A 60948-nucleotide genomic window follows, 5' to 3' on the forward strand; every position below is an offset into this window, starting at 1 on the left:
CGGCTGGTCACGTGGTGTTAATCGCCTCTCGTAACCCCCTGTACACTACACGACCGCTCGGCGCAAAACTCGCCCCGATGTCGTGGCTTCTCGCACGACTGGAAAATCGGCTCAAAAAAGTGAAAAAGTCGCACAGTGTACGCCCGGCTTTAGCTCACCTATATTTGAATCTTAAGCCCTAATTAAGCCCTGATTAAAACATTAGGATTAGTGTTTAGGTAGGGTGAACATTAGGATTCCTAATGTTTTAATTCACGCATTACCAACTAACAGGAAAGAGGACATGTGAGTGAGTCACCACGGTAGAAAGACCAGCTTGCTGTGAGCGAGCGATCTGTGGCTGATGAGTGAAAACAAAAGAAAAACATTCGGGACTGAAGCTCCGCCAACACCGGCTGGTGACGCGACTGCATTTCTAAATAAAGCATGTCATTTTGGCGGCAAGCGCAGCTCACGGTTCTGGGAGAAAGAACCGGGTACGCCCGTCCCATCAACAGCAGGTGGAGCTCATCGCTCCGCTCATCTCACAACCATAGTGGGAAAAAGCACATTGGCTTGGATTATACAGATGGGATTCTGTGTGTGAAATAACGCCAGTTAAATTATTACTTAAGTGCTGTTTGTGTGCATGTTGTTCAGTAGCTAATGCTATAATAAATATAATCTTTTTTTTTTTTTCATAAACCCTACACACTGTGTGTGATGCGCATTTTGGGAGTGCAGGCGCTGGTTTAGCGTGAGACATTGGAAGTGTGGCGTGAGAGCGCGTGAAGAGGGTCAAATGTGTGTGTCTCACGCTCAGTGCATGAGAGTTGGCAGCCCTGCAATATTGAGTCTACTTTTTACGAGCTACGCTTCCAAAATACGCCAAACTCTGCAGTTTACATCGGGCCAGACAGGAAGTCAATCACGAAAGCAGTGGAAAACATCCAGAAATGTTCCAACTAAAAGTCTTAGATAAACTTACGTTATTTCCTGTGAAACCACCATGGTCGAAACAAAACAGAAAATATACCACAGACCATCTGGGATACATGCAGCTGCCTTTCTCCTTTCTTGTTAATGTGTGGACTTCTGAAATCACATGTGGTGTTGCAATTCTACCATGGTTGTGTCTTTGTGGGACCAGCAGTGTGGAACGATTTCACTCCCATTTTGCGTCTGAAACACTGCTGGTTGGAAAGGAGCTGGTGGGTAAAACGCCACTATTACCTTAATACCACTTTCACATCCGGTGGAATGGAGGCTTAAGTGATTCTACAGTTATTTACTACAATAAATAGATCAAAATAAGCTTCTTACCAGTAGTTTCCCCACTCAATCATTGTTCCTGGCTGAAATTAAGATATAAAGATAGCAGAGAAGTGATTCAAAATGTAAAACTAGTGTTTAGGTAGGGTGAAACATGAGGATGATTTCCAAAGCACCCTGAGCTGGTAGGACCGAAGTTCGTAGATGTTGGGTCCTGATCGCGGGACAGGTTCATTCCAGAAGCTGAATTCCAGGAGCAGCTGGTTCCTACGAGACAACAGCATCTTCCCCCTCTCTGTTCGGTAATCCATGAACTCCTACAGCAGAAACAAAAATGCATCACAGAGTAAATCTGGATTCTCATTAGCTCAAATCATAAATCTGATCAGTGGGATTAAAACAGCAATAAATAACATATATTATTTTCCTACAGTTCAGGGTAAATTAAAATGTCTAACGCCATTTAAAAAAATTGTTCTAACAGAACAGACTGAGTACCTGTACATGAGAAAGCTGTGCTGGAACACTGGCAACCAGTTGTAAAAAACAAATATTCCCCTTGGATTATGTGATGTGTGAAAGTAGGAAAGGTGAGGACTTATTTTACATATATATTTTCATCTAAACTTTTAGTAATAAGTCAAACATTTGTTGTTTTTAAAGTTAAAAACAAAACATAAAAAAATGTTTTGCACATACCTCCTATTTTTACCATTTGTGATTAGGGGTGGGACTCGATTAAAATAAATATTATCTAATTAATCTGAGGCTTTGTAATAATTAATCTTGATTAATCACATTTTAATCGTTTAAGACAATTTGCCCAGAAGCAATTTTGCCTTTATTAAAAATAATTGGCACGTGTAAAATTAACATGTGTTACTGATGAAATGTAAATGGACATGGAACATTGTAAATGTTGTGCACTGAACTGAACACTAGGTGGCAGCAGAGCTCTGCCAACATATTTACTGTAGAGGTGTAGTGTAGAGTTCAGGGGAAGTTCTGCTGATGGTTACAACACAAATACTGTGTGTGTGTGTGTGTGTGTGTGTGCGCTTGTCCCTCCTGCTGTAATACAGTTATATGGATAAAGTTACTGCCTGCCTGCTTTCTACAAACTAAAAAAAAAAAAACCCAACTGTAAATTTTTTTTCTTCTGTTCTTCATTAAGTGCATTTTGTCATGATTTATTGAGTTGTGGGTTTAGTTGCGTTTGAAGCATGTAAAAAAGATTTATATGACCTTGTAGACTGAGCTCTGTAGTGTTTTTAGAGGTGCGGCTTGATGATATTAATTATTGGGGATTTATTTTGATACCAAACTTTTTCAGCCCCCAATTGGGGAAGCTTTGGCTCAAGGAGTAATTTTTCAAGTTGTGAATGCATTTAATTCCCACCCCTATTTATAATTCAACAAAACTATTCCTACTACTATACTTACCAAAGCCACAGGATACAACTACAATTCTGTAAAAAGGTTTTAAAAATGACGGCACATTACAGAGAAAAGTCACACCAGACAGCAGGAAAACCACAGATAAAAACAGAAATCCCAAAACTGGTCTGTGGGTCTAATTAAAGGGCTGCACTTCTAGAAACGCTGGCCTAAAGGTCAGCAGCCGCCGGAGAGCTGAACTAATCCGAGCCCCTGTTACCTTATTCTGCCTGAGTTTGTTCATGACTTCGGTGAGAGCCGGGTATCCTCCCCGATATCTCCATAGGTGAACTAGAATAGAAGGAGCAGAAGAGCCAGAAATAATGCAGCTCTTGAATAGAACTTGCTTTCCTTTGGGCCAGGTATTCCTTCACAACAAAATCTGGTTTTAATTCTCTAGACATCTAAAAATATTCATTTAGAAAATAGGAAAGTCACCCAGGGCTTTTTGCACTTTTAGTGAAAGGAGCATCTAAATTGTTCCGTCATGCAGAAGAGCCTTTGTTAGGGTTCATGTGAAGCCATCAGAGTGTACAGAAAGAAAACTAATGTGCCAGACATAAAACAGTTCACCTTTAAGAATACAGCCTGAAAACAAAGAACCTGTACAGAAAAATAAAAGTCAAAAGTACAGTCTGCCTTAAAAGTTGTGGTTTTCCCATTTCAACCAGAAGTCTTTGAAATATTAAACATTTCATTAAAAAGAACTCTCATTTTCATACATGTCTAATGTATAAATCATTTAAAATAAAGTAAAAATGATGCAAAGTACAATACATTTTCATTTGCTCGTTTTTGAGTAGTTTATTCGTGCTTAATATAAATTGGAGAATGATAACTAGTCCAGCAATTTTGATTTAACAAATTATTATTAGGGGTTCCTTTTGATTTTAACATCTGTCAATAAAACCTTAAAAAATTCCATCACTCATATTTTTAATACATTTGCAGTGGTCTCTCGTAGGAAGGAATGCCTTGTAAGTCATACCCGGGGAAAAAGCTCTGGTGTGTCGGTTTCAGCACAGAGAATTCAGTTGGAGGAGAAAGTAGCTTCAGACTGCGGAGTTTGGAGTCTTATTTCCTGGTATTTGGACATCTAATCCTGGATTGGATAACAGCAACGAGACTCTACATCTGACTTGTTTTGCAACATTAATGTTTTATCTCCACAAATAACTCAAGCCTGAGGGAGTTCTGCTGTGTGGTGGAGTTGCTAATTCTAACAGTTAGCTTCTGCTAATTGAGACGTAGCGAGCCTATATGAGTGAGTGAAAGCAACAGCTTGATGCAGAGTGGACAGGCTTTTCAAATCCTAGAGTTTCACCATCTATTTCTATCAGAGGCTAATGCAGGAACTAGTGCAGGGCACATTTTTCCTGTTCAGCCTGCATGTTAAACTCAGAGTGACCGATCATTTTCAAAAATGAGTAAAAAATGGTTTCTCAGTGAAGGATCTCTTTAAACAATTTATAGTAAAAAAAATACTGAATTCCATTGCTGCTAATTAAGTTGAAAACCTTTTTAAACATTAATTTCCTCTTTCTTACAAGACTGAACTTCTTACCTGCCTGGTCCTGCTCTCCATACCAGGTGTTCCAGGTGCCCACGAGCTCACAGGGATAGTCAGGATTGGTATGAATGGAGGGCAACACCGATTCACTGGGGACAAACAAAAACAAATGTGTAACAAAAATGCTAATTATCTGCACTGCAGTAAACCTTGTCAATGCATCTGAGCAATATTTTGTTTCTCACCAAAGTTGGTTGTAAGCATCAAGGCACTCTGGTTTAACATTATGAACTGTGAAAAAAAATAAAAATAAAACATTTAAAAGCTTTTATAGAATTACTGACGAAAGGTTGGATTTTCTTCTGAACTGCAGCAACTCAAACATTACATACACTGTATTTTGTACAGATTGTTGTCCTCTTTCTTGGCGAGCAGATGAGAGTGAGCGTCTTTTCTCGGATCAACTTTTCTAACAAAAAGTGATTTGAGCCCCGAGAGACTCCTGTGGAGAAATGTTAAAAAAGAAGTTGGAAAAAAACTGAATTTCTTCTTCTACACAGTGCTGCAATGATTTAAAAGTCCTTTTTAAAGTAGTGAACGGCCTTAGAACCATAATAGTGCTACATTACTTCACTTTCATGCAATTCATTTTTATTTTATGCCCTCCAGTCTGGATGTGTTATTATCTGTTATTAGTCTGAAAACTATTAAGTTACACAAAGTAAGGTAGCATTTACAGTCCTTTTCAAAAGGTCACAGACAATTTTGACATTTAAAAATTGTAATTTAATGAACAATGTATCATAGTTAGTGTATGAATTTACTTTTGATCAATTTTAGGATTTCACAAAGTAACATGGTGCTAGGATATAAGCATCTTCACTGATAACTGCAATCCTAAAAAATGTGTTTTGATCTGTTCAACACTGAATTTATCCTTATCCTGTCTTTAAAATGCACATAAATACATTTTCTGGTAAATTAAACCATGTATAATATGAAAAAAAATTACTTTAAGAGTAATGTTACTCTTTAATAAAGCTATGAAGTCGCGTCTCTTCTTTGTGAATTCAAACTTCTTAAATATTTTTTTCTGAACTGTTAAACAAACACCTTTGCTTTTAAGAGTAACCATTTCACTAATCAAAACAACTTCTGATGTGCAGCAGCAACTGTTATGACCTTGAAGATTAATCAGTTTGAGACAAACGGTGCCCTAATTTAATTTTGAGTCAACCAAAATTGTCTATATAAAAATCGCGATGTAAGCTAATCAGATATAACAGCTAAGCTATGTAGTTTTTCCAACTTTATTTCGTTTAGCTTAAAGTTAGCAGGTGATGAGCTATTAGGGTAATGCTTAATAGTTGGTCACAACGTGCCGACGTCAACACGTTAGCCAGAACGCTTAGCCAAATAGCATCACAAAGTTTGTCATTACAACAAAACTCTTAGCACTTTAGGCTCCTTTTGCCCTCCAGTGGGGACTGATATTAATTGTTAAAACTCTAACCTGACAGTAACAGTGGCCGGTCGGCTCGCGTGGAGTCCGGTTTTCGTCCTGTGAAGGCCTCTCGCCACTGTTTGAAGGACTCGGCTCGCCATGTTTTTCCCTTGAAAGCAGCGAAGGGTTGGTGCTTGGCAGGTCACAGAGCAGCTGACACGAAAACACCGGTGAATTTAATGACGTTGGGGCTGACCACAGAGCAGCTTGTGCAATAACGATGGTAGTTCATCTCATACGGTGTCACGTGGTTAGTATTTACGGTATTTAGCTCTCAGTTGTGGTTCAGTGGGTCTCTGCCTTGTTGTTTTTTAAATTCTTGAGGGTATTTATGTTTTAAACCACGTTATCTCCTTTTTTAAAATTTTTATTGACATTAGAAACATTGACTCAGATGTCACCCTAAATTATCTCTTCAAACGAAAATAAAACGAATTCCTAATTGTTTAAAAAAAGTGACTGCAAAATGCATCTTTAATCAGCCATCCCAAGTCTTTTTGAATCTGCAAAACTTTACAGCTGACTTTGTATTATCTTTATTTTTTTAGTCAATAAACAATGCATTGTATGTTTTGTGAATGGCAATTTTCAACAAAGATTTATTACTGCAAATTACTTAGAATTGTCTCAAAAATCAAATTACCAAAATAGGTTGCATATATATTACATTTTAACTCAACCTCCCATACACATACAGGCTTAATACAATTATATATTTATTTTTTTATTAATATTTTTATGAAACAAAAGCATTACACTTATGACAAATGTGTGTGCATATATATATATATATATATATATATATATATATATATATATATATATATATATATAATTAAGTTGGAGTTTGTGCCAACGATGATTCCCCTTCACTGGTGACAGCTGAGATGTTCAGCTCCTGCAGTTTTTCTGACAGTGTGGTTCCCTCTTCAAGCAGATGATCAGACAAAGGCTCCAGAAACTCAGTCCCTGCAACCTTCTTTCCTGTCAGTGGATCCACCACCCGACCCACCTTATACACTATCTCAGACAGTTCATGCTTGACGTGTTTGGATCTGGGCTCAGGCAGAGCTTTGAGGAGGACAATATCTCCCACAGTGCATTGTTGCAAAGCATCATGGGCAAAGTAGGTCTTTCTTTTGTTGTAGTACTACAGAGAGAACAAAATAAATATGTTGATAAATTAGATATGTATTATAATGCAACATACCATAGCATTTTATTTATATACTGCATTTTTAAACACAGCATGCAAGCTGACCAAACACTGCACAAAGAACAATCATAAAATAATTTAAATCAGTTAAAAACAGTCAATACAGATAAAAACAACCTAAAAGCAATATAAAAGGGAAAAGACAAACATAAAAAAGTCATTGTCCAAAAGCCAAAGCAGTGAAGCAGGTCTTCAATCGTGACTTGAAGACAGCCATAAGATGATGACTGTTGAATTGCAATGGGTAGTGCATTCCAGAGAACGGCAGCATACACAAAAGCCTGCTCCCCCTTGCTTTATAGTTCAATGCTGGAGTGCAGAGTGGCAAGCAGTCTGCTGATCTCAGTGAGAGCACCATCAAATAGGGCGTGAGCAAGTCAGACAGATAGGATGGTGCAAGACTGTTCAATGTTTTAAAAACAAAGAGCAAAATCTGAAATCACACTCTGAGAAGAAGAAAAAAAAGGGATGATATGTATTTTTTCTGTTTGTGTGTGTGGTTTTTTTTTATTATGTATGTTTTCTTTGTTTGAAATAAACTAAACAAAGTCATAGGCAACCATTAGAGATGTGCCAGAACAGGGGTGATATGGCTACATCTATTTGTGCTTGTTAAAAACCTTGCAGCAGCATTTTGCAGCAACTCCAGCCTGTTCAGGGCAGTAACAGGGGTGCCAATGAGGAAGGAGTTCCCGTAGTCTAGTCCAAGTGGGAGGTGATAAACGCGTGAATAACAGATTCCAAATGGGACCGTTTCAATACAGCCAAACAAGTAGCTATGTTGAGATATAGTTTTAAATTGGGGGGTGGGGGGACCATTAGCTATTTGTGAAGCTGCAAATGTGTTACTTTTATTTCTTCAAGAAAAACATTAGATTCTGAAAACTACAGGATAAGACATAATAGGAATGTGTCAGCTGGTAGTTGAAAGATCCAGCAGCTCCAGGTGTTTTCCTACTGGCAAAATATTTATATTATTTAAGACTATAAACGTTTCTGGCAGAACAAGGCTATTTGTTTCTATTTCCACGCCACTTGTTTGTTTATAACACAAATAAAATCTGCAGACGAATGATTTACCTTGAGCAAGTAAGGGTCCAGCACTAGTCTGGTAACTCTCACTTTAGCGGTTTTGAGCATTTTGGTTCCGATGACTCTACCGAGGACCCATTTAGCATGGACTGATGCACCTTTGACTGACATTCTGCAGCTTTGGTGAACGCTAGAGGAGAAGAAAAGTATCTCTGAGCAGATTTAACATATAAAAATAGGAACGAGCACTTTGACACTTTCAATTAGTAATATATAACCAAACATAAATCTGTTTAAACACCTTAAACAATTTTTTTTAAAACAACATTAGTTCTGGATAACGAGAACAACACTTGAGCTATCGGTTATCAAATAGCAGCTGTGGCGGCTAACATTCGCTGTAACGTAGCAATAACAAAATAGCTGATCAAACAAGCTCTGATATTGATCAAAGTTATCTAAAATGTAGAAAGCTTGACTAAATTTACCTGAAATAAATTTAAAGTATGAAATTTGGAAGGTCAGTAGCAAGAGCGAGCGTCCATGCTTCTCAGTTCTTCTTCGTTTATTATAAACCAACGTTTTGATGCAACACCGCCACCTAGTGGACAAATCTTTGTTGGCTTCACGGGAGCGTTTTCATGCATTACCGCCACCTGCTGGAAGGATTTGTAGCTCTGCCAAAGAAACAAAATAAAATGTATTTTATTTATTTCCTTGTTAAACGATCACTTGAAGAAAATGTATTTATTTTGTATAATTGATCTTTCAGAACCATGGTCTCTACACTTGTTCAAGCTGGTTTTTGGTGTGACCTTCATCATTCTGTTATTTGTTTTAAAGGTCATAAACAATTCAATTATTTTATGTATTAAAATAATTTAACATGTGACACCTTTTCCTAATCATTAGAGAATTAATTTCCATATTTTTTAGCAAATAGCTGTATGTTGTTTTCTGTATCCCTCTTAAACAATTTGTAATGCAGTCATAAAGGGTGTTTTAATCTTACAAATGTAAAACTAAAATCTATTAAATGATTAATCACAAAATAAATAATCTCTTCAAGCTATTTTAATGAAAAATCAATAAATGTACTAGCATTTTTCTAGAAAGCCATCTATTAGTTCTGCATCACATGTTTACGACAAAAATGTATTTTTTCTTCTTCAAATAAAGCAAAAAACTAAATGAGAAGCATCAACTGTTGAGTATGGCCCCTGCTGATACTGAAACTCAACCTACTTCCATTATTTCCCACCTCTCAAGATTAAAACTTTTTTCCCCTGCAAATTAAAGCTGTCCTGCCAGATTACTTTTCAATTCCATCAGCATGTTTTATTGTTTTCAGCTTTTTTCTGAAGAGACAGGAGATACATGAAATTTGTGCACCTTGGTTTGCTAACTTCCCAGATGAACACCTGTCATTTATCTTGCTAAATTCAAATTATAATCATTTTATTCTAAGTACAAATTACAGTTTAAACTACTGCTCACTAAAGAGGATGAAGATGCATTAAAGCACAGAGCTAAAAGCTTCTAATGTGCTGATGATTTAGGATGCACTGAGCTCACTAAGGTTTGCAATTAAAGAGGTGCACACTAACCTTAGCAACTAAACACAAGAGGATTTGCGTTTTCTAGGTCATTTGGATAAAAAGATAACCAAGTACAGAGGAAACTGGAAATTCGACCTAATAATGGAGGTAAGTTAGGATTTTTCAACATTATGTTAAAAGCCAAAAGGTCTGTGCAAAGCTGTAGATGGATTTAGGTTTGAACATTTGTGATGCTGAATCAGATTTGCATTACTGTAACAAAAATGACACGATAACCAACTGAATTGTCATTGAGCTTGTTAATTGTGGGTTCCTTACAAAAAATTCTGTTGGCACACAGCTGATCCACACCAGTGGGGATCTCTGATGAGGTAAATGTCTGAAAGGCAGGTAGATCATCATAGATGCACTCATGCCTCAGCGTTAACAGTCCTGTCCCTCTGCAGGAATTAGCTGTGGCTGAGAACCAAGAGCAGGCAGGCCAGTCTGGTTTTAATCAGAGCCATGTTGTAGTAAAGCACACGTCTTGGTCTCTGTTTACCATTTAAGGCAGTGAAACTTTGGGTTACCTCTGCCAGAATTACAGCATTAGCCAACTTTAGCCTACTTCATGCAAGAACACTGAGACAATTTATGTAAAACATTCTGTGTGCGAACTGTTTTCTGTTCAACTTGACTGACAAGGCAAGACGGGCCTGTGGGTCGGAGCAACAACACACAACCCTTGTCAAACATGTAGGGGGTGTGTGTCAGCACTGAATCATGTGAAAGCACTCCAGCTGTTAAACAACGCATCAGAGTGTGTGTACTTGTGTGTTATCTCTGATAACATGCTGACTTCTTAATCTGACACATTCAGATTAACGTGCCGGAATGATGTCTGCCTACATCCTCCACCGTGAGTTATTAGTCTCTAGATATGGCCGCTTTTCAGAAGATAAGGATATTTAGCTTGTCTGGTTTGGCTGAGACCATTTTTGAACTTCCATTAGAGCTAACCTTAGCTACGATGAAACTGGCTTTAGTTTAGTTAGGGTTTTAGTATCTGGGAATCATTTACCACACATGCTTAAACTGGGTCTGGGGTCTGTGAGATGATGGCAGCTGAGCTTTGATGTTTGCTTCCAAAAAAAAAAAGAAAAAGAAAATTACAATTTAAGTTCTTCCTTGTCTGGTAATTTGTTTTATCAAACTTTTTCATTCAATCTGATAAAACCGTGCAGTCAGTTGGGATCAGCTATAATCAGATTGTCATCCTGAGAGCTGCAGAGTGAGGTAGAGGAACACTGGTGACTGATGCCGAGGAAGGTGAGGTACGTTAGAAACGACAGAGCTCGGTATTTCTTTCCATCTGTGAAACAGCAGTGAGTCATCGATTGGCAGGGTAGGGTGTTTGTTTTTTTGGCCGATTAACTGTAAGGTTAATTAAAACGTTCCTCTGTGGGGCTGCAGAGAAGGTTTAAGGAGATGTGAGGATGAAGAGGTTTGTTCCTCTTCATCACATCTCTGATGTCTTCTATTTAACGCTGTTAAAGTGTTGCTTTAACATGGAACTGATGGTTGCGCCAAGTCCAGTCCACATTTTTGTTCAGTCATGCCTTTCAAAATAAAAGAATTGTTATGATGCATGCAGAGATACTGATTGTTCCTAATCTGATAATCTGCAATTATTTTTTAGTGTTCACCTCCCCAGAGTCTATCTAGTTTGCCTTCATGACAGAAAAGCATCAAATACACTGGATTTGACGAGCGATTGCCTTTAGACACTTGGAACGGGATGTTTCTGTGATGTTTGATATATTTAGTCAGCAAGCAAAAAATAATGTGTAAAATTCAAGAAAATAGCGTTGTTTACGCACCTTTACCGTATGAAATCTTACAAACCTTCGCATCACGGGAACAATGCGTCTTTAGGTTAGTGGTCAGGCTGTCAGCTGAGACTGACGGCGTGATGCCGTCACATTAAATGACATCTAGCCTTTTCCATCACATACAACTCTGTCGTACAGACACACACAAACATCATTTCCGTTATGGTCTTGTTTTCTTGACTACAATAACGGTTTCTGTAAAGGAAAAAGATAATAAATCAAGGCGACTGTAGGCACTTTAAATTTGAAATGTGACTTTATGTGCTGCTGCTTTTTGTTATGCTAGAGCGCTCGCAGGAAAACAAATCAGAAAGTTCACGTTTCCACCTCTCGCCTGGTCAGATCTCACATGACAGGCAGACATGTTTGCAGCACATTTAAACAAAAGCAGTTAAAACAAACCCTGGTGCTGAGTGAGTCAGCCGGGGTTTAGGGTGTCTGGGTTTGTCCCCAAAACACATGAAACGTTACAGTAGGTCATGGGTAACAATGTGGGATCACTTTGGCCAAACGCGCCGATATTTGTCAGTGACATCATCTCATCCTCGGTGACCTATGACCTTGTCGTGTTCATGTCGTATGTGAACACTTGAGACAACAGTTCGTCCCTCTCCAGCCTTTGTAATGAGACTCTGGTCGGATGAAGGTGATTTCCTTGTCAGGATCAAGTCCTGCTTCAAGGAGCTCAGAGTCGGTGAGGAATGGATGTTATTAGAAACTCCTCTACAGGATGTCAGCGCACAATCTGGTTCATATTTACTATTCAAAACTCAGTTCAACTATTTGTTTTGATTTGGGTTTATAAAGCCTTTTTTGCTTTAGACATTGAGTCTGATCTTTTATCTTCTTCTCACAAAATGTGTTTCCTACATCTTCTGTTTTTGCGTCAGTGTTGTTTTGGTTCCTTGTTTTCTTCCTCCGATGTCTAGAAGCCATGTAATGTTTCTCTAGAACAGATTTAAACAATAGAATAAACTTTAATGATTTAACAGTGGGGAAATTCACTCATTAAGGCAGTACGTCCACTTACACAAAACAATAATAAATACACAAGGGCATTGGGCTATTATCGTAACCTTCAGCACTCAAAAAACAAATAAAAACAGAGTAAATATAGATGATAGAAAATTGAGTTTCTTAGAAGGAACAGCATAAAAGATACAGGTAAACAAATGTACATCCGGTATTGCACAGGTATTGACTATAGCACTGATGTTAGCATGTGAAAGGATAACGCCAGCACCAGTTAAACTCAGGAGTTTTACAGTCTTACTGCAGAGGGGATGAATGACCGATGGTAGCGTTCTCTTTTATACAATGGATGCCTCAATCTGCCTCTAAAGGAGCTTTCCATGGCCTCCACAGTGGGATGCAGTGGGCTTCCAAAATGGAGATCATCTTCACCACTATCTTCTTTTCAAACTCGTTCTCAACAGAATCCAGTCGGCAGCCCAGAACCGAGCTAGCTTTGGTAACTAGCTTGTTCAGTCTCTTTCTGTCTCGTTCAGTGCTGCCTGCACCCCAACAGACACAGCAGAGTGAATAACATCCAATAACAGAGTGATAAATGGATTTTAGCAGGTGGGAATTAACTCTGAAGGACCTCAGCCTCCTCAGGAGGTGGAGGTGGCCCTTCTCATCTGTTGGACCAGTTCAGTTTGCTGTTGAGGTGAATTCCCAGGTACTTAAAGGTATTCATACCTCAATGTCTGCACCTGTATGTTTACTGGTGAGTGAGGAGGAGTGTTTCTCTGGAAGTCAATCACCACAAAGTCAATGTACTCCAGGTCATTCCCCTCAGACACACAGCCAACAATAGCCGAATCAACTTCTGGAGGTGACAGCTGCTGGTATTGTAGGTGAAGCCCGAGGTGTAGAAGGTAAATAGAAAGGTTGAGAGCATCGTACCCTGTGGAGCTCCCGTACTGCACACAACACCTCAGACATGCATTCTCACAGACTGTGGCCTGTTGGTTGGATAGTTGATGATCACTCTGTTGAAGATGTAACAGATTTAACCAGAAGATGTATTTGCTTTTTATTTAAAAAAGCTGAAACAAGCCAAGAATGATTCACAGTTGGTTACAAAAATGTGGAAAAACAAGGATTTTAATCCTTTCTTTTTGCCTCATAGCCTCTAATTTAAATGCAAAGTTAAGGATCTGCAAAAATGAGACAGTTTTTATAATGAAGTCATGTAAAACGTATGAAAAAAGTTGACATGTGTAATGTTTTAAAGAAGAATGGGGTCAGTTTGTTTGCAGGTATCAATTCAAGTTGATTGCTACCATCAGAACGTTCTTTTGGGTTTGTTTCATCTAAAACAGCAAGCCACAGCTGTAGAGCTACAGGTAAAACGTGAACAATTACAATATGATACAAAAGTTCATTTATTTCATCATTTCAGTTAGAAAGATCTACATTTGCATCGAACGAGTCTATCTTATTTATTAGTTTCACATTTTAATTGACATTTACTGACATAAATAAACTTTTGCAATGTGCTAATTTTATGAGTTTCACTTGTATACAACAAACTGTCACAAACAAAAACTTAGTTGTGAAGTTTGTTTCATAAAGAATAAATTCCTCCAAACATAAATAACAACAAAGAAACCTCCAGTTATTTCATATCATTGGAGAAGTGTTGCTTTAAGAGTAAACAGGAATCCCAGGAACCTGCTGCACACAAACCTCTGCGAATAAACCAACAGAGGAAAAATGTGATTAAATTAAACAGCAGTGGAGGTAGTACACATGGATGTTCCCCACAGAGCAGTGAGGTCATGCTTTTGGCTGGATGTCTGCTGAGACCTCCGGAGATAATAGAGCTGTGTTTCTCCAAAGGCACAAAGCAAACTTCCAAGGCTCCAATGATTTCTCTGCTTTGCAAATACCAGTTGAAAAATGACAAATGTGGAACATGTTTACAGAGAAAGGCAGCAGCACCCTTGTGAGCAATGGCTGCTGCAGGAGAGTTTAAAGCTTTTAATAAAGATCCAACAGCTGGGTTGGATTGAGTCGTGCAAAGCACGCTCAGTGGGGTTAAACATGTTCTCCCAGAGGTTTTCTCAACATAAATAGGGAGTTTAGACAAAATGCATGCAGTTGTAATAGAATGAAATTGGCTTTATTTTCTTTAAGAAGAAAATGCCTTAGATCTATTGTGGATATGAAGGAATCTGCACCACCTGCAAAAGTTTTAAACTACGATTTTCTAATAAAATTGTGTTGTTATCTTAAAGTCAATGCATGATTTCACACAATGTTGCAAGATCTTATGTGATTGCCATTTGTGGTTGCCCTCTGAGTGTGTATCACCAGCTAGCACAGTAGCTCTTTTTTCTTGTTAGTGGTGGTGGTTAGGTGTGATGACCACCAGGAATGGGGGAGGGGGTGACTTTAAAATTGATCAGTTGTAGATGAAAATCTAATTTTACTCAAATCCATCTGTTAGTTTATAAAAAATGCAGACAAAGGTGTTATCAATCGCAGTTTTGTAAGCAGATGTTTGTCAATAAAATGCTTCTAGCAGCAAAAATTGGGAGGAATACCCAAAAAAAATTCATAAGTTATTGAAAAAGTTTCAAAATGCTTAAATTAGAATTCAAAATTTGGACATTTTAGAAAATGTTATGTTAATTTTCTCTGTAATTTTCAAATATTCTCTTTTAATCAGCAGCGGACACTGATTTGTTATGCATGTCTTCAGGTTTTGTTCACGTTGGAAAATAAAAATAAACAAAAATATATTGTGGCTTTACATTTTTTGAGTTTGAGCAGTAGTTTAACCCTCTCAGGCTCAAATAAAGTTTTAGTAACAGGATGAACAACCAAGTCCTTCAGGGGTACTTCTGAGTAAAAAAATACTCGTGACATACTTATGTGGAGTAACCAAGTAGGTAGTTTAGAACTGTTGCAAATCTGCAATGCCTGCCTCCAGAGGGTTAAAGGTGTTGTACACTTGTTTATTTGCAGTGGTCTCTAGTAGAAGGCTTTGTATGTGCAGTAGCACTCGGGGAGCCAAAAACACTGGTGCACCATTTCCAGGAACTAGAAGTGAGCCACATCACAGCTGAGCTTCAGATGGCAGGTTTTTGAGTCTTGTTTCTTGATATTTTTACTTCTCGACCTGGATTGGAAAGCAGCAACACAACTCGACTTGAAACGGGGATGCCGTGTGGAGTTGCTAATGCTAACGATTAGCTTCTACCAGCCGAGATGTTTCTCTGCTGTTTCTGGACCCAAACCAACAACAGCCTTCCCCATCGCGAGTCAAGATGGGTGAGTCCGTGAATGTTAAGTGACAGTGTGACGTAGAGCTGTCAGGCTTTTCAAATCCTAGAGTTACACCGTCTATATTCTATCATGCAGGAGATAGGTGTAGGAGACCATGTTGGGCCTGCATGAAAAGCTCCATTACTGGATAGCTATGTGTGTGCAATCCTATATCGAGTGTTCTGTAATCATCTATGATTAATGACACCACTGAGCTCGGACAGTCTATAAAAAGATTATAGTAACTTCATTCTTTGTGTGTCCAAGAAGCAGGCATCAGGAGAGCTCATAGTTTCAGCAATTAGGTCACAGATCCAGCTGCCAAAATTTCTGAACTCAGCGTTTACATCACGGCTACTCGATTGAGTCCAATTCTATGTATGGTCACGAGGACGGGACGTAGGTTTCACCATAAGCAGAGCTCATAAATTCTGCTGCCAGAGTTTGAGTGGCAGCTGGGTCCAGTTGTCTCATGTCTTTTGTTTTCCCTTTTCTTTCTGCTAAGTGATTCAATTTTCCTGATTTTGGACGTGACTCAAGGATCCGACTCTTTGCAGTCATGGCTCTGGCATGCACTGGGAACACGCGTTTAACACACACACCCAGCTCAGCATCATGCACACTCACATACCCGTGTAAAGGAAAAGTGGGGTTTACTGTGTGTTGTTATGCTTTAATGGCTCAAACTGTCAGAGCAAGAGAAGGTGAATGTAATTGCAGCATTAAGCCATCAGAAACCATTAGGATTCCAGGCTGGTAATTACTAATGTTACCCAGTTTTACATGAAGGCTTTTAGGAGAAAACACACTTTCTCAACTCTCAAATAACAATGGCCCAGAGTTTTGTTGGAATCCGTCACTTGACTGTCCGCTTGACTTGTACTTTCTTTCAAACTAACGTTTAAAAAAAAAATAAAGAAAGAAACATTTTTTATACAACACAACTCGACACAAAAACAATTAAATAATAAAGTCCGAAAAGGAGCAGTTAGAAGTAAAACTTGTACATTCCTACCCCCTTCTCGCTTATTCTTATTCAATTTATCTCAAAAACAAAATTTAAAAATCAAGAAACATAGCTATACAAAAATAACAATAACACAGAGTAACAAACAGATTAAACGTACTCAACAATCAACTTCTTGTATAATTCTAGTTAACCCAACTCATCAACATAATTATCCAATAGATGTTTTTTGTAGCTCTTCTTAAATTGATTTACCTTTACACATTTTTTCAACTCTTCACTCAAATTGTTCCATAATTCAACCCCACATATTGTTGTACACATATTCCTCTTTGTTGTCCGAACTCTGTTTTTTGAAGTTTAATGCCCCTCTTAAATTGTACCAATCGTCTTTATCATTAAGCATTTTCTGTATATTACATGGAAGTAATTTATTTCTTGCCTTAAACATGATTATTGCGGTTTTAAACTTTATCAGATCAATAAATTTTAACACTTGTAATTTTAAAAACAGTGTTGTTGTGTGTTCCCTATATCCCACATTATATACCCTTATTGCTTGTTTTTGCAGTATGGATAGTGATTGCAGGTTACTCAGGTATGTGTTTCCCCAAACTTCCACACAGCAATTCAAGTATGGCATAACCAGTGATGAAAACAGAATATACAATGACTCTTGATTCAGTAAATGTTTTATTTGACCCAAAACGCCAATGCTCTTTGCCAAATTTGTTTGTTTAATTTAATATGTGGTTTCCAGCTAATATTATGGTCTAGGATAACCCCCAGAAATTTTGTTTCATAAACCCTCTCTATTCTTACATTTTCTAACATCAGTTTTATCTCAGAGTCTACTCTTCGATTTCCGGACAAGATGACTTTGGTCTTGTCCAAGTTTAATGATAATTTGTTCAGGCAGAACCATTCTTTCAACTTGCTCATTTCAGTCCTCACTTCTCCCAATAATTGCTGTATATTTTCCCCAGAACAAAGAGCACTGGTGTCGTCTGCAAACAAAACAAATTTTATTTTTTTTAAACCATAACTAAGCCATTTATATACATAATACATAACTTAGGGCCCAGTACTGACCCTTGTGGTACACCAACAGTTATGTCGAGACAGTTGGACGACATCTCCCATTTGAATAAACTGCTGTCTATTTCCCATATAACTTTTTAACCAATCCAAAACCACCCCTCTAATGCCAAATCTTTCCATTTTCATAAATAGTGTGTCTGGTATGAAATGGTTTTCTGAGATCAATGAAAAAAAAAACATGTTTGTTTTTATCCATGCAATTTGTGACTTCTTCTATTAATTCCATTGATGCTACAGCAGATGATCTGTTTTTCCTGAAGTCATACTGGCGTTCTGATAGCAAATTAAATTGTTCAATAAATTCTTCTAGCTTGTTATTAAAATTTTGTTTTGAGTATTTTAGAAAACTGGCACAATAATGATACAGGCCTGTAGTTTGTAAAAAGTTGTTTGTCTCCTGCTTCAAATAATGGAATGACTTTAGCTATTTTCATTTTTTGTGGGAATACACCAAATGAAAATGAGATTACAGACGCTTCTCTCTTTGCTTCCTTATCTTTCTTTCCCAAGGCTCTTTGTCCTGTCTGCCCACAGAGCGCTTCTCTGCATTTCTTCTGAAAAATCCTATTTTTAACTATGGATTTGAGGAATTGGTCATTCAATGCGATTGATAAGATTTTTTCAACAATGAGAACGGAGCAGGGGGCTCCCACATGCCCGCAGTGGACACTCCCGAAGGGATATATGCTGGATTCCTGGAGGGAGTGGAAGATCGTATGCCTCTCCCAGCTGTCCGTTGAGGACGTTGAAGACGTGTGGATATTTGGCCTGATGATCACTGGATTTCTTCTGATTGGAGTGGGAGGATATCTGGTTTTCTGGAAATTTGGGAAGACGGGAGCGATTGGAGGGTGACTCGCACCCAAGGAAAGCACCGTGCATGTGGAGACCTCACAGACTGGGATGTTACTCGAGGTTAATCGTAAGCTGGACAATGTTCTAGCTGCAATACCGGTATTAGTGCGCAAAAGGGATGTCATCTCGGAGAGGGTCACCGGACGGTATGGACAAGTTTTAAAAACCTAAATTGGCTTCACTGAAGGACTGGAATGATCAGTAAAGACTGAAGGCAGAGAGGAAAATTATCTCAGCCTGACCCAAGCAAAGACTTGTTATCCGAATCTGACGCCAGAGCAGCCTCGAGATGCTAACAACAAACTCCCACGAAGGAATGCAGACAGATGCTGTGAAACCCCCCCCCGCTTTCGGATTGGTGGACTTCAGCCTGGCGAGGTCATCAACCTGCAGGAGTCAATGTGCTCTGCGCTTCTCCCGAGAACTCCCTCCCACCTGTGGCCACAGTGGCTGAGCGCCGTACATGGCTGCTCTCGCAGGGAAACAGGATCCCAGCCACCCCCCACCCCCACCCCCCGCCGCCTTCCTATCGGAGTGTCTATGTTGTGTCGTATGAAGTCTGTTGCTTATCTGTCTGAGGTGGGGTTTTTTTGCAGAGCAAAGCTGCCCTCCTGGTGGGAGAGTAGCCATGAAGTGCCTTTTTTTCCCCTCCTACCGAATCAATTCCTCATGTTACTCTCTTATCTCTATTAAGGTAGCGCGACTCAGGGTTGCGAATGACCACAGTCACCAATTCTTGTCATGTGTCTTGCCCATGTATGTCTGATCTCTGAATTGTGTGTACTGAAACTATAATTTCCCTCTGGGATTAATAAAGTATTTTTGAATTGAATTTGAATTGAATTGAATTGAATATGGGTCAGCGGATCTGTAATTTTCTTGACTATTAGCATATCTATTCCATTCCAATCAGTAAATGCCTTCTTTTAAACATATTTACTGTATCGATCATCTCTTTTGTGTTGACAGCCCTAAGGAACATTGAGCGGGAGTTCTTTACTACATTGTTTTCCATAGCTTTGCTATCTTTAGGCTGGTTCTCTTCAATTTCTTGTGCCAGCCTTTGTCCAATATTCACAAAGAACTCATTACTATTGGTTTTATTTTCATTTAATAATTTTGTATAATATTTCTTCCTACATACCCTCATTACAGTAATCAATTTATTTTTGTATTTCTTGTACCTTTGTTTTGCCTCCATTGTTCTATTTGCTATATACTGTTTATAGAGAATATTCTTTTTTACAAGCATTTAACACTCCCTTTGTGATCCATGGTTTGTTGGGTTTTATGTTTTTTTAATTATATTACAGTATATGTATTCATTGGACAATGTTTATCATAAAGAGACTTAAATACATTAAGGAAGTATTCATATACCCTGTCGACATTAGTTTCATTATACAGTTGTGACCAGGTTTGAGCTTGCAAATCACTGTTGAATGCTTCTATCGATGCTTCAGTTTTCAGTCTGATATATTTCCTTTGGTGTCTTCGTTATCCTTTCACACTCACAATCATAGATTGTAAACACTGGCAAACGGTCACTGATGTCATTTGTCATTAGTCCACTGATTAATGTGCTTTCCATATTGTTGGTAAATATATTGTCAATTAAAGCTGAACTATGCTTAGTTATTCTACTGGGCTTTGTGATTAATGGATAAAAACTCATACTAAGCATTGTATTTATAAATTCCTCTGTCATTTTGTGTTTGTTTGAGTTCAACAGATCTATATTAAAGTCTCCACAGAGGAACATGACCTTCTGATTATTTTGAGCTAATATCTTTTCCATATTACTCATAAAAATGTCAATACAAGATCCTGGTACCCTGTACACACAACTCACTATCACATTTTTATGTTTTTCCATATTTATCTCCACAGTTATACATTCCATAACACCATCAATTGTGAATGTCATCTTTTCCACCACTCTACAACAAAGAGTATTGTTTATGTACAGCGCAACCCCTCCTCCCACCTTGTTTTTCCTGTTCATATAATTGAATATATATCCATCCATGCATTGGGATCTGCAGTCAGAAAAAGGAAAAACCCCTTTTCGCACATAAGTGACGAAAAAGGGCACTTTTGGCGTCAGGGGTGTGACGCAGAGGGTGGCCGACCAAGCGTTTGTTTTTGACGCGCTGGGAGTGAGACTGCGTTGGACTGTGACACTATGGTTTAGCTTTGTTAGTTGAGTCACTAATCAAGGATTTGATGGAAGAGGTATAATTGATATGTTCCTTTTACCTTCATTACTGCGACACATGCGCAGCAATGCATCAGTGCTTGGTGACAACAAATCCCTGATGGAGCCTGACTGATCTACTTCACCTCTGGGCTGCAGCTCAACATTCAGACTCAACATTAACTGCAGAATAACGTGTGTGTGTGTGTGTGTGTGTGTGTGTGTGTGTGTGTGTGTGTGTGTGTGTGTGTGTGTGTGTGTGCATTCTGTTCCTGTTTTGCTTTTCTGCTGTCCCAGTGAATTAAGCAGCATATCTATATTATCTCTCAGAGTGAAGGCTTTTGTATGATGCTAATTTTTGGGTGCACCTTCGGTCAAACTTACAAAGAACCTCTTTCAGCTCAGAATTTTTAATTTGCATAAGAAAAAATCATGTGTTTCTCATTGGGTCAGAGAATTAAGTGAATATAATCTCAGATGAACAACAGAACATGACCTATTACCACATGTCATTTTTTATTTAAGAAAAATGAAGGATGAGTCACCGTGTTAAAATGATGAGTCAGTCTATGTTTAGCAGGAATAAGTTACAGTTTTTTGCAAACTTGGAAATTGCAGCACATTTATATATTTCTTTTCCAACCCTTTTGTGTCCATTTGTAGAACCGAAAGCAAAACATTGCTTTGTTTTTTTCTTTTCAACACCTTAATGTTAGTGCTGAAATACCTTACCAGGCTTCATTAGTGTCTGCAGGAGTGACTCATCATTAAATTAAACAAATCAGCCGTGTTCATGATCTAAAACGTGCAGGAAATGTGCTGGAAGCAAACTGCTGTACCACATACAGTACGTCAGCTCAGGTTTTTCTAAGTCCCAAACAGAGTGGAATATTCTGGCCACAGGGGGCGACAGGGGCTGGGTGGCCTTTCGTTAACCCTGTCAAGGGTCATTTTAGCACATAATGGCTCAAAAATGATTTAAACTGTCAGGTAGCAGTGCTCCTCCCTCACATCACTCACACCTGTTACCACTCATCTCATCAGCCTACTTAATCATCTCCCACTCACTTATCAGATGCTCAGTCATTGACGCCTCCTCATCTCTCCTCGAGCTCCTCACTCAGCCTTGCTCCTTAGCAAATTAGCTGGACTCTCTCCTCAACTCACAGACTTCCTCCCCAGCTCCCTCATTTGGGTTAACCAAAACACCACTCTCTGTGGCTGCGCTGGACGCACACTCAGCTCTCTCTCCAGACCATGACATAAACATGTGAAAAAGTTGCAATGTATCCCAAAAATGATGTGATCTCATGTAATTAACAGATGATGAATTAATTGCAAGTTTGTTTAGCTGCTTCCTGCCTTCTTAATTCTTTTATAGAACACTTCATAACCAAACTTTCACTTTCACAAGCATTGTTCATCAGCTGGGTATTTTCTTACATTATGAAATATGTTATGCGGCAATCTTTTTTCCTCCTTGAACCGTCACCTTTTCGTGGTGGAGGAGTTTGAGTGCCCTAATGATCCTAGGAGCTATGTTGTCTGGGGCACTTTGTGCCCCTGGTAGGGTCTCCCGTGACAAATTGGTCTTAGGTGAAGGGTGAGACAAAGAACGGTTCACAGGATCTTTCATGGAGGTAAAGTCATAGAGTCGGAGTACCCGGCCCGGAGGGTTACCGGGTTCCCATCCTGGAGCCAGGCCTGGGGTTGGGGCCCGTGGCCGGGCTTTCGCCTATGGGGCCCGGCCGGGCCCAGCCTGAACCGGATACATGGGCTCATCCAACTGTGGACCCACCACCCGCAGGAGGAACATAAAAGGTCCGGTGTAATGTGGATCGGGTGGCAGACCAAGGCGGGAGCCTTGGCCGTCTGATCCCCGGACAAGAAAACTGGTTTTTGGGACATGGAACGTCACCTCGCTGGCGTGGAAGGAGCAGGAGCTTGTGGCAGAGGTTGAGCGGTACCGGCTAGATATAGTCGGACTCACCTCGACACATAGCATTGGCTCTGGAACCCAAGTCCTTGAGAGGGGTTGGACACTCTCCTTTGCTGGAGTTGCTCTGGGTGAGAGGCGGGGGGCTGGGGTTGGCTTTTTGTTAGCCCCAAGACTCTCTGCCTGTGTGTTGGGGTTTACCCCGGGGGACGAGAGGGTAGCTTCCCTGCGCCTTTGGGTCGGAGAACGGGTCCTGACTGTTGTTTGTGCTTATGGGCCAAATATCAGTTCAGAGTACCCACCCTTTTTGGAGTCCCTGGGACGAGTGCTAGATAGTACTTCATCAGGGGACTCCATTGTCCTGCTGGGGGACTTCAGTGCTCAAGTGGGCAATGACAGCTTGACCTGGAGGGGTGTGATTGGGAGGAACGGCCCGCCTGATCTGAACTCGAGTGGTGTTTCGTAATTGGACTTCTGTGCAAGCCGCAGTTTGGCCATAACGAACACCATGTTCAAACATAAGGATGCCCATCGGTACACTTGGTACCAGGGCAGCCTAGGTCGCAGGTCGATGATAGACTTTGTAGTCATGTCATCTGACCTGCGACCATATGTTTTGGACAACCGAGTGAAGAGAGGAGCAGAGCTGTCAACTGATCACCACCTGGTGGTGAGTTGGATCAGATGGCAGGGGAAGATGCCGCGTAGACCTGGCAGACCCAAACGCATAGTGAGGGTCTGCTGGGAACGCCTGGCAGAAGAACCTGTTAAGATGGTCTTCAACTCCCATCTCCGGCAGAGCTTTGACCGCGTCCCGAGAGCAGTGGGGGACATTGACTCCGAGTGGGCCTTGTTCCACTATGCGATTGTCTAGGCGGCTATTGCTAGCTGTGGTCACAAGGTGGCCGGTGCCAGTCGTGGTGGCAAACCCCGTACCCGCTGGTGGACACCAGAGGTTCGGGGAGCCGTCAGGCTGAAGAAGGAGGCCTACAGGGCATGGCTGGTCTGTGGGTCTCTGGAGGCAGCAGACAGGTACCGGATAGCCAAACGGGGTGCAGCAGTGGCAGTTGCCGAGGCAAAATCTGGGGCGTGGGAGGAGTTTGGTGAGGCCATGTAGAAAGACTATCGATCGGCTCCAAAGAGGTTCTGGCAAACTGTCCGGCGCCTCAGGAGAGGAAGGCAGCAACTCGCTCACACTGTTTACAGTGGGAATGGGGAGCTGCTGACGTCAACTGAGGCTATAGTCGGACGGTGGAAGGAATACTTTGAGGAGCTCCTCAATCCCACCTACGCGCATTCCGAGGAGGAACCAGAGCCGGGAGACCTGGGGATGGACTGTCCGATCTCGGGGGCAGAAGTTGCTGAGGTAGTCAAACAACTACACAGCGGCGGAGCCCCGGGGACGGATGAGGTTCATCCTGGGTATCTCAAGGCTATGGATGTTGTAGGGCTGTCATGGTTGACACGTCTCTGCAACATTGCGTGGTCATTGGCGGCAGTTCCTGTGGAGTGGCAGACCGGGGTGGTGGTCCCCATTTTTAAGAAGGGTGACCTGAGGGTGTGTTCCAACTATAGGGGGGTCACACTCCTCAGCCTCCCGGGAAAGGTGTACTCCAAGGTACCAGAGGGGCGGGTCCGATCGATGGTTGAATCTCAGATTGAGGAGGAGCAATGTGGTTTTTGTCCTGGCCGTGGAACTGTGGACCAGCTCTATACCCTTGCAAGGGTGATGGAGGGGGCATGGGAGTTTGCCCAACCAATCCACGTGTGCTTTGTGGATTTGGAGAAGGCTTATGACTGTGTCCCCAGGGGCACCCTGTGGGGGATGCTCCAGGAGTATGGGGTGGGTGGCTTTCTGTTAAGGGCCATTCAGTCCCTTTACCAGAGGAGCGTGAGTTTGGTCCGCATAGCCGGTAGTAAGTCGGACCTTTTCCCGGTGAGGGTTGGACTCTGCCAGGGCTGCCCTTTGTCACCAGTTCTGTTCATTACCTTTATGGACAGAATTTCTAGGTGCAGCCGTGGTGTGGAGTGTGTCGAGTTTGGTGGCAGGAGAATCTCGTCTCTGCTTTTTGTGGATGATATGGTCCTCCTAGCTTCATCCAGCTCTGACCTTCAGCTCTTGCTGGGTAGGTTCGCGGCCGAGTGTGAAGCGGCTGGGATGAGGATCAGCACCTCCAAATCTGAGACCATGGTTCTCGACCGGAAAAGGGTGGCTTGCCAACTCTGGGTCGGGAGAGAGGTCCTACCTCAAGTGGAGGAGTTTAAGTATCTCGGGGTCTTGTTCACGAGTGAGGGTAGGAGGGATCAGGAGATCGACAGGCTGATTGGTTCGGCGTCTGCAGTGATGCGGACGCTGAGCCGATCTGTTGTGGTGAAGAGGGAGCTGAGCCAGAAAGCCAGGCTCTCGATTTATTGGTCGATCTACGTCCCAATCCTCACCTATGGTCATGAGCTTTGGGTAATGACCAAAAGAACGAGATCGCAGATACAAGCGGCCAAAATGAGTTTCCTCCGTAGGGTGGCCGGGCTCAGCCTTAGGGATAGGGTGAGGAGCTCGGACATTAGGGAGGGACTTGGAGTAGAACCGCTGCTTCTCCGGATCGAAAGGAGCCAGTTGAGGTGGTTTGGGCATCTGGTCAGGATGCCTCCTGGACGCCTCCCCGGGAGGTGTTTCGGGCATGTCCTGCCGGCAGGAGGCCCCTGGGTCGACCCAGGACATGTTGGAGAGGTTACATCTCCAATCTAGTCCGAGAACGCCTTGGGGTCCTGCTGGAGGAGCTGGTGGAGATGGCCGGGGAGAGGACAGTCTGGAGCTCCCTAGTTGGGATGCTGTCCCTGCGACCCGGACCCGGATAAGCGGAGGAAGACGACGACGGCAATCTTTTTTGTCATGATGCAGCCAAACAAACCTTTATTATTTTTTCACTTATATTTTTATTTTCAAAACCTCACAGCATGCTAGTGGTTCCCAGTGTTTTTAGCTTTGGACCCACTAAGTAAAGCTGCAGAGACTCATGATCCCTTTGTCTGCTGGTTAAAGACATGCTCAGTATCTATGTGACAGAATTAACCAAACCGTGCTCTTTCCTCATTTATAACAGAGGATATGCAGTGAACCCTTCAAGAGATCCTCTTGCTGTGAGCTGAATCAACAGAAGCTGCTTGAGGATGTAAGCTCACACAATGGATGAGTCTGCTGGTTAACTGAAGAGCCCTGATGGTGTCAACTGGGACATTAACTGATTTATGTCTTAATTTCCTCCATCTGGTTCTGATTATTTGAAAACGACTGAGAAATAATCCTCTTTCTCTGCTGGGGTTGGTGACTTTCACTTAAACCAAGAGATGAATGATCTCAGACGGTGCACTGAGGATAGCTAGAGCATAGCATCAGAACAGATGTGTAGAGGTTTTTGCAGCAAATTACTTAGAAGCTGACATGTATCGAATCTGGCAGGACCGAGGTTGAAACCATTTTTTATTCTCAAAGATAATTAGATTTGAAGATTTTGAGCAAAATCTGTGCAGCAACAGTGGAGTACAACACCCAACCGGGACAAATCTGCCTCTGAGCAATCAAAGGTTGGAAAATGAGAGTTAGTGCAAACTACTACATAAATATGGTTGCATTTTCTTCAGAATAAAAGCAGCTTTATCTTTGATGTTTTTGTAAACAAAGGTTTTGAAGAGGCAGCTTTTTTTTGCCAAAGGACATCTGAGATAAAGGGAAACAATGACCTCACACTTCCACTTCAATCATCCTGCCTGACTAAAGGTTCAATGTAAAGCATGTGACGGTGAGAGGTGATGAGGCAACCTCTCAGGGAACAAGATCGTCTCATTTTCAGGTCCTGCTATCTGATCTCTGACATCACAGGGCAACAACCTTGTGATCTATGCTGAACTCACAGCGTCGCTGCAGAGTGTGTGTCTGACATTCCTGCACAATCAAAAGATTCTGGACCTCACTCACATTATCACAGCCGACACAAAACAAACACTGTTGATCCCACATGCTCACACACTGACAACCTCTCAAGTCACTTTTTGGATAACAACCACCTTAAGCTCATTTTTTTATGTAACCTTCACGTCTCTCAGTTTTTTTTCCTATTCACTGCACATTGATGGACGTTCCCGCCGTATATCACAGCAGTGCAGTGTTTTTGTAAGGCGCTGCTCTTGATTTTGTGTTTTCTCAACCTTCCACGGAGGCGCAGCTTCTTTGTACCAGAGGGTTGCTGTGAGTCATGAGAAGGAGTAGAGTACCGTGCAAAAACATTCTGCCTCTGATGTAACATTACTCATCTACATTTTTTATATAAAACATGTGTGATCACAAATGTTTGTTTGTGCACATGCAGAACATGTTCTGTGCTTTGTGTGACAAAAGAAAAAGAAGGCAGTTTTCCACTGAAATAACCTAACTCATTCACACAAATGTTCATTAATAGTGCTAAAATATTTCACAAAGAATTACAAGGTATGGAAATAAAGTAAATCATACAGAGTAAATGCTACACATGCTGTGCCCTGAATGTTCAACCTAAGATCTGAAACAATTCCTCAATCAAGCCTTCATGTTTCTGGTATTTCCTGAAAGAACTCCTCATAACGACTCAGTCTTGCACCAAAGATTTATTAGATTTTTAGAGATCCTGCACAAGATGTTTTTTAACACATTGCAATAAAGTTTGGCTCAAGAGGTTTGCACACCCAACAGTCTATAAGTTTTTCTGGAAGTATAATCGTCACATACCTGCAAACTTAAGCGTACACTGCCAAACTTCTTATTAAAAAGTTAGTCTGCTGCACTGGTGACACAAACTGAAGCCAAGAAGGCCACACATACATGAACTAATTATGATGTTCTGCTCTATAACAAAACAAGTTAGCTCATATAAGAGGTTCCGAATGTGCCATGCCCATATGGATGCATGATGTCTGTAGCTAAATACCATTGTGCAGAAAAATGCTGTTTGTAGCAGAAAAAGTAAGATTTGTTGACACTTCCTCACTTGGTGGAACAAATTTGTAACACCGGTTATGTGTGACATCATATTCTGATCCCAGGTCAAGCTTAATTTTCCTCTGAAACAAAAATTCAGTTTTGACAAGCTCCATATTCTTCTGATGCAGGATCCTCCTATATCACTTATCACTTCTGCTAAATAACTCTCATGATGACGTGCTAATGAAGCCTGTGTGTGTGTGCGCGTGTGTGTGTGCGTGCGCGTGTGTGTGTGTGTGTGTGTGTGTGTGTGTGTGTGTGTGTGATGGTGAGGGATGTTGACACCTTTAGTGAACATTTAATACTTTGACACAAAATGGTTAAACCGGTAGCTTCCGATTGGTGCACATTCAGCATGGGTGCTGAATATGGAGGACTCTTACAGCCAAAAGAATCTAGCAATCGGTCTGTTGGCCGATTGCTGACCTACAGATCAATCAATCAATCAATCAATCAATCAATCAATCAATCAATCAATCAATCAATCAATCAAAATAAGTGTTGAATTGATTAAATAAAGGTGGAAACATATCTATATTTATTTCCAAAAATATGTTTATTATTTTTTCTATTTTATTTATATTTTTATTTAAACAAAGTCCCTCCAGCGTCTTTTTTGGCTCCCGGTTGGGTGCCTGGAAAACCTCCCCAGGGAGGTGACCGGGAGGCATCCTGATCAGATGCCTGCACCCCCTCAACTGGGTCCTCTTGATGTGGATGAGCAGTGGATATTCTGAGCCCCTCCTGGATGACCAAGCTTCTCACCCTATCTCTAAGGGAGAGTCCGGCCATCCTACAGAGAAAACTCATTTCGACCTCTTGTGTTCACTAACTCATTCTTTCGGTCACTACCCAAACATTCATTTATTTATTATTATTTTTAAATAATATATTTATTTTTGTTTATGTATTTTTATGTATTTTGGTCGAAAGAGTATTCCATAAGTACACACGTGTTTTGTCATAGTTTCTGTCAGTTTTTTGCCTTCACTTCACTGGGGTAAGTCAACAGTCTGGAGGGGGCTCTCTGTCGGTTCTCCTATGTCCTTATTTAGACAGCAGACATTAGGTAAACTCTAGGTAGACGTTAGCTAAACTCGAAACAGGCCCAACTCAGTCAGCTGCTTTATTTGCAACACTCCAGTGAGCTGGCATAAATGAGGCTCTGCAGGGATGGATGTGGGGGAGTGGCAGCAGGTAGATGGGTGAGACTGGCCATGTTTGTAATGAAGATGCCTGTCAGGGTACGAATGAATCACAATATTTACTCACATTACCACACTGATGGGACGAAAAACACCTTAACTGAAAGGATTCTTGGCAACACATCCCATAATTCTGCCCAGTTTTTGAGCGTTGTAATTTTGTCTAATTCCTGTGGGCCAACTGACCAAATTCAGACAACATGATGTCATGTCTGCAGGTTTCACCATAACTACAACACAATAGCAGTTAACAGTAACAGCATCAACGCTGATAATCGAGAAATAAATAGTCTTTTGGGTAAAGGAGATTTAATTCTCTACTTTTGTTGCGAACTGAAATAGCTGCCTGAACTCATCACGCTGCACGTGCGTTCACTTCAGAAGGATAAAATCAACACGCGTGTTTCTGGATTATTAAAGATCATCTAGAAAACACAATGCAGCAGAACAAACTGTATGTTTGTATGTAATCTTTATTTAACCAGGAAAAAAAAACCTTGAGATTAAAAATCCCATTTACAAGAGTGTCCTGGCCAAGACAGGCAGCATCTCAACCAGCATCAATGATCCACACACTCACAGAAAACAGTTTCCACATCATAAAAACAAAAGGACATTAAGATAATCAGCAAAACACCTTAAAGAAATAAATACACTTTTGATCCATTTTTAACATGATTACCACTGTAGCGTCCCGCAATGGTCAGTTTAGGCACTGTTTGATCTTTCACCATCTATTCAACATCTGGTCAGAAAGGAGACACAACATTGCTTGTGGTCCCTTTAAATGAGTCTGCCTTCACACCAGCTGGGATTCAGAATCTGCTAGTCTGAAAGATAAACAATAACTTTCTTTCCCCAAGGTCTCATTTGTCTGCCTCCAGAAGAAAGAAGAACTCCCGCTAGAATCAGTTGCTAAAATCAAGAATGATTTCCTAAATCAATATGAACTTCTTTCATGACTTATAATCTAGATAATCATTAAATAAACATTGGTTTATTGTTACTTACAATCATTATGGTATAATGAAATGCATCATTAATTAATCTGCGCTCACTGAATGGATGTTATATTATGTTGTCTAGAACCTGCAATGGGTTCACCATGCTTTGACGACAAGGTCCCACATATGTCCTCACACATAACATGACACATAATTAACCTTTTACCCAGATGAGAACATCCGGTATCAAGAAGGCGTGTTCCTGAGATTCTTGGTAAAACATCTCCAAACTTGTCAGCCTCTGACTGGCTGTGAAAATCATAATATCAATTCCTTAAAACTAGAACACTTTGAGTAATTTGGCAGTTCTAGAGAAAACTTCAGACCGGCCATTTGTAGCCAAACCTCCTTAACCATCAAAGATTTTGACATGTCATCAAAACCTTTTTGCACCTACAAAGCTGAGGCAGCAAAAATAGTTCCTGCAGAACAAAGCTGAGACCGTAAGACTCCTTAAGGCCCTGTCCACACGTAGCCGGGGATCTGCCAAAATGCAGATATTTTTCTACGTTTTGGCCTGTCATCCACACGAAAACTGAGTTTTTTCACACGAAAATGGATCTTTTTAAAAACTCCGGCCAAAGTGAAGATCTGCATTTTCTCCGTTTTGGGTGTCTGCGTGTGGACAGACAAAACCGGAGTTTTAAGGTCCGCAACGTCACTTTCCGCGACAAAAAAATGCTGACATCACGTGTGCGACCTGTGTTTACACTAGCCAGGATCATGGAAGCCCTCAGAGCTGCGCTCTGTCACTACCCGATCCATCAATTGTCCAAGCGCTTTCTGCTTGTTTGTTTTTGCAAGCGGAATTACTGCTCCTTGCGGAAGACCACAGACGAAGGACGAGGTTAAGAACGGGGGAAGTACTGCCGCCTACAGGTCTGGCATGTCCTTAACAACGTATTTATCCGGGTACGTGTGGACAGTTTTTTTTTAAACGCGGTGGTGTGGATGCAAGTTTTTGGAGGGGCGGATATTCGTTCTTAAAAAACCCCGGCTACGTGTGGACTAGGCCTAAGAGTCCCAGACGCTCGGTTCCATCCGTCTGTCGTGACCCGAAACATCTCTGGACTGAAAGGACCGGTACCACGCAATTCTACAGCCCTCCGGTGCCAGCGGTCATCCGACCTCTCTGACTTTCAGATCCACCAAGAGGCTCTCTGAATACGGATAATGTAGACACACAGATAGCGTCTGATGTGGGTTTTTGATAACAAACAACTTCATAGCTTAAGCAATCCAAATTCTTTTTTTATCCGGAGACGCCGCTCTCCTAGTAAACACAACATAGCGGGAGCATAATAATTGTTTAGATAAAAAACTATTTGTCGGCAAGAGAAGCTCGTTCATAAACGAGAGTCGTTGCTTTTGGCCGTCAATACCGAAATGAAGAGTAGGTCCTGGTGTGATGCGCTTGCCAGCCACTAGATGGTGCCATTAGATGAAAAAAATGTGGACAGTTATTTTAATGCTAGTGAGTCTGCACAGATGCAGCATGACTTCAATGAATGTCATTCAAATAAATTCCGAAAGTTGAGGCCCTGCATTTTCCAATGGTATCTTGTACTTTATATATACATATAGTAAAATTAGTAAAGATTCTGATATATTTTAGAGTTTTTGCTATTTTTTTCAGCTGTAGTTTGTTTATTCAGCTGTGTTCCACTGAGGTTTTCATTTTTATATTAGATTTGTGTTTTATTTAGAAAGTAATTGGAAGGAAAATCTTTCAGAAAGAGACAAAATCCTTCCAGATTTATTGAGGAGGATCCAGATGTGGACAAAATAGTTTTGCTGTCATAACCAACATTTGTTTTTCCTGACAAGCCAGGAGAGGAAAAGGTGCACTCTATGTGCAACATGCAACATTGGACCCTGTCTGCAGCTGGTCAGCAGTAAGATGGAGATCTGTCATGTATTTTTCATAGATTCTATGTGGTACAACTGAATCAGCAAAGGTTTTCATCCATCTTTTTTCTAGAGACCACAGAGTCCGCTGATCTCAGGCTCAGAAGAAGAAAGTTCCAGAGTTGGGGGGGGCACAGCAACAAATGATCCACCATCTTTGGTCTTAAGCCTGTGGGTGGATGGGTTTCACCAGTCCATTACAGAATAGCTAATTATTCCAACATGCATCATGCATGTTGTTGGACTGTTGGAGAAAAGAGCAGAAAGAACATTCGAACTTCCTGCAGAGATTCTTATTACAAATTTAAATTAAAACTAAAGTGCTAGGGATCAACTGAAATATTAAATGAGGATAAAATTCTTAAGTGCCAAAGCCTTGAAGAGTTAAGAGTTTTATTATCATTTCTTATCTCACCATTTTCAAGATTTGTGCAAGATTTCATCAAAGAAAGGGATGACTACTTCCAGTTGTGTAAACCCTCTTGTACTCCTACAACAGCCTTTCCTCTTCTTAGGATTAGGTGAGTATCCGTCAGTCAAAGAAGTCTTAAGATCAAACGCAGAGTTTAAAGTCATCTCACTTGACTTGCATGGCGTCAGGTGTTGAGTGGGAGCAGGAAAAACAAAAATAAAACTCAGACTGAATGAATGTTCCTGTCTGTGTTTAGGTATTCAGGTTTGAGTGTAATGACATCACCACGAAGAACGAACGGCCGTGGAAAGTTGCACTCAGAATGCATTAAAATATCTGATTTCTATGTCAAAGCTCACTGAGATGTTTCATTAACGCCCATGTGTTACTCCTCATGTCGCTTTCAGGTTTTAGGATGAGAAACCCTTCATTCATCTTTTGAATGGTTATATTGTCAGAGTCATAGAAAAGGCTGAACAGAAAATATTACAGTAGAGAAAAAAGGGTTTATAAAACCAAACTTTAGGGTATTTGAGTCAAATTCTTGTATTAAAGAAATCATGAAAATCATTTGCAACACGTGACTTTGGTGAAGAAAGTTTAGATGAACTGTGAAATGAAATGTCTATTCTAAGTTTTGATGCTCCACCTGTATTAATGACTGCAACGCTGAAGACTGGAGTTGTCGTGGCACATTCTTTAGTGATTATTATCATTATTAATATCACTTCCACATTAGTTCACCGCATTACTATGTAGTTCCATCAAAGCTGAACACAAAGCACACCAGGTCTGAAAATGGAACAGTAAAACTACATTTCAGGACCAATTTTGGGTAATCAGGCAGGACTCCTTGCCCTTTTCCCCCTTTAAAACACTAAATCAGTGTAAAGTCTTGAACACAAATATACTGAGCTGCTCCAAACAAAAGTTAAAGCCAATTTTTCCAAGTGTATCTACTCTGTTTCAGATGGATGGATACTGCAAAAAATAAAAAAGGGTAGAATGCCTTCTCCGGGTCAGTGACGAGGTGCTGCCCCAAGTGGAGGCAAGTATCTCGGTGTCTTGTTCACGAGTGAGGAAAGATAAAGCGTGAGATTGACAGGTGGATTGGTGATGCGTCTGCAGTGATGCGAGCATTGTACCTGTCTGTTGTGGCGAAGAGAGAGCTGAACCAGAAGGCAACACTCGATTTACCGGTCGATCAACGTTCCAACCCTCACCTATGGTAACGAGCTTTGGGTAGTGACAGAAAGAATGGAAAGGAAACGCGGATGCAAGCGGTCGAAATGAGTTTTCTCCATAGGGTGTCTGGGCTCTCCCTTGGAGATAGGGTGAGAAGTTTGGTCATCCGGGAGGGGCTCAGAGTAGATTCGCCTGCTGAAGTGACTTGGGCATCTGGTTAGGATGCCTCCCTAGTGAGATTTCCCAGGCACGTCCAACTGGGAAGAGATCTAAAGAAAGTCCCAGGACACGCCTTGGGATTCCCCCGGAGGAGCCGACCCAAGTGACTCTGGAAATCTGGGCTTCCCTGCTTAGGCTGCTGCGCCCACGATCCGACCCGACCCCACATAAGCGGATGATGATGGATGGATGAATAAAAGCCTTGTTTTTAGATATTTAATCTTACTTTTGTCTAAAAGAAAACATGTTAAAGTCTGCAAAAACAGCAGTACTTAAAATAAGGTACATTTTCTTAAATATGATCCAAATTTTCTGGTTTTGAGTAAAAAAAATCTGCCAATAGGGCAAGCAAGGCTAGGATCCTTAACACTGGAAAAAATAAGGTATTTGCTAGTTTTAAGAATTCTAGCCAAGCAATGTTTGCTTACCCCATTGGCAGATGTTTTCTATGCAAACAAGGACATTTGGATCACATTTATCTATTTTCAAGCAGAGCTGTTTTTGCAGATAAGAACATTTTTTTTTCTTTTTTAGACTAAAAATAAGATCAAATGTCTAAAAGCAATGGTCTTTTACTGTGTTGAGAATCAGTGTAGTGCATTAAAAGAGTTTTGACTTTATAGTGAGTTCTGCGGCTTCGGTTCCCCAGGTGTTCATGGTCACATGTCTGAAAAGGGATCGTTTACACACCTGATAGCCTTGCTCTCCTACATGAAGTGAATAAAAGAGTTCACTCACAAAACAATACAGCAACATTTTTCAGCCAGAAAGGGGAATTTGAGTGTTTCACTCATCCCAAGACCCTGTAAGGTGCCATTAGCTCATTTACCGCCTTACATTTTAAGAAGAAAGAAACTTTTCAGTGATTCTGCCAGATTCTGGAACTGGCCTCGAGGAACCGGAGCAAGAACATCCAGCCCAAACACGGAGATAACCTTATTAATACCACTGGTTGAAACAAAAACACTGATTACTTCCAGGCATCCTGAACAGCCTATGGGACTCTGCAAAAGCACAAAGGACAGCAAGATTTATAGATTAGAGTCCTCGTGGAACTCATTCTCACTTCTGCATTACCTCATATTTGTTTTCGTGTCTCAGTTTGATTTTTTTTACCCATCCCTCATGCCCCCTGTCCTGATTTGAATTACTTCACGGATGTACGTAGTTTTTTTTTTAGCTTCTTTATTTTTGCATGAAGCTTTTATGTTTGGATTGTTGCCAGACGGCGTTTAGTTGGATGTCCATCCTTCATATTTGGAGATAATCTTAATCTCACGCTGCCTGTATTTATACTGCATGACAGTTTTTCATATATTTTTTTTACTTTTACCATTTCATTGTTTAGAAATCTATAACAGACCTTTGGCACAGGGACCTTTTTGTTTGTAAAGGAGAGGAAAATGACACAGTGACACAATGTTTTAAACACTTAAACCCTCTTGTCACTCTTGGTTTCCCTCTCTCAGACGTCCGTTCTGTCTTTTCTTGGCGGTGAATCATCATTAAGTGCAGTTCAACGGTCTTTGGAGGGTTAAAATAACCCATTTGGTTTAACAAGGTGATCCTGTGTGATTTTCTTCTTTCTCTCCTCCTCTCTCCTCGTCTTTCTCTCTCCCTATACTGCTTGGCCAACTGACATAGTATCCTGTTTTGCAGCCCCCCCCTTCTTTTTTCTCTCACTCTATACCCCTCCTTTTTTCCTTAAAGTCCTTGATTGGCTTGCATGGGGATAAAATCTGGAGCCTGGGGGAGGTGAGTGACATTTTGGAGCGAGATGGCAAGAGGAACGGTGGCCACATACCTGCATGGAGTGCTTCTCCTGGCTCTGTGGAAACCTTCGCTGCAAGGAGGTGGGTCCCCTTCATTGCACAGCTCTCTGCTGTGCAGCACCTGTGGGTCAAGAGTCACCTGTGGTTTATAGAGTCTACAATAACTGCATTTTGTGTGTGTGTGTGTGTGTGTGTGTGTGTGTGTGTGTGTGTGTGTGTGTGTGTGTGTGTGTGTGTGTGTGTGTGTGTGTGTGTGTGTGTGTGTGTGTGTGTGTGTGAATGGAAGGGTATGTCCAATCATATTTCAAAAATTGTATATATTGCTTATTTGTTCAATTTTTAGCAGAACTGCAAGTCAGTTTGTCGTATTTCTGCTGAATGAATCAGATAAAAAGCAGGTTTGCAGGTCAAAATCATCTCAAGTTAGGAACTCCAGAATTTAGAATAGAGAAATGTTATTTTTCCATGAGAAAGAAATGACCCACTGCACTCAATGTGGAGCACATCTTCTTATGATTTTATGTAATGCATCTTCATTTAATCAAAAAACTTGTGACTTTACTAAAGAATTCATACTCTTTGGTTTTAACAAAAGAATTATGAAAAAAGCAGAACTTTATTGAGCTCAATTAAGTTTTCAGAATAACAAATTATCTTATTGTCTTAGATTTTTTTTAAATTAAGGGTGTATTTTATAAGTTAAAGAGTTCTATGGAATAATCAAAACTTTTAGCCACATCCGTTAAAGTTGTAATTCTATAAAGTTTTACCTCAATTCTTCTTTTATATTTAGCTTTGGGTTTATGTGAATCCTTGCAGCTTTTTGAGGAAAACAAAACACTGAAATTTCAATCAAATACACAAGATGAGTGTTTATATATATATATATATATATATATATATATATTCAGGTTTAAGCCTAAATTAGAAAATCCCAACACCACCAAGGAATTTCCTTTAGATTTTAGAAGCCTTGTAAAGAATCCCGAACACCTAAACAGTTTGCTTTCCATCAAAGCTTTGGCCATTTATCTTTTAAACAAAGTCAGAGAATTTATTCGTTCATGTTTAAAACCACCTGGTAAAGACAACAAGCCAAAGCTGTTATCTGCTCTGCAGGTCTGCTGGAGCGTTTGTCCAAATTAACTAAGAGACAAGTGTAAAACTGTCAGGAAACGAGCTGCGGAAGAGGATCCAGTAAACTAAAGCCTTTTAGCAGCGAGGAAGCACTGTTAACAACCTCAGCATCTCCTCAGCCATCAGGATGTATCTTCATCTGATAACAGGAACTGAAAATACTCAGTAGTTTTCTCTGAGCATGATAACAAACACGTGAGACCAATTCATGGATTTTGCAACCTGAGGTAATAACCAAACAGTTTCTATGCATCACAGAGCTAAAGTTGGCAAAAGTTGCAAAATTAAAAGAAAACAAGCAGCAGGTTTCAATCTGATGGTTCACTTTAACCAACCGGTTGCAGAAGAGGGATCAGTAATGTAATGCATTCTTAGAGCCAGTTTGTGAAAAGCCATAAAACACAACAAAACTCACTTTTTGTCTAATTAAATATTTCAGATATTATAGAGGAAATGATTTTCCAACAGTAAATATTCTTTAGATTAATTAGAATGTGTTTTTGTTTTAAATCATCCAGTCAGTTTAAAAACAACTAAAGCTTCTCTTGTAGCCATCAGGCAGGATTAAATGGCTGAGCAGCTGAGTAATTTATTGAGTGTTGGAAATGAGCATGGCATTACTGTGACATCAGTTACTTGCATTCTTTAAGAATCCCTACAGACCACTTCTTTTCACATCTGGACCGTGGGTTCTCAACAAACCTTTCCTTTTATAGTTGTTCCCCACATGTGTTTCTATTTTTGGCAGCAGGACGTATTGAACACAAACATAGGTGCAGAAAAGTGAATTATGAGCAGAGGTGCATGCCTTTCAGATTAAGCATTGTTTGTTATCAGCTGCAGAGAAACCCAGTCACAGCTGATAAACAGAACTTGTGAGAACACACACATGGGCACACACACACAGGCACACACACACACACACACACACACACACACACACACACACACACACACACACACACTAAACACAAGTATACATCCTTCTCTTTCTGTGTGTGTAACAGTTTTAACTTGTTTAAATAAATTATTCTTATTGGATAAAATTGAAAGATCCACAGCAGACAAATTAAGCTTTCAGTGTGATGACTTACATTCAATCAATCAATCAATCAATCAATCAATCAATCAATCAATCAATCAATCAATCAATCAATACTTTATTAATCCCAGAGGGAAATTAGAGTTTCAGTACACTCAATTCAGAGATCAGACATGCATGGGCAAGACACATGACAAGAATTGGTGACTGTGGTCATTCGCAACCCGAGTCGCGCTACCTTATTAGAGATAAGAGGGTAACATGAGGATTGGTTCAGATGGAGGGAAAAAAAGTCATTTCAGAGTTACCCTCCACCGAGAGGGCAGCTTTGCTCTGCAAAAAAAACACCTCAACAGATATGCAACAGACTTCAGACAACACAGCATAACATGAAACTCCAATAGGAAGGTGGGGGCGGGGTGGGGTGGGTGGGTGAGTGGCTGGGATCCTGTTTCCCCCAGTGAGAGCAGCCATCTACTGCGCTCATCTACTGTACAGTCACAGGTGGGAGGGAGATCTTGGGAGAAGCAAAAAGTACATTGACTCCTACAGATTGATGACCTTGCCAGGCTGAAGTCCACCAAGCCGAAGGGGGTGGGGGTGGATGGGGGGTTCACAGCACCTGTCTGCATTCCTTCGTGGGGGTTTTATTTGCTTGCAGCTCAAGGCTACCAGGGCGTCAGATTCAGATAACAAGAATTTGCTTGGGTCAGGCTGAGATAATTTTCCTGTCTGCCTTCAGTCTTTAAACTGATCATTTCCAGTCCTTCAGTGAAGCCAATTTTGGGTTTTTAAACCTGTCTATACCATCCGGTGACTCTCTCCGAGATGACATCCATTTTGCGCACTAATACCGGTACTGCAGCTAGAACATTGTCCAGCTTACGATTCACCTCGAGTAATGTCCCAGTCTGAGAAATCTCCACATGCACGGTGCTTTCCGTGGGTGCGGGTCGCCCTTCAATCGCTCCCGTCTTCCCAAATTTCCAGAAAACCAGATATCCTCCCGCTCCAATCAGGAGAAATCCAGTGATCGTCAGGCTGAATATCCACACATCTTCGATATCCTCAATGGACAGCTGGCTGAGGCATATGATCTTCCACTCCTTCCAGGAATCCAACATATATCCCACCGGGTGTGTCCCCTGTGGGCATGTGGGAGCCCCCTGCTCCGTTCTCATTGTTGAAAAAATCTTATCAATCGCATTGAATGACCAGTTTATTAAATCCGTGGTTAGTTAAAATAGAGTTTTTCAGAAGAAATGCAGAGAAGCGCTCTGTGGGCAGACAGGACAAAGAGCCTTGGGAAAAAAAGATAAGGGAGCAAAAGAGAGAAGCGTCTGTACTCCTCGAGTGCCTTGAAAAAAAATATTGTTGGTCAGGAGCCTAAAACAAAAAAAAACTTTTGTAAACAAGAGTTGACATCTTTGTTCATGATACTCAATATTTTCATTAAGGTGTATACATACCAACTGCTGGAGGAGCTGGAGCTGTTGCAGGAGTTGGGTTTGGACCAGGCAGCACAGGAACAGGATTTGGCCCTGGAGGAACTGGTTTCCAACCTGGTGGTGGAGTTGGACAAGGTGTTGGTCAAGGTGGAGGTAGATGCTGATTTCTTACTGCTCAGTTTCATGGATCATGAGTTCAGCCTACAGAGACGCCATGAATTTGAGAAGTGACACTTTTAAGAATAGCTTATAATTAAAAATAAGTCTCTTTTGAAATCACTTAAGCTTGTGTAAAATGATGATTTAAGTTCAATTGTTGGAGGAAAAAATATTTTATGTTCTCAAAGATAATGAAAGATTCCTGGTGTTGATTTTAACAAGACACTATTGTCCAGCCGTAAGTTTGACAGTTTTTGTCTTTTTCCAATTTTGTTATATGTGTAATATTGTTTGGTTTGTCTCAGTCTGTTTTCAGCCCACTTTCCCTTTATATTTCAGGAGGATATGGTGGACAAGAACCTGGGGGGTTTGGACCAGGAAGTGTAGGACTGGGAGGAGTTGGACCAGGAGGTGTTGGACCAGGTGGAGTTGGACCAGGAAGAGTTGGACCAGTGGGGGTTGGGCCAGGGGGAGTCGGATCAGGAGGAGTTGGACCTGGTGGAGCCGGATCAGGGGGGTTTGGACCAGGGGGAGTTGGACCGGGAATAGTTGGACCAGGGGGGTTTGGGCCAGGGGGAGTCAGACCCGGAGGAGTCGGACCAGGAGGAGTCGGACCAGGAGGAGTCGGATCAGGAGGAGTTGGACCAGGTGGAGTCGGACCAGGGGGAATTGGACCAGGAGGAGTCGGACCAGGAGGATTTGGACCAGGGTCAGTCGGACCAGGAGGAGTTGGGTCAGGGGGAATCAGACCAGGAGGGATTGTTCCTGGGGCTGGTGAGAAAAACTTGATTGATCATGTATTCCATTTTTTCTAATGTCTGATTGACATCTGATATGTAAATGATTTATATCACATACTAATAAAGTAACATGACTGTCTTCGTCTCTCAGGTGGGAAACCTCCAAAAACAGGTAATATCTACAGAAAAGGACCCCAAAAGCCACCAAAGGCCATACAATTCAAATAAAATACGATTGCCAAGTTAAGATGTTTCCACGTCAATTAGAAAACATACTACAAACCATTTTGTTGGCATGCTATCCTATATGTTTACAACAGGTGGCTACGGTGGACAGGGAGCAGGACTGGGAGCAGGAGGTGTAGGGACCGGAGGATATGGACAAGGTGGTTTTGGTCCTCAACGCTATGGAACTGGGTCTGGTGAAGTTGGTCCAAGTGGTTTTGGACAAACAGGCACTGGTCCAGGTACATTTTTTTCTTAGACAAAGTTGCATATTTTTCTTTTTTGTAGGGTCAGATAAAAAACACACTGGTAAAAAATCTGGATTAATTAGTACGTAGATGCCTAAAACACAATCAGAAACATCACTTGGTTACTCTCACAAACACTCACCATCCATGCAGACTTTGTCGTGATGAAGGTCAGATTTATAATCAATTACAGTTTACACAGAATTTAAATTATTAATGTGCAATTAGAGCATTAAATCAGTGCTGAAGCATGTTCAGAGACACAAAGGCAGCATTTGCTTGAACCCCCCTGTGTTTTTGTATGATGTCACCTTAAGAATAATTTGTTCTGGTTCTTTTCTCGTGGGTTTATCATCTGTCCTTGAACTATAAATATTGTTCTTCTGTCATCTCAGTGTAGCAGGATAAAGAGCTCATACATGCAGTGTTATTTCATTTCCTATTACCTCAACTATTGTAAGCTTTTGTTTCAGGGGGACCCACCCTCATAAGCAAACACGTAGAGATAAAAGCCAAGGCGTGAAGAGTGAAAGTTGCCATGCCAGTCAGAGAGACTGATTTGCTTTGATATTTAGGGACTCTCTGTTTTTATCATTTAAATGTGTAAGCTGCCTGTGCAGGATGACGAATGATGGTGATGATATCCAAAGGTTAAGTCTTGCTGCTTTGAAATCCACATTCAGTGGTTATGAAACAAGTCAGTATAAGAATAGGAAATAGAACATTATGCCAAATTTTCCAAATGAGCAACCTTGAAAATGTTCTTGTTTACCCAAACACGTAATAGAAGAAAAGCTTTTTATAAACCCTGGACAGGAACTTTAAAAGTACAAGACCTGCATGTGTTGCAAACAACTGCAAACTTGACTGAGTTTTATCCATTTTTATGTTTGCTAAAATTGTTTACGAATGCTGTCTTGAGTCAGGTTCACAGCAAAATCAATTAACCAGTCAGTAACTTGCTTGGATATGTGTTTGCGATGGTTATCTTCTACTAACACCACACATTATTGCCATACATCTCTAATACTGACTATATTGTGATTGTATGCTGTGGCAGCCATATTGAATTTCTGCCTAATTAATTCAGTTGTAGACGTAGATGATCCAATAACAATACCCCCTGATTTAGGTCAGTAATGCATCAAATGAATATATTCCTTTCTAGGATATGGAGGCCTTGGAGCAGGGGGGCTGGGTGGAGGAGGCCTTGGTACAGGAGGTCCTGGTACTGGTCTGGGTCAAGGAGCTGGAGCAGGCTACATACCTGGAGGTAAGTGATTTTCATTTAATGTTTAATAAATACTTTAGGTGAATCATAGATGATGTCAAAATTTAGTTTGGTCTAACTAAGTGAAACAATGAGGTTTCATGTGTTTTTATAACAATACACTTGTCTGACTAGGTGGCTATGGAGGATATGGTGGGGGTTATGGACCCAAACCCCCCAAGACTGGTGAGTATATTCATTCTTCAGCTTTATGCATGTTTATCTCTGAAATATGACTGAATTTATTCTTTTGTTATTTTAGGTGGTGTTGGAACATCACTTGGAAGAACAGGTTACGGCCCTGGTGGAACAGGGGTTGGGCCAAGTGGTGCAGGAATAGGTTCTGGGGGTACAGGGCTTGGGTCAGGTGGAGCAGGAGTTGGTCCTGGTGGAACTGGACTTGGGCCAGGTGGAGCAGGAGTTGGTCCTGGTGGAACTGGACTTGGGCCAGGTGGTGCAGGAGTTGGTCCTGGGGGAGCAGGGTTTGGACCAGGTGGTGGAGGAATTAATCCTGGGGGTGCAGGGTTTGGACCAGGTGGAACTGGGCTCAGGCCAAGTGGAGCAGAAGTTGGTCCTGGGGGTACAGGATTTGGACCAGGAGGAGCAGGAATCGGTCCTGGGAGAGCAGGGTTTGGACCAGGTGGAATTGGGCTTGGACTAGGTGGAGCAGGAGTTGGTCCTGGGGGTACAGGATTTGGACCAGGAGAAGCAGGAGTTGGTCCTGGTGGAGGCGGTAAATATTATTTCTATTAAACTATTGTGTTCACGACACTTATGTACATGAACATACAAACATAAATTAATTTATACCTCTGTACGTACATACGTACACACATACATACATCTTTTCCACAGTACGTTTGAACATTTTGTTAAATAACGTTAAACTTGCAGGAAAAAAATATTTAAATGAAAGTAGGCTTTGAACATTCTGATGTTTTGTATAAATCTGATCTACTTAACAATGTTAAACATCAATATAACAATTAGCCAAACATAATATACAGATTAATTTTTGAGGCATTGTTTATAAAATATTTAGCCTGTAAAAGTGGATTTTGTTTCTGATTCAGGTCCAGTGCTGCCACAGACTGGTACAACTGGTGGAGGACCTGGAGGAAAGAGTGGTGGTAAAGCATCAATGCAAGTTCCAGGTACACTTATCAAAATCACAACTAATTTACTAAATAATTTGGTAAAAATCATTGCATTATTGTAAATGATCAACCCAACAAAAAGTGTCTTAAGTTCTTAAAGTGTTGTGTCACACAGGAGTTGGGGTGCCTGGACTCTATCAAGGTGGATTTGTTCCAGGTCAAGGTGTGCTGTAATAAAGATTTTATGACACACAAATATGTTATGTATTTTGGAATACAATAATAGTCTTACAGCATAATATGTTTTAATTTTCCCTGGTCAGGTTTTGGAGGCCGTGGCATTCTCCCAGGAGTGGTTACAGGAAATGGACTTGGGCCTCAAACTGGTACGTAAACATGCTCTATGTTGATTAAACCTGGTACATCATGTAAAGTATCTGTTCCTACAAATAGAAAGTATTCTCTTGTTTTACAGGAGCCGGAGTACTTGGTCAAGGTGGGGCAGGACCAGGAGGAGCAGCCAGTATGTGTATAACAAAAAATATATCATTTGTTATTTTGTTTCTAATTCGAAAAGTCAGGAATATGTACCTTTCCCCAGGCAACAATTCGTTGGGTATTTTGTAGCATTCAAGAGGACCTTATAATTACTTAATGTGTCTTCTTTTAGATGGGCGAGGTCAACAATTCCCAGGAGTTTTTCGTGGTTACCCACTCATAACACCAAAATCAGGTACACAGCTGCTAATGCTTCCATAATATATATGGCATTGGGTGATAACAATAGTAAATTTAAGAATTTAATTTAAACTCCTAAATAAGTTTATTAATGCTTTTACATTCAGGCACAGGGAAATCAAAGAAACCAGGCAAAGCAGCTGCTAAATATGGTAAGACAGGCCCACCTAACTAAACTGATGCATGACTGTTAACTGTTAAACTATTGAATTCATATAAATTTGTTTTTCTGTTTAAGGGGGAGCTGGAGGAGGCACCATTGGTCAGGGAGGCACATTAGGGGGCGGGGCTGGAAGACTTCCTGGAGGGGGAGTCATACCTGGAGTAGGCGGGGGAGTTGGAACAGGAGGGGTATCTGGTGTAGGGGGCGGTGTTGGAACAGGACTGGGACCTGGATTTGGAACAGGTGTGGGACCTGGATTAGGGGGTGGTTTTGGAACAGGATCGGGACCGGGAGTTGGGAGTGGTGTTGGAACAGGAGTGGGACCTGGAACTGGAGGTGGTGTTGGAACAGGAGTGGGACCTGGAGTTGGGGGTGGTGTTGGATCAGGAGTGGGACCTGGAGTAGGGGGTGGTGTTGGAACAGGAGTGGGACCTGGAGTAGGGGGTGGTGTTGGAACAGGAGTGGGACCTGGGGTTGGGGGTGGTGTTGGAACAGGAATGGGACCTGGATTTGGAACAGGAGTGGGACCTGGATTTGGAACAGGAGTGGGACTTGGAATAGGTAGGATCACACCTGCTTTAGATAAATCTTAAGCAAAGTATCTGATTTTGATAACATTTACAGAATACAACCATCAAAGGTTGTTTCAACTTGTACACTACATTTTACAAATCAAAGCCATTTTAATCAGACAATTGTTATTTCAATGAAAAATCATTTAACTTCAAAGCATGTTTTATCAACTTTATACTGAAATTTGTTTGTTGTGCAGGTTATGGTCCTGGCTCAGCCAAAGCACGCAAATATGGTGAGGTTAATTTATATAAGATATCAGAAAAATATACATGAGAATTTATTGGCATTCAATCTTTGTTGTAGGACCTGGTGGAACTGGAGCTGGCTTCAGCACTGGAGGGGGCACAGGTGATGGCTATGGGTTTGGTCCAGGCACTGGTTCAGCTGGAGGCGCTGGAGGTGGACAGCTAGGAGGAGTCAGTCTTAGGACAGGAGTGGGACCTGGCTCAGGGATTGGTTTTGGTCTGGGTGGTGCTGCCACTGGAATTGGACCAGGTGGTCAAGGCTACGGTCCAGGTGGAACTGGCACAGGAATTGGAAGACCAGGAACTGGACCTGGAGGGAATTATAATATAGGTAATATAACACCAAATGCAGTTCTAAAATATTTAGACATGTAAATGTTATGCAATGTTGAAAGTTGTTTTACTATGATGTACAACTAGTAGTAAAAACAACTAGTGTGTAGACAATCATCTTTGTTGTTTTAAAGAAACAAATTTTCATAATACATTACGTATATTTCAGGTTATGATGCAGGTGCCAAAGCTCGTAAATATGGTAAGATTAATAAGATACTTCAGCAGTTGCAATTTGTGTTTAAATATATTTAAAAAATACATCAAAACTAATCAAATGTGGTTGTTATTTTCCTTGTAGGAATGTTAAGTGGGATGCTTGGAGGTCTAGGATTAGGACCAGGCGAAGCTGCTACTGGATATAGGCCAGGTGGAGTCTCGCCAGGTGGCACTGGAACTGGCTATGGACCAGGAGGAGTCGGGCCAGGTGGTGCTGGAACTGGCTATGGACCAGGTGGAGTCGGGCCAGGTGGTGCTGGAACTGGCTATGGGCCAGGAGGAGTCGGGTCAGGTGGTCCTGGAACTGGCTATGGGCCAGGAGGAGTTGGGACTGGTAGCGCTGGAACTGGCTATGGACCAGGAGGAGTCGGGCCAGGTGGTGCTGGAACTGGCTATGGGCCAGGAGGAGTTGGGACTGGTGGCGCTGGAACTGGCTATGGACCCGGAGGAGTCGGGCCAGGTGGTGCTGGAACTGGCTATGGGCCAGGAGGAGTTGGGACTGGTGGTGCTGGAACTGGCTATGGACCAGGAGGAGTTGGGCCAGGTGGTGCTGGAACTGGCTATGGACCAGGAGGAGTTGGAACTGGTGGTGCTGGAACTGGCTATGGACCAGGAGGTAAATTGAGAAGCAAAACAAAAATGAAATCAAGAAATATGAATTGATGTTTTTGTTAACAAAGTTCTCACTAATGTTGTAATATTTTACAGGTTCCAAAGCCCAAAAATATGGTGAGTCAGCAGTTTAAATAATTCCAGTGAATGGATAGGCAAGGGATTGTTCAAGGGAAACCAAACACTGCTGTAAACATGATTTGTCTTCAGATGTTTCCTTTTGTTATGAAGCTATAGTTGCAATAGATTAAGCAATTTTCTAATCTGTCATCAAGTCCAGCTGCTAAGTTGTTTGTGGCGGCACAATCTAGTTAGTTGAAGCTCTCTCCAAAATTCTTCTCTTACAGGAGTGCCTGAGGGAGTGGGAGGTACCCTTGGTGCTGGAGGACTTGGCAGTGGTCCTGGACTGGGAGTTGGTGGAGGGATTCCTGGACAAGGTGTTGGGCTGGCGACTGGTGGAGGTCCTGGCTCAGGGGTTGGGACAGCAGGGACCACTGGTTCTAGTTTTGGAACAGGAGGAAGACCATTTGGCTTTGGACCAGGCAGTGTTGGAGGTATAAACATAAAAATATATTGTTGTCACCTTGTCTTTAAAATATGCAAAATAAGTAAAAGTAATGAACAGAACTAAAGGGCATCCCTGGCGGAGTCCAACTCTCACTGGGAACAGGTCCAACTTACTACCGGCTATGCGGGCCAAGCTCACGTTCTTCTGATACAGGGACTGAATGGCCCTTAGCAAAAGGCCATCCACCTCATATTCCATAGGGTGCCCCTGGGGACATGGTCATAAGCCTCTCTAAATCCACAAAACACTTGTGGATCGGTTGTGCAAACTCCCATGCCCTCTCCCTCGCCCTTGGAAGGATAAAGTGCTGGTCCGCAATTCCACAGCCAGGACGAAAACCACACTGCTCCTCATCTATCCGAGATTCAACTATTGATCTGACCCTCCTCTCCAGTACCTTGGAGAAGACCGTTTGTGTTCATCATCTTTATGGACAGAATTTCTTGGAGCAACCATGGTGTGGCAAGTGTTGAGTTTATTGGCAGGAGAGTTTCGTCTCTGCTGTTAACGGATTATGTTGTCCTCCCAGCTTTATCAAGCTCGGCCTCCAACTCTTGTTGGGTGTGTACACAGCTGGGATGAGGATCAGCACATCCAAATCTGACACCATGGTTCTCGACCAAAAAAGGGTGGCTTGCCAAACAAAGTTAAAGTATCTTAGGTTCTTGTTCATGAGGGAGAGACGGAGGGAGTGAGGCATCGACAGACGGATTGGTGCAGCATCTGCAGTGATGTGGATGCCGAACCAGTCTGTTGTGGTGAAGGGAGAGCTGAGCCAGAAGGCAAGGCTCTCGATTTACCAGTTGTTCTTCGTCCCGATCCTCACCTATGGTCATGACGAGCTTTGGGTAGTGATCAAAAGAACAAGATCGCAGATACAAGCAGCTGAAGTAAGTTTCCTCTGGAGGGTGGCCGGGCACAGCCATAGAGATATGGTGAAGTGCTCGGATTCGGGAGGGACTTGGATTAGAACCACTGCTCCTCCGCATCGAAAGGAGCCAGCTGAGTGAGGTGGTTCGGGTATCTAGTCAGAATGCCGCCTGGATGCCTTCCTGGGGTGCTGTTTCGGGCATGTCCTGCCAGACTGAGGCCCCCGGGTCAACCCAGGACACGTTGGAGGAAGTACCTCTCCAATCTGGTCCGGGAACAACTTGGGGTCCTGAAAGGACTGGAGGAGCTGGTGGAGGTGGCTGGGGGAAGGGCAATCTGGGATGCCCTACTTGAGATGTTGAGACAACCCGGACCCGGATAAGTGGAGCTAAATGAGCGAATGAATGAACAAACAAATCAAAGTAGATTAAATTTTTGAAAGTCAAGGAAAAAAGTTATTTATGTAAATTATCAAAGGTATAAATCATCTACAAAAAGCATCAATTATAGTTTCTTCCTTTTCTGGTTTCTTTCACAGGACATCCTGGTGGGGCCAAGTCTCTCAAATATGGTAAGACTTATTTTTGAATAAAGCACGCATTTAATTAAAAAATTGATGCTATGCTAGAGCCTTACCTCTGAAATTAACCTTGATACTTAGATAAAAATATTTCTCTAGCTTACTATGAATTGTTATCAAAAAGAAACTTCATTCCTTCCTAGGGCTTCCTGGTGGTGGAGGAGCTCCTGGATCTGGTTTGGGTGGAAGGTTTGGTGTCACAACGGCAGGCACCTATGGTCCAGGGAGTGGGGGAGCACTGGGAACAGGGTTAGGATATGGACCGGGAGCTGGATCAGTACCTGGAACTGGTTATGGACCAGGTGGAGGTTACACAGGACCAGGGACTGGATATGGACCAGGTTATTGGAGCACTTTTAATTATTAGGGAGCAGTTTTTGGTGTGATATAACCTCCTCCTTTGTGTTATCAACAGGTTATGGAACAAAAGTGAAACCTGCTAAATACGGTATAAAATGTGATTTTATTAAAACCGTGATGAACGTTTGATCAAAATTTCAGTAAGACATTTTTTATGCTTTTCATTTTCAAAGGTCAAAGCGGTGGTGTACTTGGAGGTGGAGCAGGACGAGGTATTGAGTCCTTTAGTTCTGAATATTTTTCTTTGACAATTGAAAGAACCGTATCTTTGGTTCTTCTACCTTTTCTGTTTTTCTGTTCTCTGTTCTTTTCGATCTCACTTGTTATCAAACAGCCGCCATCACTGCAGGTCTTCAAGAGTCGCTTATCATTTGGCTTTTATGTAATCTGGTTTGTAGACTTTTAGTCTTTTGTCATCTCAGTTTTATCATGTTAGTCATTTCTGTATGCTGCTTTTATACTTTTATTGTTCTTTATTACTATTATGTTATGCTCAGCGCCTTGAGCTTCCGTAAAGGCAGTGGAAGACACTATACAAATACAATTTGATTGACTGATTGGTTGAATTATTTAAGACAGTTTGGAATTGTAGTGTGAATTATCCTTTATTCTGTATATTTTCTGAGGTGGTTATGGACCAGGAGGCTTTGGACCAGGGACAGGAGGTGCAGGTATGTTAAATCTAACTGAATTAATCCCTTTTGAAAGTCAATAATTATGCTGTTTAGCTAAGAAGGCCTGCAGTTTCCAAACATCAAATGTTAATATTTCAAACGATCTCTTGTCTAAATTTCAGTGCAACCAGGAGGAGTAGCACCTGGTGCAGGAGCAGGTACCAGTCCAGGTGTTTCAGGGAACAGCACCAGTGGCGCAGCGTCAAGTGGTAAACCTCTGTTTTTTTAGAAACACATAGCCAGTGTGAATAATTAGATCATATATGTATGACAACATTTGTGTTTAGGGCCAGGAGAAAGGTTTGGAGGCCCAAGTGGAACACCGCCACCATCACCAGAAGGTATTAGATGTTACAGTGAACACACAAATACAGTAAATTTACTTGAAGGTTCTCAAAAACGTTGTTTTTAATTATTGCTGATCTCACTTCTTAAATGCAATAATCAAAATTTACTTACACGTGTCTTTTCTTCCAGCTGATAATGTAAATGCCAGTGGGATAGAGGGCTCTGGAATACCAGGTGAAGGTGAGTGAAAGGAACAATATGTAACAATAGGATTATATTGAAACAAATTCTTCTCAGCTGGCTGTGGGGTTGTCATTTTTTCTGCTATCATAAAACTAAAGAGGCACATAGTCACTTTTAACAATCTGAGAGTTTATGAAGTTGCCGTTTCTAAACCGAGCTAGCGCTGCAGTGCTGGCATGTGTGATTCAACACCGGCAGGCAAACAGCTCCAGAGTTGTTTAAAGAACAGAAGCTAGTAAACAAGAGTGACCCAAAAGTTATTTCTTTTAACCCTAAGAAATCACAGCTTCTTTATGTTTTATTCCAGTATCAGGTAAAAAAGGCTACAGGGGAATACTGAGCTAACAATCCTAACGACAAATTAGAAGCAAAAAGTAGGCTCTAAAAATATCTCAAGCTAATTTTCCAATTACCAACAACTCATTGTTACAGTCAAATCTATGTGTGAAGTGAATAATGAGTCAATTGTGGCCTTTTATTTCCTTTAATAAGTCGTTCAGAACTATAACAGCAAGCTAACAAGATGGCAAGACTCCTCTAATGCCAAATAGTGCATTTGATCATTCCTCGGAACTCAGAAATCCTGACCTCCAAATAGAAAAAAATCAAATGAAACACTTCCCAAAGATGGACCTCCCAGTCAGAACTCTGAAGAATTTCAGAACTCCGACCTTGACATCCAAAATGGCAACTCTCTGTATTAACAACAGTAAGTTTTGGTTGAAAACCGCAAGGGCGTAGGAACGAGTTTACTATTGGGGGGGGGGGGGGGGGGGGGGGGGGGGGGGGGGGTCACATTTTGGAAATCTAACAAATCTGTTGTAGGTCAGTATATAGTCAACTTCACTGAAAAAAATACATTTAATGATTATTTCTGATTCTAATGTGTCACTGAGTGTTTCATGCAGGCTGAACATGAGCATAATCTCCTACCGCTATCTCCTGCATTAGCTTCTGATAGAAAATCTGATAGACGGTGAAACTCTAGGATTAGAAAAGTCTGACAGATGTGACTCTGGGCATAGGGCAAAGCCCAGAAAGACAAGAAAATAACTTTTATAGCCCCGTTCACTAACATTCTGGGGGTTTTTTTGATCGGGGACCCTTGAGCCAGCCAGAAGGGGAGGAGACTTAGGCTCCCCATTAGCCAGATCCAGGTGATTACCAGCCAACGCAGATGTTTTAATGATAAAAAAGCTGTCTATGTGTCAGTACTGTTTTATTTTTATTTAATAGTATGAATGTAGGATATATTATCTTATACATATGGGTAGAGATGTGTAAACAGATTTAATACAAGACTAAAGCTGTGAATATTCAGTCTGAATTGATCTGACTCTCATCAGAATATTTTAAACTACATCAGCCAACAATGCTGACCAACAATGAGAAAAATCCATTTGCTTCTGACAGAATGAAAAAAGAAATAATTCACTTACAACAGCTGAAACTACATTAATTTTCAGATGGACAAAAGAAAAAAACAGTGGCCAAAATTGCAGTCTAAGTTCACCAGAATGCAGAGTTTAACACTTATTGTTCTAATATTTCTAAGGAAGCGTGTACAGAATGTAATTTATTCTTAAACCGTACTGCCCAGCCCTACTTGTTATGGGATTACATATATTTCACTGTGTTCACTTATTATTACATTCAAATCTTCCACTCATCAGCAACCTAAAACCATCTCATTCTTCACTGTAGCACCTACCTGCACCTCAGCAGGTCTGGCTCTCCCTGTCTCACCCTCAGCAGGTCTGGCTCTCCCTGTCTCACCTTCTTCATCATTTTCCTGCTGAACTTCCTCTGGTCTCTTATATGAAAAAAGTGACATGAATAAGGTTTAAAAATGAAATGTGATGAGAATGTAACAAACAAGCAACAATCACAACCCCGGTTCCTACGCCCTTGGAAAACCGTAATCAGTGTAGTAAGAAATCCTTACCATGAAACACTCAAGAGTGCTAATGCCAGATAAGGCAATGTATTTATTTATTTTTGATTGAATTAATTATACATTCACTAAGATTCATAAAGTTTATCTCTCACTAAGTAGAACATTTACTAAGAAATCACAATATAGCCATAGAAACACTACTTGGTATATATGTTGTGTGTGTGGGTGGGGCGTTGGTGTGTGTCCGCTCTATCTTCTTGATCCCCAATGAGTCGTGGTGGATGGCTGCTTATACTGAGCCAGGATCCTCTGGAGGTTTTTTCCTGTTAAAAAGGGAGTTTTCCTCTCCACTGTCACTGCATGCTTGCTTAGTATGAGGATAGCTGTAAAGTCACTGACACTAGTCAGTGACTCGATGCAACCTGCTGGGTTCCTTATTTAGGAAACTTTTTACTGATTGGCTTAATGAACTGAACTGTACTGGAATGTTTACTTTGTGAAGTACTTTGAGACAACTTTTGTCGTGATTTGGCGCTATAAAAATAAACTTGAATTGAATTGAATTTATCTATTCATCAACTTTTTGTGTGACTAGATAGAGAGAAAGTGAGCTTTTGTCAACAAAAATGGACTGCAATACTCAAATTTGACCAAAGGATGTCATCCTTACTTCATTCTTACATTTTGTACCTTTGTTTTCTTAAAAGGTATTTGCAAATCGTGTGTATCAATGAGTAAGACTCCAAATCCCCCCCCCCCCCCCCCCCACACACACACACACACACACACACACTCCTCGACTATAACTTCTACTTCCTGAAACAGGAGCGCCAAAGCTTTTTTTCCGACAGATAACAACTCACAAGGCGTTCATTCGTTCATTCTAGAGACCACAGCAAATTTATTGCTTTAGATCTTTAGATGAAACAAAAATGTTCACGTGTGATTCATTACTATTAAAACAGGAGGCACTGGTGTAGCTGGAAGGCCAGTTGGTGGTGATGGAGATGGTCTGAATGGAACAGGAATCCCCATCATTGGAGTGAAACCTGGTATTTTTAACATCCTCTCTAAATGTATACGTGCATCAGATGCAAGCCAATTTTAAACAACCTTTTTAAAGGTGTTTTGAAAATGTTAACATTTAACAATATAGTGAAAAGTATTTGTATTTGTATTAGCAGTATTGCAGCAGTATAATTATTTTGTTTTTTCTAATTCAGGATTCAATGGGAGCACAATTTCAGGTGAGACATTTTCCAAGTTAGTTTTTTATGTGCATGCAAATCTGCATTGTTATTATTTAAAAGCCTTTACTTGAGTGTGATGATTATAGCTTGAACACATTTCAACAGAACAGTGATTTCTGGTTGAAAATTTATAAAAATACATAGTTTTATGATGGAGACAGCTCTTGTATTTGACTCTTGTGCTCTCGTGCCCTATAGTTTCCACAGGAGATACTCCTGGTGAGTAATCTTTGATTAATTAATATTTTCTTAAAGAAGTTATAAAATAGTTTATTCTGAATCAAAATAGAGTCAAAATTCCAAGTTTTTCCTTAAAATTATTTTTATTTTTTTTTAATTCTTATGAGAATATGGCTTTCTGTGATTACAGCTGGTGGTGTGGTTGCTAAACCTAGTGGTATGTACAATTACCTTTATGTTAACTGAACTCACTGTGGAAAAGATTTATTCTAACAATGTTTCTGCTCTTGTTTCCCACAGTAAGGCCAGGATTTGGTAAGTTATTCTATCGGGGGGGGGGGGGGGGGGGTAAAGTTTAGTTATTCATGCAGTAAATTCTTTCTCTGTCTAAAATTTAGGAGGGACAGCACTTCCCCCTAGAGGTGAGATTTTATCCTCATCTCACAGCACATGTTGCTTTACTCAGATTAAACATCCTCAGTAGAAACCTTGTGGCTGGAACAAAAACGAGGTCTCAGATTTCACTTTTAAATTTGACAGGTCCTGGTGGTGACCTCTCTAGCAGAGCCCTGCCTGATGCAAAACCCCTCAAACCTCCAGGTTAATGAAACAAAACACGTTTTAACATCTCAGATTTAGGAAAAACCAACATGCATCTTACCTAATTAATAATTTAGGTAGCATTCTCCTCCCAAAGGTTCTAGAATCAAACTGTGATAGAAAGTCACACGCCACAGATCTTATCGTTGACGGTTTGACAGTCCTTGTCATTTTGTTGTTTCTGTCTTGAAGGTGTTCCTAGAGGAGACACACCAGGTGAAGGAGATAGAGAAGGCAGTCCTGATGGGGAGATAGATGGCTCAGTTGGAAGACCAGGTGGAGTTGGAGGAAGTCCCACTGGTTCAGGATCAGCCGGAGGAGTTTCGGGTGGAGTAATGGGAGTCGGACGAGGTGACAGTCCTGGTGGTGGAACTGGAGTTCAATCAGGAGGTATAACCACCGCTGTAGGAGGAACACCAAAGCCACCCCAAGGTACCCAGAAACTACATTCAGGTTTAACGTTATAATATAAATCTCACAGCTAAATCAATATGGAAGCTACCTAAGTTATGAAGAATGAAAAATCTTCAATCACTACAGGAGTGTTTCTTTTATCCATTATAAACTAGCATATGGACATGATGGAACTCCAGCAGGAGGTGGGTCTGTTGGAGTTGGAGGGCTAGCAGGAGGAGTTGGAGGAGGTCCTGGAGGAACAAGCTTGGTACCTGGGGCTTCTGACTCTGGTGGAGTTGCATCTGGAGTCCCAAAACCTGGAAAAAGTTAGCTCCATTCATGTTTTGGTCTTAAACGTAGTTTGGCATCCATTCCATATTTTGATTTCTGAGATTCACTGACATAAACATTTGCACATCTAACATGCGATTTCTCACAGGCTATGGTGCTGGTGGAGTTGGACTTTTACCAGGTGGAGGTACGATAACTAACATTTGTACATTATAGAAGACAGAAAGCTCAAACTGGTAGATGGCACATATTTTGTTTCAAACTCAGGCGTACGGTACCCCAGTGGAGCCGGAGTGGGACAAGGAGCAGGAAAAGCAGGAAAAGGTTGAATAAACTTCCAAAGAGTCCTCTCTTATTAGTTTAATCTAGAATGGAGTAAGTCAAAAGCTACATTAACTAAAATGTCTCCATCAGCATATGGTGCTCGTGGAGCAGGAGGCCTAGGTGGGCTAGGACCTGGAGGTTACGGGACTGGAACAGGTGGCTATGGTACAGGACCTGGTGGATTTGGAACAGGACCTGGAGGTTATGGAGGGCAAACAGGAAGTGGATCCGCTGGTGGTCCTGGAGGTATAGGGACTATTGGTGTGGGAACTGGTCCAGGAAGAGCAGCAGGACCAGGAAGAGTTGATAGTGGACTGGGAGGATATGGTGGTGGCGTAAGACCAGATGGTAAGTAAAACATTGAAAATGTGCTGTTTGTGTTTGTAAAACGTTTAAACAGAATGTGACTGGTTACATGTTTGATGTTAACCAGGTTCTCGATATGGGACAGGTCCAGGAATTGGAAAACCCCCCAAAAGTATGACAGCACTGATCAAATCAAACACAGATAACAGATAAAGGTGTTCATGGAAATGAATAAAACCAAACCATATTTGTTTTTAGGTTATGGAACAGGAGGTGCTGGTACCGCATTTGGACCTGGCAGTTATGGAACAGGACCAGGGGGAGTTGGTCTTGGTCCTGGTGGGTTTGGACCTGGCACTGGTGGCACAGGACTGGGTGGTGCAGGAACTGGACCTGGTAGTTTTGGGCCAGGTGGTGTTGGCCCAGGACCAGGTGGATATGGACCAGGTGGAGCAGGGGTCATCCCTGGTGTTTATGCTGCTGGAGGTCAAGGACTGGGTACAAGAAAACCACAAAAGACAGGTATTACAACAGGAAACACACATTAATCATCTAATAATAGCTAATTGTTATGACACGTCTTTTCTTTCTAACCATTGAATTTAATGGACAGGTTATGGATCATCATTGGGTGGTGCTGGCTTTGGACAAGGTATTAAAGGAACAAACAAAACTAGCTACCTTCAAACTAACATACGGTTTGATTTCCCCCCTGCTTACATACATAACTTAAAAGTCTACAGCAAAACATATTCATTTGAAATAGAAACAAATTTATTAAACTAAAAAAATTAAAGTTTTTCCTTGAAGTTTGGGTTTTATTCTGTCATCATTAAGAGCAGCTAAAGTTATGGCGGCTGGGGAGGAAATCTCACTGGAGCTAATTAAATTCCAAGGTTGTTTTCCAGGTACAGGATTTGGACCTGGAGGACCAGGCACTGCACCTGGCAGATATGGACCAGGCGGTGTTGGGACAGGACCCGGGTTTGGACCAGGTGGTGTTGGGACAGGACCCGGGTTTGGACCAGGCAGTGTTGGGACAGGAACTGGGTTTGGACCAGGTGGTGTTGGGACAGGAACTGGGTTTGGACCAGGCGGTGTTGGGACAGGACCCGGGTTTGGACCAGGCGGTGTTGGGACAGGAACTGGGTTTGGACCAGGCGGTGTTGGGACAGGAACTGGGTTTGGACCAGGCGGTGTTGGGACAGGAACTGGGTTTGGACCAGGCGGTGTTGGGACAGGAACTGGGTTTGGACCAGGTGGACAAACATTAGGAAAACAAAAACCTTCTAAATCTGGTACGTAGGAAGCTCACAACTAGAAAATTATTCCAGGAGATAAAACATTACATCTATGTGAATATCTGTGACCGTTCTGTAATAGCTTTAAAACACACACCTGTCTCTTTTTTCATTTTTATTAGGTTACGGCGGAACTGGTTATGGAACAGGTCAAGCTATATTTATCTCCTAATTTTCACTTTAATATAATTTGTAGATGTGCTTGTATGATAATCTATGTTTTTCCTGGCAGGAGGTGTTGGAGGTGGTACTGGTCCTGGAGACACTGGAACTAGACCTGGAAGCTTTGGTCCCGGAGGATATGGACCAGGTGGAGCTGGGACAGGTCCTTCTGGTGGCTTTGTTCAAGGAGGTGTTGGACCTGGTGGTTTGGGTCCAGGAGGTGCTGGTACTGGTGGTTTTGGTCCAGGTGGTGCTGGAAGCTTACCAGGGGGTTTTGGACCTGGTGGCCAAAATCTTGGAACAAGAAAGCCTGCTAAATCTGGATATGGTTCATCTTTGGGTGGAACTGGATATGGACCAGGTAAAAAAAAATTCTAATGATATAAAATAAAACAAAATGTTTAATTTAAATGTTAAATAACCTAGCTCAAAGGTTAACAAACATTCGAAATTGGGAAAACCTTTAACCCGAGTCAGCATCACCTAATGTTGTCTGTGTTCACCTGGCCCAGGAACAGGAGGTCTTTCTGGACCAGGAACAGGAGGTGCCATAGGGGGAGGTCCGGGTACGGCTTTAACTTTTGCATTTAAAACAAAAGGGATAACTGTAAATCAAATAAATGAAAATATATTACTGTATACTGTATGCCCAACTCAACCCACAGGTCTGGTTCTAAAATGTTCTGTGGTACTGAGCTTAATTTAGCTCTTTTCTCATTAGTTCTGTCTCACCTATTCAGGTACTGGTGTGGGGGGCCCAGGGGGAGCAGGAGGAACAAGCCAGACTGTAGGAGGAGTCGCTGGCCTTCCAGGTGAGCTCAAAAAGAGACCTGAAAAAAATGTTCTCTGTATTCTTATCTTGTTTTGGAAAATAAATGCACTCACATTCAAAATCTTGTCTGTCTGCTGGGATGTAAAGTGTTAATTCCTCCAGCAGGGGGTGCTGGTCCGGGATATGGTGGAGTAGCAGGAGGAGTATATCCAGGTAGATCCAACATGCAGGAGGAAACTGTCACAGACACACATCACTGTAAACCTGAATGAAACAGTGAACATTGTGAGATATTTATGACTAATCTTTCCTGCTATTGTTTTCTAGGATATGCAGGAACTGGACAAAAATGTAAGAAAAATTTATTTGTTCTCTGGAAGAAAAAAAAACATGTACGTGTTTAGGGTATTTTAAAAGAGGCCTTTTAGGTGTTCGCCATTTGTGTCGAATTATTGTGCAATGAAATAAAATCTAGAGGTCGTTGCTAATGTTTGTTGCAAAAAATGTTTTTGCATGTTTCTTTTCTTATCAGCACCCTCACAACTTTTTTTTCTCCACCTTCCTCAGCTAAGGCACAGAAGGCAGCTAAATATGCAGCCATGCAGGCCTTTCTTGGAGGCTACAGAGGTAAGATATATCACATATTTTAACTTTGGGTCACTGGGTTAGGGTTAGGGTTCAGTTAGGCCAATGCAGCACATGATCATACTTACAAATGCAGGAAATGTGTCACCAAGAAAACATTTAGAGTAAAAAAAAACTGAATTGCACTGTGAGGAAAGACAATTCCTTCACTGTTTGACTTCTTCTCTCACCTTGTGCTAATAGTGCACACAAATAACAGCTGTTGTTCTGCTTCTTAGGTGCTGGCTGTCAGGGTAACTACTGCGGGAGGAGGAGGAAATGAGAACCCAACCGCCAGGAGGTGACCTCACTGAAACAGCAGTGGTGCTATAGCATGATTACAGATTGTGAAGCTCTTGTCTTTCTCAAACGTGGCGGCCTCATCGTGTTCCTCATAGCCTAGAATTTACACAAGATCCACTCTGAGGAAAAAAGTGTTTTTCTGATGTATTATTTGTTTTAATTCAGCTGTTTGAATGCATCGTAGCTCAATGTTCACCCTTAAATCAACATATTGAGACTAAAGAAGTTAGTATGATTTTTTTTCTATATTATTTTTAGAGTTCAGTGTTTTTGTGGATCCATTCCATTAGAGGCAGAAGCTGAAATAAAGAGTCTTATCAGCAAGGCCAAGCTGTTGGGAAAAAAGCTTCTTTTTTTTTTTTAAAGAAATGTGTTGAGTATGATTTGTGTTACTGAGCAAGAATTTTAATGCACTGTGCCAGAAGCCAAGGACTCCCTCAGGGCGGCTCCCTTCGACCTGTCTGCATGCTGACACAGTGTTAAAAAACACTCTATAATGGTTATCTTGGGTGTTCGTTGTTTCACCTTTATTTATGCTGCCGGTTCAACATCCTCCTCACTTAATTCAAAATCAAGAATGGATAATGAGGAAAGCAAAATTCAAACTGCAGTTATTTCAGGGTCAGACAAAAAAAATGGACTTTGCAATGTTTCTTTCTAGACTTTGTTGTCTGCTCTTTATCTGATCTTTGAAAAGTTTCCTCTGCTCTTGTCATTGTTCTTAGAATCAGCAGATGTTAACTCTTGTTCCTCAAATTTTCAGTTTTCTTTACAAACACAAACATGTTTAAAGTGCTTTTTTGAGCAAATGCATTTAATGCTGATAAAGCCTTTCCATTTAATGTGAGGTATTTTGACTAAAGCACATGACGGTGCATTCAAATGACATCCGAGTTTTGAAAATGATGTTTTTCTTCTTTTTGATGTACCTCCATAAACACTGTTTGCATTTACTAGAGTTTTTAAATTATGCTGAGAAGTTCATTTAGACTCATTTTACAACATAATTGACCAACTTCCTCTTTGATTAGGTGTTTTTATGGTTTTGAACCTCCTGCAACACCTTTATATAAATAAAAGTGCTTAGTTTTCTACTACGTCCTTAAATGTGTTTTGAATTGCAATGCAGTCTAGATGTATTAAAAAACAAGAACCTGAGTTTTAGTATGTGCTTGTAGCTATATTTGTGCAACTTAACTTGTTTTAAATTCTCTGTTATTTTGCCTGAGGAAAACAATGCACTTTTGTACATTTTTTTGAAGTAAAAAGATGACCAATAATGCCTCTTTTTGTTTGATGTTATATTTTTTTTTTACTTAGGCCTATATTCTACAGTATTTGACCAATTTGGGGGCAGTTTTGTGCAATAAAATACAAAACTTTCAAGCAAGAGGAAGCTTTTTGTCTGCAGTTTTGTTTGGGCCTATTGAAGCTTTTGGTAGAGCAAGTAAAAGCCTTAATTATGTCAGCTGGTATGTAAAATCAAACGTTAAAGGTGTGGAAGACTTTAAAACCATTGAAAAATGATTATTTCTGATTACATTTGGTCACTGTGAGTTTTTATGTAGGCTGAACACGAAAATAGTCTCCTACACCTATCTCCTGCATTACAGATTTTTTCGATTGCTAAAACTCAAAAAGCAAAAATGAGGCACAATTTTCACAACCTCTACTTCTGTTCCCAATCGCTTGACTCAATTTATCACTACTTAAGATTTCCTTATCATATTAGAACTCTGATTTTCCTCCTTTACACTCTGATGTCAATTTCACATTACCTTGCTGTCAAAACACAACACACAATTTTCAGGTTTACACACACTTTCCACATAAATTTTCAAAGCTTCAATCAACAACACACAAATATTCAAATCACTAAACTTTTGGGTCTGGCGAGCAATTTGCAATCAGGGACTGCAGCATAAAAGTAAGTTTCCACAGTGCCAGGTGTATGAGTGGTTTCAGGACCACCCACCGTTTTCCATTTTATACCTTCCACCTTATCCCCCCTTCCTCAATCCCACTGAGGAGTTTTTCTCAGCCTGGAGGTGGAAGGTGTACGAAAGGAATCCAGAGAGCCAGGTCCCACTGCTTCAAGCCATGGAGGAGGCTTGTAGAGATGTGGCCTTTGAGCCCTGTCTGGGCTTCATGAGGCACTCGAGGCGGTACTTCCAGCGCTATTTGGACCAGGAGGACATCACCTGTGATGTTGATGAGGCCCTCTGGCCAGACAGAGACTGGAGGCATGATGCCCCATGATTATGCTTGAATGGGAGGGGCTTAACTGTAAAAATAAAATGTTTTGTCTCAAAATTTGTGTGATGTCGAATGTTTGTCAATGAGAGAGGGCATTGTAATGGATTCAGTGTGTAATTCATTGTGTTCCATTTAGACAATTGTGTTTTCAGTTTTGCTCTTCAGTGTTCTTTCCATGCTTGGTAGTGTTCACCCAAAGGCCGCTTGTGTTTAAGTAATGTATGGTATGTGTGTGTCATGTGAAAATGTGGCTGTGTTTACCAAATGAAAACACGTGTTCCATTTTGGGAACATGTTACGATATGTGATGGCAGGGTTTTGTTGCAAAGGGAAGCCACGGTTTAGGAATTTGTGTGTTATGTTTGGGGTTTTGTGTGTGCAGTTTTGAAAGAAATGTACAGTTTTGAAAAACGCGTTTTAGCAATCGAAAAAATCTGTAAAGAAAATAGACGGTGAAACTCTAGAATTTGAAAAACCTGACTGATATGTGTCACACTGTCACTTAAAAGTCATGGACTCACCCATCGTGACTCAACGGGGAGAGCTGCTGTTGGTTTGGCTTCCAGGAAACAGCAGAGAACGTTTCGGCTAGTAGAAGCTAACTGTTAGCATTAGCGTCTCTAAACAGAACTCCTTCAGGCTCAAGTTTTTTGTGGAGATAAAACATCAATGTTGCAAGTCAGTGGTAAGAGTTGCACAGCTGTTATCCAATCTGGGGCGAGATGTCCAAATATCAGGAGATAATACTCCGAAGCTGAGCTGTGATGTGGCTCATTTCTAGTTCCTGGTGCACCAGTGTTTTTTGATCTCCGAGTATGAAAAGGCATTCATTCTAGAGAGACCGCTGCAAATGGATAAAAAGTTATTTATCAAATAGACAACAATATGTGCAAATAAATCAACATAAATCAGGACTAAGAGAGATACAATGTGGGGTACCTCAAGGATCAGTCTTAGGACCTAAACTATTCATAATGTACATAAATGACATTTGTAGGGTTTCACAAGTATTGAAGTTTGT

General features: G+C 41.2%; 3 protein-coding genes across 4 annotated transcripts in view; 1 reads left to right on the top strand and 2 right to left on the bottom strand.

Moving 5' to 3' along the window:
• The window catches only part of LOC107386882 (protein NipSnap homolog 2), a 9252-nt gene extending 3364 nt beyond the window's left edge, over positions 1 to 5888 (bottom strand). The window contains exons 1-7 of the mRNA XM_015961537.3: positions 5712 to 5888; positions 4591 to 4700; positions 4444 to 4489; positions 4253 to 4347; positions 2909 to 2979; positions 1428 to 1568; positions 1303 to 1334 (exon numbers count right to left, since the gene is read on the bottom strand). Coding sequence (XP_015817023.1) covers positions 1303 to 1334; positions 1428 to 1568; positions 2909 to 2979; positions 4253 to 4347; positions 4444 to 4489; positions 4591 to 4700; positions 5712 to 5803 — 587 coding nt within the window. The 5' untranslated portion in view covers positions 5804 to 5888. The remainder of the gene's footprint in view (positions 1 to 1302; positions 1335 to 1427; positions 1569 to 2908; positions 2980 to 4252; positions 4348 to 4443; positions 4490 to 4590; positions 4701 to 5711) is intronic.
• A 603-nt stretch (positions 5889 to 6491) lies between these two features.
• mrps17 (mitochondrial ribosomal protein S17) lies at positions 6492 to 8553 on the bottom strand. Its single transcript, XM_015961539.3, has 3 exons — positions 8439 to 8553; positions 7999 to 8140; positions 6492 to 6852 (listed from the first exon to the last, which is right to left on the bottom strand). The coding sequence occupies exons 2-3, from the start codon at positions 8119 to 8121 to the stop codon at positions 6538 to 6540; spliced, it is 438 nt and encodes a 145-aa protein (XP_015817025.1). The 5' UTR covers positions 8122 to 8140; positions 8439 to 8553; the 3' UTR covers positions 6492 to 6537.
• A 26839-nt stretch (positions 8554 to 35392) lies between these two features.
• On the top strand, positions 35393 to 59063 carry elnb (elastin b). Of its 2 annotated transcripts, none has more exons than XM_015961541.3 (53): positions 35393 to 35511; positions 39067 to 39210; positions 39556 to 39990; positions 40108 to 40128; positions 40277 to 40423; positions 41598 to 41702; positions 41835 to 41885; positions 41962 to 42432; positions 42773 to 42853; positions 42972 to 43019; positions 43120 to 43182; positions 43272 to 43319; positions 43467 to 43529; positions 43642 to 43686; positions 43773 to 44258; positions 44470 to 44505; positions 44577 to 44849; positions 45021 to 45053; positions 45153 to 45686; positions 45779 to 45799; positions 46030 to 46236; positions 47659 to 47691; positions 47844 to 48041; positions 48116 to 48148; positions 48234 to 48272; positions 48687 to 48731; positions 48857 to 48943; positions 49022 to 49075; positions 49212 to 49262; positions 52128 to 52214; positions 52386 to 52409; positions 52611 to 52631; positions 52783 to 52809; positions 52893 to 52907; positions 52991 to 53014; positions 53133 to 53192; positions 53385 to 53624; positions 53762 to 53914; positions 54028 to 54066; positions 54147 to 54203; positions 54294 to 54551; positions 54637 to 54681; positions 54768 to 55031; positions 55123 to 55161; positions 55418 to 55807; positions 55933 to 55959; positions 56043 to 56333; positions 56485 to 56538; positions 56713 to 56784; positions 56907 to 56957; positions 57072 to 57095; positions 57312 to 57371; positions 57608 to 59063. In XM_015961541.3, exons 1-53 carry the CDS (start codon positions 35436 to 35438, stop codon positions 57649 to 57651), a joined length of 6294 nt encoding a protein of 2097 aa, XP_015817027.3. In that variant the 5' UTR covers positions 35393 to 35435; the 3' UTR covers positions 57652 to 59063. The 2 variants fall into 2 exon arrangements, with proteins under 2 accessions (XP_015817027.3, XP_015817028.3); XM_015961542.3 differs by having other exon boundaries at positions 56910 to 56957.
• The last annotated feature ends 1885 nt before the right edge of the window (positions 59064 to 60948 follow it).

This window comes from Nothobranchius furzeri, chromosome 10 (assembly GCF_043380555.1).
Source record: "Nothobranchius furzeri strain GRZ-AD chromosome 10, NfurGRZ-RIMD1, whole genome shotgun sequence".
In the NCBI taxonomy this organism is placed as follows: Eukaryota; Metazoa; Chordata; class Actinopteri; order Cyprinodontiformes; family Nothobranchiidae; genus Nothobranchius; species Nothobranchius furzeri.

Coding starts and splice junctions, on each gene's coding strand:
- elnb (XM_015961541.3), top strand. CDS start 35,436: ATGGCAAGAGGAACGGTGGCCACATACCTGCATGGAGTGCTTCTCCTG. Junction 43,530..43,641: donor ACTCATAACACCAAAATCAG/GTACACAGCTGC, acceptor TTTTACATTCAG/GCACAGGGAAATCAAAGAAA. Junction 56,334..56,484: donor TGGAACTGGATATGGACCAG/GTAAAAAAAAAT, acceptor CACCTGGCCCAG/GAACAGGAGGTCTTTCTGGA.
- mrps17 (XM_015961539.3), bottom strand. CDS start 8,121: ATGTCAGTCAAAGGTGCATCAGTCCATGCTAAATGGGTCCTCGGTAGA. Junction 6,853..7,998: donor TGGACCCTTACTTGCTCAAG/GTAAATCATTCG, acceptor TTCTCTCTGTAG/TACTACAACAAAAGAAAGAC.